The following is a 72089-nucleotide window of genomic DNA, read 5'->3' on the forward strand; positions in this document are numbered from 1 at the left end:
ATTTATTGTTTGTCTGGTTCAGTATAAGTTTTCGTCAGATATAAATATTTTTACTCGGTAAGTCTTATTTTTGTGTTAACATGTTTATTGCTTATAGGAAAAGCTATATAGATTACTAAAGGATTATTAAGTATGACAATATAAAATACAATACATTACATCCAGATGATATTGAATAAAATAGTAATAATGTTTGTTTGATTCGAATTTATTATGTTCTTATAGAATTTTTTTATTTTTCTGCCATATAAAGAATTAGCTTCTATAAGCGTCTATGTACTCTGAGAAACTCAAAATAACTTATATCTATAACAACGGAGCTTTTCCTCCCGAGTATGAAGTTTTACTGCCCGACGCGTAGAGGAGGGCAGTAATGATTCAAGGGAGGAAAAGCCTCTTTGCTCCCATATTATACATATGACTTTTCCACCTCCCTCAAATAACAAGTAATTTTTTGATTTTTAAAATAATTTACTTATACATGTTGTAACAAAAATACAGGTTGTAAATTAAATCACATATTTTGCGACCAAGAATAGTTCGATTGAACCTTACTTACTTTAGTACAAATGTGCATATAAAAAAAGTCATAGTCGCTTGAATTTAAAAATTAAAAATCGATTTTTTCCAAATTACTGAAAACTATTAGAAATTTTTTATTCAAAATGGACATGCGACATTCTTATGACAGCAACATCTTAAAAAAATAGAAGTGAAATTTGTGCATAAAAATTTTATGGGGATTTTGTTCCCTTAAAGCCAACAAAATATTTGTGTACGTTTCAATTAAATTATTATTGTGGTACCATTAGTTAAACAAAATATTTTTAAAACTTTTTTGTCTGTTTGTAATTTTCCGACCGTAACGCCGATCGTACAGTTCCGAGCCGACCGATCCTAGCCGACCGGTCCGAGCTGATTCAGTGCGCTGCCTCCTTTATACTTCAGTTGATCTATTTGTCACCATGATTTGTAATTATGTCCGAGATGTCACGTAAAGAGAGCGATGATGGCTTCGTTGGTAGAGCATTCTACCACGGATTGAGAGATCCCGGGTTCGAATCCGGACAATTCATATTCTTATTTTTAACTTTTGGTATTGTTTTAATAAAAAAAAATTAAAAGTGGTAGGTAAGTAATAAAATTAGTTTAATATTTAAATAAAATACAAATAAACTGTGTATGATAGAAGTATAACTTCTTAGATGCGTACAAAGTACACACATTCTTTTTTATGGACATATTAATATGTTTTAAAATATACCTCAAAATGTAAATTCACAATAAATTTTCATATTATTCCCAGGTCTCTATAATCTTATAGGTCTGAATCCCGCGTATGAAAAAAAAGTTGATTAATAGCAAGCTGAAAATTTGTTAATAGCTTAAGGGTGTCTAGTCGGACAAACTTTGATATATGGGAACACTGGAACAGGGGAAGTTTTAATTGTGGAACAGGTTAATAATTTGGAACGGTCAGACCACGAAAACGGCACATGTATTTTGTCCAACAGAACAGACTTAAACTCTTCGAACAGAGATTGAACTCTCATGCAAAAATCAGACTGCTATTTATCACCAAATGGGCGTTTTAATGAGTGGAATATGTAGAATATGTCAAATGACTGGAATGATGACAGGTGATAAATAGCAGTCTCATTTTTGCATGATGGTTTAATCTCTGTTCGGAAAGTTTAAGTCTGTTCTGTCGGACAAAATAAATTTGCCGTTTTCGTGGTGTGACCGTTCCAAATTTTTAAACTGTTCCACAATTAAAACTGCCCCAGTTCAATTGTTTTCATATATCAAAGTTTATCCAACTGGACACCATTAAGCTATTCACAAATTTTAAGCTTGCTATTAATCATATTTATTTCATACGAGGGATCCAGACCTATTACTTACAATGTAAAAATTTGTGTTGGATTTTACAAATGTTCAAAATATCTCGATAAAGACTGGCTTATCGAAAAAATTCTAGGAGGAAAAAAAGTTTTAGAAACATTGTGTTCAACTAATGGTACCACAGTAATAATTTAATTGGAATGTACACAAAAGTTTGGGGGAGGGTTTAAGGGAACAAAACCCCCATAAAATTTTTATGGGGTGTAGAAATTTTACTGTTATTTGTTTTTGAGATCTCTTTTCCACAAGAATGCCACATGTCAATTTTATCTCTCTTCATAGTGGTATTTTGAAATTATTGACGTAAGTTAAACGTTTACTTTATATATTATATACCTTATTTAACACGTCGACCGACAGTGCGTCAAATGTATAAGCAAGGGTTGTGACATTATACAGGGTGCGCTAAACCTCTGGTTTTCTTTGATTACGGCTAAATTATGGGATATACAAAAAAGTGTTTTTAAAAAAATTAATGTATGTCTAAACCGTCTATAATCTAAAATTCTTTTCGATTATACAGGGTGAACGACGGGACGAACCAAAGTTGTGTTTTTTTAAATGTAACACCCTAAATCATTTTTAAATATATTTTTTTAAATATTAAGAATTTATATAAGGTATTATAGGCCTAAAGTTAACAAATTTTCGAAATATTTACACTTTTATTGAGAAAAATGGTATTATTCAAAGGGCTGCGAATTAGGCTTTCAAGGTAATAAAAACTTAAATGACATCTTAAAGTTTTTTTAGTATACTGTTATTTTTAAATAAATTAACATATTTGACATATAGCCATAAAATATACAGTGAATCACTATTTGCAAATACAAAATTTTCTCATTTTTTTAAATGGGACACCCTGTATATTAGTATTGCCTTTTGTAGTAAGTACCTTTCTTTTGGTATAAGGTTGTATGTACCTAGCATGTTTTGTGTTGTAGATATTTAAAAAAAAAACTATAGATTTTACGTTTTTGCGGATTTTTTATTAAAACATTTTTTTGCAAAAAAAATCTGGTTTTAGAAACATACATCAAAATATCGAATATGAAAATAAAAACTAAGTTAAAGATTAAAATAAATCGTATACTAGTACAATTCAATTGAATTTCATAACTTAAAATTATTTTACAAAAACTATTTTATCATATTTATGAATGCATAAATTAGTTACTAAATTAAATAAACAACCAAATTTGATATCTACCCTAGTAATTTTTCTACCACAGCAACTTTCCTGTACCAAATTAATTGTTAGTTATATTGTATTTACGACTAAGATCAGTTAAACTTTTAATTTAGCTTTTAAATTTACTTACAACTTGAGAACATAATTATAAAGTATGCTTTGAAACAAATGAATGTTAAATGTACCAGCCAAATTATTTATTAATATAAATAGTATTAACTGGTGTCACAAAAGTTGGTAATACTTTTGTAGTTGAAATTTTTGTAACAATTTTTTATATTTTAAATTTTAATTTTTCAACCGAACAATTGGTGGATATGACATTTGTTTTGGACGAAACCATTAGAAATTATTACTAGCTTTTGTGACACGACTACGTACGTAGATACTATTTACTTCATAATATTATACTTCTGTAACGTTCATTTGTTTCAAAGCATACTTTATTCGTTCTCAAGATGTAGGTAAATTAAAAAGCTATTAACTTATCTTACTCGTAAATACAATTTAACTATCAATATTGGATACAATAAAGTTACTAGGGGAGAAAACTTTTTAGGGTAGATTTTAAAATTGGTTGTTTAATTTAATCATTAATTTATCCATATTAATTACTTACTAGTATGGTAAAATATTGTTTTTAACATAATTTTAAAGTTATTAAATTCAATTAATTTGCAGTTGCATACGTTTTATTTTAACCTTTATAGTCGAGGAAATGAAGCTGAAAAAATAGCAAAACCTCGCAATTTTTTCGTCCAGCATCGATTTGTACAAAAATTTGGGATTAGGCTCACTACACCCTCTAGTTCTTTTTCCATACTGAGCCGTTGTACGCTTTTGGTTTTTTCAAGGGTGAAAACTACCCCTAATTGTAAACAATTATAAAATAACATTTGAAACTTTAATATTGTCAACATTTGGTTCTTTTTAGTTACATAATGATTATTTTATGCTTTAAGATATACTATCATAATATTTTAACCCTTAAAACCACCCTTGATGGAGCTATATATAAAAAATTTACGTATCCTAAAAGAATAATTTCTGCTTGCATTGATTTACATAAAAATTTGAGATTAGGATCATCTCACTCTGTACTTCATATTCCATATCATGCTTAAGGGCGTGAATTATTTTTAGGGGTGTAAAATACCCCTTATTTTCAAAAATTTTATAAAAACATTGTAAACTTTAATATTGGTAAAATTTGGTTTTGATTGGTTAAATAATGATTGTTTTATACTTTAGGATATAATATCATTACATTTCAACCCTTAAAAACCACCCTTAATAACATTACAGTTTTTATCAGTAGATATTTTAATAGATCTGTACAGAAAAAAAGTAGAATTAAAGAATTACAAGAACATTTATTTACACAAAAATACGAATTTCCAAATAAGTACAAATACAAATGCAAATAGTTTTTTAGTCACCTTCCAGTATAAGAACCGGTTCTGTAGTTTTATACATGCATTGAAAATTATCCATAAGCGGACTTTCCGAATTTTTCGAAAAAATAAATTTTATAAACACAGCTCCTTTATTTTTAGGCTATTATTTATATTCAAAATAAGATAACTAAAAGGAACTACAACGTTAACGGGGTTTTATTATTTCATATGGTCAACGGACATCTATATATGAAAAAACCGCGGAGTGCTACCATTTAAAGGGGTGCGTTTTTGAGAAATGGGTGAATTAGTCCCTGGGTACAGGTTACAGTAGGGTGATTTCTATGCACTTTTGGAACAAACATACCTACATAAAAATTGTTCCTGATTAAATTTTCTATCTAAATATCACTTTTTAAAGTCATTGGTACTTTTTATTACAAAAATATATTCAAAAGAAAAAGCACAAAGAAACCCAAAAGAAAGAAATTTTGTTTTTTGTCCCATAACTTTTGTCCACGAGCATATAGGTATATACATTGCTTTACAGAAAAAAAACCTACATATTTCTTCTTTAAAATATTATTTAGTAGAGGTAATTAGGATTTATAGTTTTCGACGGTACAAAGTTGTACGACTTTTTTTTAAAGAGATTATGGGTTTTCAAAGTTTTATACTTTTAACGATTTTTTATAGTATAATATAAAAATAAAATAATATTATTATATAATATGTTATAAATTATATAATACCTAATATAAAAAAATATTATTTTTTACATTTTTTAAGATTATTTTTGAAATTTCTCTTTTTTTTGTAGGTACATGAATATACTATATATTGCACAATAAAGAGGGCTTACTTTCTGTTCTTTAAAATGGTGTATCTATTAAATGGAATCCGAGTGATTCTTTGATATTTTTTTACTTGTACTATTTAAAATTATTTCTTTTACAAAAATTACATAAACATTAGTCTTAGAAAACATCACTTTAGTTAAAATTATTTAAACGTTGACATTTAAAAAATTTTCAAAATCATCAAAAGTCCATCTCTTCGTTAGCATTAGCTTCAATATCTTCCTCTGACACCTCAGTTATCTTAGAGTTCCCACAATTAGTACCCATGCACATGCACCCTTTGCAGAATAATGAACAACTAGTTTTTTTGTACATCCTTTGGTACATTTACATGCTATTATTTACATGCAACCTTTTTCAAGCAAAGCTTGTGGTGCAGGAGCTTTGACAGTAAATATTGGAATTAATCCATATTTTGAAGTTTTCCCGGCCGAGTCAGGTGGATCCAAACTATTACCTATAAAAAATAAGATTCAGTCATTACACACAATCACATAAAAAAGTTATAATGAGAAATTGAAAAAATAATCCTAAAATCAAAAATCGTTGCAAGTACTTATTACATTTTGAAAAAGCATATCTTATTCAAAAATAATTCTAGAATTTTTTATAATACACCATTTTAAAGTAAACAGAATAAACTTTCTTTTTTATTATATTATAATATATACCTAAATGTAGAAAAAAAAGTTATAATGGGAAATTTAAAAAATAATCGTAAAAAACATAAAAACTCGTTAAAAGTATAAAATCTTGAAAAAGATAACCTCTTTAAAAGAAGTCGTACAACATTATACAGTAGAACATTTTAAAGGTAATTGATTTCTATTCCTCTTACATGTATAATTGCATATGCCTAAAGTTGCGTAGAAAAAAGTTACAGAACAATATTTGCGAAATAACAAGGAAAATTGCCCAAAATTGCTGTGAGTGGCGAAGTTTTAAAAATCATATTTCGAAAACTGTAAATCCTAATGACCTCTACCAAACATCATTTTAAAGAGAAAATATGTAAGTTTTTTTTATGTGAAGAAATATCTATACCTATATCCCCGTGGACAAAAGTTATGGGACAAAAAACAAAATTTCTTTCTTTTGGGTTTCTTTGTGCTTTTTCTTTTGAATATATTTTTGTAAAAAAAGGTATCTTTGATTTTAAACAGTTATATTTAGATAGGACATTTAACCAGGAACAATTTTTATGTAGACGTGTTTGTATCAACAGTGCATAGAACTCACCCTAATGTAACCTGTGCCCAGGGACTAATTCACTTATTTCTCAAAAACGCACCCCTTTAAATGGTAGCACTCCGCGGTTTTTTCATATATAGAGATTCATTGATCATATGAAATAATAAAACCTCGTTAACGTTGTAGTTCCTTTCTATAGTACATAATCAATAGCCTATTTTGGCGATAAAAGTTTTTTCAAAAATGACTTTGTAGGAATTTTGAAGAGTTATAAGACTGTGTAAACTAAATTCCGTAAGATCCCTTAGTTTTTAATTAGGGTGGGTTTAAAGTGCTCAAATAAGTGGGTGTTTGCTCGTAAATAGAGGATTTAAACAGAAGTATCCATTAAAAAAAAATGAGAAAATTTTGTATTTGCAAATAGTGATCACACTGTATATTTTATGGCTGTAAGTAAAAGGTATTAAATTATTTAAAACTGATACTATATTATAAAAACTTTGACCTACCAATTAAATTTTTATTACGTTGGAAACATAATCCACAGCCCTACAAATATTACACGTTTTCTCAATAAAGCTGTAAATATTTCGAAAATTATTAACTTTATTCCTATAAGACCTTATACAAATTTTTATATTTTTAAAAATATTTTCAAAAATCATTTAATATATATGATGTTCCTTTAAAAAAAAAAAGAATGTGTGTGTACTTTGTACGCACGTAAGAAGTTATACTTCTACTACATATAAGAACTACATAAAAGAATAAAACGCACACAAACACATTGAAAAATGCCACAAAGAAAAAATTATTTCTGAACGATAATAATTGTTGGCAAAAATTTTAAATAGGCATTTTCTGAAAAAAAATTATATAACAAATATACTTACAATCATAAAATGCATAAAAAAATAAAAAAATAAAAATTTGCATCGGGAATCGAACCCGTGAATTTCGGGACGCTTTGATTCGTAATCGAAGCCTAGACTCACTCGTAAAATTCCACATTATTTGTCATGTGGAAAAATAGGGTAACTGAACGTTTTACTGTTTGACAGTTGTTTTGAATATAATTAAATTATGTACCTAGTTTAAATTTTGTGGAAGAAAATATTAAAATATAACAAAACAGTAAGAAAACAATATATTATTAGATGAAGATTGGTAGAACTTTTGTTGGTAATCAAATTAAGTATGTAAATCAAAGCATTACATACCTACTAGATAAATAAATCTACGCCAAAAAATCATAATTTAAAAATAAAAATCGGACCTAATTTGGGATTACTCTCTAAAATCCCCATTCTTGAGAAAATAAATGTATGTATACCAACCTAATCCAAATGTATAATTACAATATGATTATAATAAAAACTACTTACCAAATTAGAATGAGTTTTCCTTGTCCAAAATAGTCCAAAAGTCCAAATATATAGGTATATGAAAACTATTTAAAAAGGCAGTATAACTATTTTAACTAACTTTGTTTCTTTTCCCACAAATTTCAAAACGCAACAAACATAAATATTCAAATTACGTACAGCTGTGCCACAGCCGCAATATTGAATCATTTTTACATGTTATTTGAACATCCAATCAGAACAAAGTTATAATGCGCATGCGCCGGGATCATAGGTTTTAACATATAAAAATTCACCCTCAATCGCCGGTAAAGAAGTGTAACTTCAATAACACTTTGGTTCATACCGTCGTTCTGACGCACCCTGTATAATCAAAAACAATTTTAAATTATAGACGGTTTTGATATACATTAGTTTTGTTAAAAACATTTTTTGTATATCCCATAGTTTAGACGTAATCAAAGGAAACCAGAGGTTTGGCGCACCCTGTATGTATTTTGCAAAGTAGAATAGGGAAAAATGCAACGTCTATAGACGTTGTGTCACATTACGTCAATGGAAATAAGACGTCTACAGACTTTCTGTCCGTCAACTTGTTAAAATTTACATCCTAAAAGCGAAAGGTAGGGGAAAGCGTTCACGAATGAGAAAACACTCTAAGGCTATGTTGTAATAATACAGTAACTATAATACATATTCAATGAGATTCGTGACAGATTCCAATTCGACGAGAACAGGATTTTCTTAAGACAGTCACTGTTACTGTATAGTTTTAGGTTCTGTAGTAATTTATACGGGCCTGTCACTCCTGCACAAAAGTATAAGCCGCCCATTTGTCTGAGCTTTTCTGATCTGTTTTTCGCGGGGATCAGTCCGCTTGTTAAGCATAACCTTGCATTAGGAGCTGTCCCAAATTTTATTTTTCTAATCTTTAGCGGGGGTCAATAGTAGTGTAAATTTCAAATTTCGACTGAATTCCGCCGTTGCGTTAGCCGCCATCTTGATTTTAAACGAGAACCGTTTTTGCTCAATATCTCCGCCATTTTCAACTTTTCGACAAAAAGTACAACAACCAAAAATGTTGAAAATGTAATTTTCTATCATTTCTATTAGTACACTTTTTTCGTACCATCGATATTTTCCGAGTTATAGCGGAAAATATTGACAGTTAGAGCATAAATATTGAAATATCCCGTTTATTGTTAGTTTTACGACAAAAATGGTTCTATACAAAAATAGAGAGAATTAAATTCTACACAATTTTGGTCTCTTTAATTTTTTTGCTAAAGTTAATATTTAAGGTAGTATGTATGCTTTAATGGCGCGAGCGTAAAACCTGATTGCTTTTGTAGCAATTGTTTTTGTTCAAGATCTACGCGATTTTCAACTTAAATTGTTCCAAATATGATTTCCTACAATTTATATTTAACAGTTTTTTTCATGCGGTTAATATTTTCCGAGTTAAGTGGGAAAATAGTAAAAAGTGGTGGGGGGAGCATAATTAGCTGCCCCAAATTTTATAATTCTATCCTTTAGGGGAGATCAATATTAGTGTAAATTTAAAATCTCGACTGTATTCCGTGGTTGCATTAGCCGCCATATTGATTTTAAAGGAGAACCGTTCTTGCTTAATATCTCCGCCATTTTCAACTTTTCGACAAAAACGGTAGGAACTAAAATTGTTGGAAACGCAATTTCCTACAATTTATTTTCCACAATTTTTTTATGCTATCAATATTCTCCGAGGTAAGGAGGAAAATAATGGAAGCGGAGGGGAAGCATAATTATTGAATTGTTTCATTTATTATTAATTTTACGACATAATTGTACATAAACAAAAATAAAGAGAATTATATTTTATACAATTTTTGAAACTTCCAATGAAACACAAACCAAACTAAGTACATAATTGACATAAATAATAACTTATATGCATTAAGTTCACTTAATTTTATTAAATAGCTGGTTTTATTGGTTGAATTTGTCTGTCCATACTTAAGTTTTATGTCAGCAAACATATTTTAATACTTCAACAATTTTTTTTTAAATTTTGGACCCCGTTGGGGGGAATTTTCCCATTCCCCCCTCTTAGACCCGCCCCTGGTTCTCTCGAAAAATTGTAGTAAATCGTAACTGCAACAATTTCAGTCCTTACACTTGTTGTCGAAAAGTTGAAAATGGCGAATATATTGAACAAAAACCATTGCTTTAAAATCAATCGGGTCTTACGCTCGCGCCTTTACCGCATACGTACTACCTTAAATATTAATTTTATCAAAAAAATGGTACAGATCAAAATTGTACAAAATTTATTTCACTTCATTTTTGTATAGGTTAAAATTTGCTGTAAAAGTAATAATAAACGAGATAATTCAATAAATCAATAATTATGCTCTAACTGTCACTGTTTTTCCCCATAACTCGGAAAATATAGACCACACGAAAAAAATTATAATAAACAAAATTATAGAAAATTACTTATTCAACAATTTCAGTTTATATATTTTTCGTGCCAAAGTTGAAAATGGCGGAGATATTGAGCAAAAACGGTTCTCGTTTAAAATCAAGATAGCGGCTAACGGTCAAATTCAGTCGAGATTTTAAATTTATACTACTATTGACCCCCACTAAAGATTAGAATAATAAAATTTGGGGCTGCTCCTAATGCAAGGTCAAATGGTATCCCGACTGGGCTATTATAACGAAACTAAAACCAAACTGTAAAGCACATTTCAGTGATATGTTCGAGGGACAAGCAAGGTCAAAAATAAAATTTTTAAATATAAGGTATATGCAGGTAATAACGCCAGATTGGTAATATCGCCAACTTGTGATTTCTCATAAAGTACGTTTGCTAAATAATAAATGACAACATGGATATGTTCCTCATATTATTCTAAATGACGTGATCATGTTTGCGATGACCTTAGATTCGCCAGCGGTATTTAGCACAGTTGAGTATCAGTGTTCGGTGTAGAAGGAGTACCGTTTATAATTTTACATCTTTTGTGATTATTAGATTGAAGCGGCGTTATTGATTAGTGATATTATTTGATTTCAGTGATTTTTACTTTATTTCCTAAGAAATAAATGATGCATTCAGATTTTTACGATAGCTTTGCTTATCTTCGAAAACCAAATTACAAACAATTTATGTACATGTCACTCATGTCAGTAATATCGCCAAGTCCAATGGATGGTAATACGCCTTGGCGTTACCATCCCTACCTACTTGGAGAAGGTTGCCTTACGTCGATGACTTTTTTTTTGTCCAGTAAATGTGTAAAAATACCCAAGTCATTATTTTGGTGGATTCAACGTAATTTCAAGTAGTTCGTTAAATAGCTCAATGTTGTTCTGAAGCTATTTCCTTGTGGCATTTTTATGATTAATTATTTTGTAATATTTTGTATTTTGACAACGGCACCCGATTTGGGCGTCGAAACGTTAATAAAATTATTTTTTTCATTTTAATTGTGGCTTATTTCCCATATAAATAATTAATCATAAATAGCTCAAGTTGTGACATCTTTTTTAATATGACCCACTGGCCAACAAAAAAATTTTAAACCTTAGCTTGGCGATATTACCTTCAGATACCTTACTTGCAGTAGAATTCTTATATATGGCGTACAAAATACGCCAGCGCGTGTAGTTAAAGGTTAAGGGAGCTAGAGCTCTTTGAAGCTAGAGCGTCTTGTGATTAGTTTTTAATACCTCCAGAACGCTCTATTTAAAAAAAATGAAAACTGGTACACCTATTTTTGTTCCAGAGATAAGTGGATTCCATCAATCTCAAATTTCTCATACCGGTCATAGACGTCCGTTTTGGGCAGGATAGCGGTTATTTTATCGCATAGCTTTTTCTCTTTAATTTCAAGTATTTTTAACTTTTAAGCATCTTTTAAATATCTGCTGTAATTTCCTTTAATTTTGTGCCATACCTGGAATTTCTTTTCATTGCTTCATACTCCTAGTCTGCAGCTGGTGAAGTAATCAGGGAGCTTGTTGCATTTCAATACCCTGTATTTTATCTATAAAAATGCATGTATACCAATTTGTTCCAGAAAATATTTAGGTGCCTGAGAGTATGTCAAAAGAGACAATATTTTAATACAAGCTTGAAATTCGTGTGGGGCTTCCATTTTCTGCTTGATAATCAGCTTCCAGCTGATTTTGAATAGTCTACTTCAGATGCTGCTGGCTGTATCTTGTCTCTGAAGGTTGAACTTGCGAGTGTTATACCGGGTACATCTTAGGAAAGAAAATGCAAGACGTTGCTGCTTGTCCTTGAAGTGACAGTATAGAAGCAATTCTACTAATATGTGACACTATCAGTAGACAGATATCTCGGGGTAACAACTAACACATCAATAAGGAAAACTATAGCTACATAAGAAAGGGAATGTCAAAACGAATAGCATGGTAAAACATAGGATTGACACTTTTAATAAATAATGTATGCTGCGTGTCAGTCGCTTTGAGTGAACACTTTAGCTCCGACTCTGTATCAGGCCTACTTTTGCGCTAAAAATTAGAAAAAAAAGTATTTTTAATCTTTGATTAAAATATAACCATTGCACTAATTTTTGACATTCTTTGTGAGTAATTAGATTGTACCATATACTCACTTTTAAGCTTTGAAACAATTAAAACAAATTATTAACAACGGAGATATCAAATAAAAATTCACCGTGATTAAATACTGCATAGAGACGTGTTTTTCCCGATCTGCTCCGAAGAAAATTTTCTTTGGAAAATGCCGGTTTTCCCAACAAAATTTTTAATTTTCAAAAAGTTTTAGATAAGTAATTATCTACCAATAATTAAATAACTTGGTGACTTAAAAGCCTTCTTGGTTTAGATTACAGTTCCAGAAGCTGGTGAAAATTGAACGAATATTTTAGCAACGATTCAATTGTTAATTAAAAATTTACGGTCACAATAATAACCAAAATAATTATGATACACTGATCAAACTTTGAAATCGTATAAATATGAGATGCCTATTTAACATTTTCTCGACAAAATATAAATTTTTAATTTTTTTGCATAATCTTTAAATGTTTAAAAAAAAATAGTTATAAACAATTTAACGTTTCTCAGAAAGTTTTTATTACATTATAATTTTAAAAAATAACTAAAATGCGAATTTCAAATAACTTGAAAATGAATGCTTTAATACTTTTTTGCAACCATTTGCAAAAAAGTTATGAAACAGCAAAATTAACATACGATTACTACGGTGTTTATAATTTTTTTAATTCTTTCAAAGCGTAGAAGTGAGTTTAAAGTACAAGCTAATTACTTACAAAAATATATCGATTATAAGTTTAAGGGTTATATTTTAATTAAAGATTATAAATATATTTTTTGTAATTTACACGCGCGAAAGTAGAATAATACAGTACTGTAGCTAAAATTTCACTCGGAGCGACGACCGGTCGGCGGCCGCGCGACGTACACTTTTAATAAATAATGTATGCTGTGTGTCAGTCGCTTTGAGTGAACATTTTAGCTCCGACTCTGTATCAGGCCTACTTTTGCGCTAAAAATTAAAAAAATATATATTTAATCTTTGATGAAAATATAACCATTGCACCAATTTTTGACATTCTTTGTGAGTAATTAGATTGTACCATAGAGTCACTTTTAAGCTTTGAAACAATTAAAAAAAATTATTAACAACGGAGATATCGTATATTTATTTTGCTGTTTCATAACTTTTTTGCAAATGGTTTGACAAATTTTTTAAAGCATTCATTTTCAAGACCTATGAAATACGCATTTTAAGTATTTTTTAAAATTAGAATATAATAAACAATTTCTGAGAAATGTTAATTTGTTTATAACAATTTTTTTAAACATTTAAAAATTATGCAAAAAAATTAAAAATTTATATTTTGTCGACAAAATATTAAATAGGCATCACACCTTTATAATCTTTCTAAGTTTGATCAATGTCTCATGATTATTTTGGTTGTTATTGCGACTGAAAATTGTTAATTAACAATTGAATTGTTGCTAAAATATTCATTTTATTTTCACCGGCTTCTGAATTTATAATCTATACCAAGAAATCTTTTATTTCACTAAGCTATATAATTATTAATAAACAATTACTGGCCCAAAAAAATTATTTGAAAATTCGAGATTTTGTTGGGAAACCCACATTTGAGAAAAATTTTCGTCGGAGCAAATCGGGAAAAATATGCCTCTATGTCGAATTAAATTGGGGTGAATTTTTATGTGAGTGTTTTTGGTGTAAAGTTAAAATCTTCGGAGTTATAGAGCAATAATTGAAAAACATACGATTTGTCGGCGCCATTTTGTTTATAAAAAAATTAGCACACTATCTGCGGACTTTGCATACCTATATTAATAATATATATGATCTTGTAATTCGATTCCAGCAATAAAATTGTTGGTAAATAACCTTTCTTTGTACTTTACTAATTAGACCAGCGTATTATAACTATTTTTTCTTTCAAAATTTAAAGATTATGCAAAAAAAAAGTTATATTTTGTCGATAAAATATTAAATAAACATCTCATCTTTATAATCTTTATAAGTTTGATCAACGTATCATGATTATTTTGGTTTTTATTGCGATCATAAATTGTTAATTAACAATTGAATTGTTGCTAAAATATTCGTTTAATTTTCACCGGCTCCTGGAATTACAATCTATACCAAGAAAGCTTTGACTTCACTAGGTTATTTAATTATTGATTAATAATTACTTACCTAAAACTTTATTTGAAAATTAGAGTTTTTGTTAGGAAAACCCGCATTTTCCGAGGAACCTGTTCGTCGGTTCAAATCGTGAAAAACATATCTCTATGCAGAATTTAATTGCGGTGAATTTTTATTTAAGTGTTTTTGTGGTAAAGTTAAAATGTTCGGAGTTATAGAGCAATAATTGAAAAAAATACGATTTGTCGGCGCCATTTTGTTTATAAAAAAAAGTAGCACACTATCTGCGGACTTTGCAGACCTATATTATTAATATGGAGGATCTTATAATTCGATTCCAGCAATAAAATTGCTCGTAAATAACTTTTCCATGAATTTTGCTAATTAGCCCAGAGTATTAGTAGTAGATACATATATTTATCTGTTAATACTTCAAAGTTGGACTAATTAATTGAAAATGTGCCAATTTTATTGTATTTATACAGTGCGCTGGAATAAGTGTTACCCTCCATATTAACTTATTCATTTTCAGCACATAAGCAAAACGCTCGGACAGGTCGATTTTTAAAATAATCATAGTACTTATATTATAGCATCAATGTTTCGAACTTTACGTGATTCTTATTCAGGCGACAGTCATAACTTTGATTTTTTTTAATAGAAAACTACGTCATGTAACACCTCATTTAAAAGCTTTTGAAATACTGATTACAAAATTGTATAATAATATAATTGAAATTAAAAATCATACTAAATTTTCTCTTCGTTTTCATCTCTGTAACTTATTAAGTTAAACGTTGTAGAAGTTGTTAGGGACTTTCGGCCCTCGGCAATAATGCTATCTTTCATTCTGCGTTAATTTCTTTTAAAAATTAGTTTCCTCAGGATTCAAAAAAATGGATGCATTTAAAAAGGCAATCGTAACATCTTCTTCAGAATGTGATGAAGTATTAGAACTCATTTTTAAAATGACTGAAGTCTATATCACACTGTTCCTGACACGAAACTTCAGTCGCGGTGTGAAACTGCCGATGTGCCGATGCCGAGGTGACCGAGTCAGGCCGATTCAGTGCGTGGGCTCCTTAACAATCCCAAATGAATAGCTAAGCGTGGAACATACGCAAGTGTTTATTTAACTTATTATTTTCATTAATTTTAATACATTTATTAGGATGCGTTGTTATTTAATATTTGTGTTTTAAATGAAAAATATGTTTGATATTTTTTTAATGAAGTCTCCATTCTGCATTCTCTATTTTACATACAATTCATTATGTTTTTTATGCAATCCATCAATATATATTAAAATTGAACATAAACCCCATTACATCGCGTCATATATTTGTAATTGTTTTAAACGCTGTAATTCCATTTGAATAAATTAATTTAGTAAAAGGTCCGAAATCAATAAAAGCAGTCAGCTAATAATGTTATTTTCATATTTCCATCCGGAAATGTTAACTTCGTTAGAGGTAGTAAATTGGACAGTTTCAAAAGCTTTTGTTAAATGATTTTTAGAAATTTTCAACATATTTTAAAAATTGTACTTTTAGTTGCAAAGATAATAAAATTAAAAAAATAAATAAACGTAATACACATTAGTTTTAGGCCGCATAAGCCTTATTCTACTTCTCAGTCTTGTATTAAATTTCTCTGTTTTTGCATGATTTTGAGGCTGTAGTTGTATTTTTGACATTGACTACTAATCGAGGAAATGAAGCATATTGGCTTGCAATTTTTCCGTCCAACATGGGTTTACTTTAAATTTTCACAGAAAGTAGGTAATAGTCCAAGGATCATTTTATATATCATGCCGCTGTACGCTAAAACCTTGGGGTGGTTGCCACCCCATCTCGGTGGTGGGAATTTTTTATTACATTTTAACCATGCAAATCGATGTAAAAAGTAATTCTAAGTAAAAAATGTTTTTTTACATGTTATTCGTAAAACTAATTTTTTTTGAGTTTTTCGCGTTTGAAATTAACAGTTTTTCTTCGAAAAAATCGACTTTTTAGAGGGTTTTTTGAGAATACCTCGAAAAATATGCATTTAATCAAAAAAACTGTAGATAACAAAATTGTACCTTTTAGTAGCACAAACTAAATTATATTTCTATAATATCTTTAGTACCAATACAAACCGAGAGGCGGCATGTTAAAGTTAGCTTTTCTGGTCAAATGCATAATTTGAAATATTCAAAGCCAAATAAAGGGAAAAATTTGCATTTTTCGAGGAAAACTTAAATTATCCTTTTTCAAGTACACAATTAAACCTTTTAAAGAATAATAATAAAAAATTTCTAACATAAAACTAGAGTGAATTATGATCAAAAAAAGGTAGGTACCTGCTTTTTTCTACGAAAAAATCAGTGAAAATAACCCCCTAACTACCCTCCTAATTAAAAATTGGTCTTTACCTTTCTGTAATTCCTTGTAAATTTGTATTGTCAATTCACCTAAGAAGATTGACGTATTTAGAGGGCCTAATTTTAGAACAATGGAGTTTAAAGGAAAAAAGATTTTTTGCAATTTCCGAAATACAAAAAAAAATTATAGACTACTAAATTATAGTTTTTAATAACTAAAATTATATTGTGCATAGGTTTCTATTGCAGTGAAGAGTTAGCGAGATATAGCTGTTTAAAACCTGTGTTTACGAGCAAACACCCACTTATTCAAGCCCTTTAAACCCACCCCAATTAAAAACTAAGGGATCTAAGGAAATATAATTTAAACAGTCTTATAGCTCTTCAAAAATTCTTCAAAACCATTTTTGAAAAAAATTAATTTTTTTTGAAATATTCGAATAGTCCGCTTATGGAACATTTTCAATGCTTGTATAATACCACAAAACTGGTTCGTATACTGGAAGATGATTTATAAACTATTTTTATCTGTACTTCTACATATTTGAAAATTCGTATTTTTGTGTAAATATACGTTTTTGTAATTTTTTAATTCTACTTTTTTTCTGTATTAAATTATCTATTATTTATCTATTAAATTATCTACTTATAAAAATTGTAATGTTCTTAAGGTTGGTTTTTAAGGGTTGAAATATTATGATATTATATCCTAAAGTATAAAACAATCATTATTTTTAAACGCTTTTATTTAGTTCAATAGATTGCGTCAAATCTTTGGATGTTAATTTGACTACCTTTTCTTCCATGCAAATGAATGAAAATTTGCAGACATATGCATTCGCGGTGACAATACACGAATAGACAACAAAAATTTTTGTTTATGTTGATTAATTGTTTAAATAAAAAAAAAACAATTTTAATGGAAAAAGGCCTAAATTCTCTTGTTTTTTACAATGTAGAAACTTGAAACTTTTACGGATGGTAGCTAATGATATAACCTACACATAATTTCACTTTTTACGTTAATTGTTTACGTTATGCGTCATAAATAAACTATAAAGTTTTAAATTTTGAACACTCATATATTTGTTTATACAGTACGATGCAAGTGAAAGGAATAAATTCGTTATTTCGTAAAAAGGCGACTTGAACTCTGGAATGCTACCTGGGGTACATTTGTACCCCAACCTTGTTTGTAAGTTACACCAATTTGCAGTAGTGGGTGTAGAAAATATGAAAATAAACTTGTGAATAATAATATAATAAAATATTTTTGTATACAAAATAAATTCTTAGCATGTTATCTTAAGATTGTTTTTGTCATAAGTTCTTAAAACATACATATATAAATATTTTAGGTCGATTTTAATACATATATAAATATTTTAGGTCGATTTTATTTGGGGTACCACTGTACCTCGATGTAGCAGATTGAGTTTAGAAAATAAGTGTAGCAATCCAGGGTTAAGGAAAAATCCCGAAAGAGGTCGATTTTATTTTTAAATTACGATATTTTGGCATATATGTCATACTAGTGACGTTATTCTTCTGGGTGCGATGACGTAATCGATGATTTTTTTAACCCGGCAGTAGTCGCGCTCACTTCTGTAACGTCGATAGTCGCGTGTGAGATTCTATCTCAAAATACGAATTTAAAACAAATTTTTATTTTGTACTATTTTTATCTTCTTTTTATATATAAAATATATGTTTCTAAAAATTTTACTAAAAAAACCTGTGTTAACGGCCACCTGCCAACATAGGCCACCTGTCCTAACGGCCAGTTTAAAAATTTCCCAAATCAATTATATGTAGACTACAAAAACTGGCAATACCGTCCACCTTTCTATATCGACCAAGAGCTCTTTCATTTTTAGTGGCCGTTACTGAAAAATTTTACTGTACAGTAACACCTGTGTTAACCTGTGCCAACATCGGCCACCTCTCCTAACGGCCAGTTTAAAAATTTCCCAAACCAATTATATGTAGAGTACAAAAACTGGCAATAGCGGCCACCTTTCTATACCGGCTAATAGTTCTTTCATTTTTAGTGGCCGTTACTGACAGGTTTTAATGTATTACGAAAAAGGATGAAATGTGAGATTCTATCTACCGGCGCGACTACTTGCGGGTTAAAGCTAATTGGCTCTCCTCAAAGCCATAAATTCCACAAAAAGAAGAAGAAGAAAAAAAAATATATTCCTACGCATTACTACACCCTTCCTCGACGCACTTACGAAATTTTTTCAAAATTGCAACATTTTTCATCAAGTTATCGCGAAAAAGGATAAAAATTGAGATTCTGTCTCACAGCGAGACTACTCGCGGGTTAAATGAGAATAGGGGACATGCGATAGCTCATTTGAAAGGTCATTCAATTCTTTATTCAGTAATATAAAAATTTATATAATTATTTTTACAGGGTGTCCAAAAACAATTTTTTAAACGCTTTTATTTAGTTCAATAGATTGCGTCAAATCTTTGGATGTTAATTTGACTACCTTTTCTTCCATGCAAATGAATGAAAATTTGCAGACATATGCATTCGCGGGAACAATACACGAATAGACAACAAAAATGTTTGTTTATATTTATTAATTGTTTAAATAAAAAAAAAACAATTTTAATGGAAAAAGGCCTAAATTCAGTTGTTTTTACAATGTAGAAACTTGAAACTTTTACGGATTGTAGCTAATGATATAACCTATACATAATTTCACTTTTTACGTTAATTGTTTACGTTATGCGTCATAAATAAACAATAAAGTTTTAAATTTTGAACACTCATATATTTGTTTATACTTACAGTACGATGCAAATGAAAGGAATAAATTCGCTACTTCGTAAAAAGGCGACTCTAAGGAAAAATCCCGAAAGAGGTCGATTTTATTTTTAAATTACGATATTTTGACATATATGTCATACTATTGGCTTCATCCATCTGGGCGCGATGACGTAATCGATGATTTTTTTAAATGAGAATAGGGGACATGCGATAGCTCATTTGAAAGGTCATTCAATTATTTATTTAGTAATATAAAAATCTATATAATTATTTGTACAGGGTGTCCAAAAATAATTTTTTTATTAAATTATTTGACAAAAAAGAAGAATGTATGTAATTTATTATTAAACACTTTTCTTTAGTTCAATTGTTTGTGTCAAATATTTAGACGTTAATTTGACTGCCTTTTCTTCAATAAAAATGAATGAAAATTTGCAGATATACATTCGCAGGAACAATACACGAATAGTCAATAAAAATTTTTTTAGGTTTATTAATTGTTTAAATAAAAAAACACGATTTTAATGGAAAATGCTTAAATTCCCTTGTTTTTTACAATGAAGAAACTTGAAAGTTTTAGAGATTGTAGCTAGTTATATGAACTATACATAATTTCACTTTTTACGTTAATTGTTTACATTATGCTTCATAAATAAACAATAGAGATTAATTTTTTTGCCGATTCCGACTAATTTTCGTGTTTGTTAATCATGTTATGTTTTATAGATATATTTTAATAAACATGATGATATATTTTAATGTTTGAAAACTGTGAGACTAAAAAGTAAAAAATAAAAAAATATAAAAAAAAATTTTAGGAAACGCTTTTCTTTAGTTACGAGTGATTAAAGTTAAAAATATGATAAAAAAATCAACTAAAAACCAAAAAATTAAAAAAAAAATTCAAACATATTCGTTAAAGAAAAGCGTGGGGCGAAAACCGTATATTCGATGAAGATGCGCCCCACGCTTTTCTTTAACGAATGTGTTTGAATTTTTTTTTTATTTTTTTATTAACCAATAAAAACCAAATATTACCCATATTACAGTTTACAATGTTTTTATACAATTTTTGACAATAAGTTGTAGTGTAAACCCCTAAAAATAATCGAAGCCCTTGGTCATGTTATAGAATATGAAGTACAGGGTGAGATGATCCTAATCCCAAATTTTTATGTAAATCGATGCAAGCCGAAATTATTCTATTAAGATAAGTAATTTTTTAGATATAGCTCCAACAAGGGCGGTTTTAAGGGTTGAAATATTATGATAGTATATTTTAAAGCATGAAACAATCATTAAATAACAAACAAAAACCAAATATTGACAATATTAAAGTTGAAAATGTTATTTTATAATTTTTTACAAGTAGTTTTTTAGGGGTAGTTTTCACGGACTGGGACGTTTCGCCGTCGCCGTTTCGCCGTCGCCGTTTCGCCGTCGCCATTTCGCCGTCGCCGTTTCGCCGTCGAGCCACTTCGCCGTCGGCCGTTTCGCCGTCGAGCCACTTCGCCGTCGGCCGTTTCGCCGTCGCCATCCCGGCATTGGTTAAGTTTACAAGAACGTGATATCATACTAACTTTTTTTTATACTAAATGTCAGTGTAAATAAAATGCTGATGTTGGTAGTTAAACCAAGTTATATTTTCGTATTCAACTATACATTGTTTTCGTCTGAAAAATTAAATTTCAATTTCAATTGTTTTTACTGTGTCAAAAATAAAAAACTTCATTATGCAAAAGTGTTCAAAATATAATCGTTCGAAAACCATTCAAAACTTATATACAAGTAATGGCGACGGCGAAATGGCTCGACGGCGAAACGGCGACGGCGAAACGGCGACGGCGAAATGGCGACGGCGAAACGGCGACGGCGAAATGTCCTAGACCCTAGTTTTCACCCTTAAAAAACCAAAAGCGTACAACGGCTTAATATAGAAAATGAACTAGAGGGTGAAATGAGCCTAATCCCAAATTTTTATACAAATCGATGCTGGACGAAAACATTACGAGGTTTTGCCATTTTTTCAGTTCCTTTTCCTCGACTATACTAACTGTCTTGCCACGTTTTACACAACTTTTTTGGCCGTTACAATCTTTGTCATTCCCGATAGTTTCTCACTAGCCACTCTTATAATATTCGGATACGAGTCCTTCAATATATTTACCACCGAAAAATTCTCTTGGACTTATTTTCATATTATATGTGCAATTTGGCTTGGAACAATTTGGACTTTGGGTAATAAGCAATTTGGATTTAGAAATGGTCTAGGAACTAGAGAAGCACTATTTTGTATGCGCGTTCTATTACAAAAAAGTTGTGAATACCGATAGAACGTTTATGTTTGTTTCATCGACTTCGAGAAGGCATTCGACCGAGTACAACATGATAAACTTTTCGATTGCTTGCAGGCAGCAGAACTTGACCACTACGATATAAGACTGCTGAAATACTTATATTACAATCAAGTAGCCTCTATCCAAATTGGAGACAGTCCTACTGAAAAACTGCCGATGAAACGTGGAGTACGACAAGGTTGTGTTTTATCACCCACCCTTTTAAATCTGTACTCTGAAGAAATCTTTAGGGAGGTTTTGAATGACAGACAAGAGGGAGTAAGGCTAGGCGGAGAATTAATCAACAATATTAGATACGCTGACGATACAACCATTCTTGCTGAAAATTTACAAGATCTTCAGACACTAATAGATCTAGTCAGTGAAGCAAGCTATCGGAGAGGCCTTAAAAATAGGCCTGAAAATTTACAAGATCTTCAGACACTAATAGATCTAGTCAGTGAAGCAAGCTATCGGAGAGGCCTTAAAAATAAACATTTCAAAAACAAAGTGGATGGCAGTTGGAAAGAGTAATATAGATCAAGGTCAGCTTTCTCTTGATGGAGAGGAGTTAGAACGGGTAAATCATTTCAAGTACCTTGGTAGCTGGTTAAATGTAAATTGTGACTCTGATGAAGAGATAATAACTAGGATCGAAATATCACGGTAGGCTTTTATGACCTGAGAACCAGTTTTATGTAATAGAAACCTGTGGATGAATATTCGAAAGAAGGTGCTGAAATGTTATGTGTGGTCTACCCTATTGTTTGGTTGTGAGATATGGACGTTAAAAACCACAATGCTAAATAAAATAGAAGCATTCGAATTGTGGTGCTATCGACGAATCCTAAAGATATCGTGGGTTGATGTTCTTCAAATGATGAATTCGGAACGTCTGCTCATAAGCATCATAAAGAGGAGAAAAACAGAATAGTTCGGCCATATAATTAGAGGACCTAAATACCATCTGCTTCGCCTTATAATACAAGGAAAAGTGGAGGGAAAGAGATGGATTGGTCGAAAGAAACTTTCATGGCTGCGTAATATTAGACAATGGTGTGGCTGCACAGTAGAAGAATTATTTCGCGTAGCAGCCGATAGAGAGAGATTTCAGGAAATTGTAAACATGATGACGGCCAACGTCTGAATATAGACACGGCACCTAAAGAAGAAGAAGAAGAATGCCCAGACAAATTTAAAGAAGTGGTAGTACATAATTCGATACACAATAAAGGAGATAAACTAAGTTTGTCAAACTACAGATCAATTTCATTAATTACTACTTTAACAAAAATCTTTGAAAAATATGTTAAAATCAGATTAACATCTTTTCTTAACATATTATCGTCTTCTCAGTTGGGATTCCGTGAAGGTTTTTCGACAAAAGACGCAATTATAGAACTCACCAATGACATATATAATCGAATTGACAATAGCCAACCTACTGCTTGTGTGTTTCTAGATCTCGCAAAAGCTTTCGATACTGTAAGCCATCCAAAACTACTAGAGGCACTAGAAAATAGTGGAATACACGGCACTAGTTATAATCTACTGAAATCTTACTTGGACAATAGACAACAAATTGTTAGGATAAATAATATCAATAGTAACAAACTTCACTTAAGATGAGGGGTGCCCCAAGGTACAGTATTAGGGTCACTATAATTCAATATCCACATCAACGATTTATATAACCTTAATACTGAGGGGAAGATAATCAGTTTTGCCGATGACACTGCAATTTTATGTAGCGCAGACAGTTGGGAACATTTAAGGGATACAATTAATGTAGATATGCACAAACTAATAAAATGGTTTAATTATAAAGGTTTAACAATTAATTATGAAAAAACCTTTTTTGTTCCGTTTTCCAGTGACACAGTATCACTACCTTCTCATAGTGCTGTAACAATTAAAAACACGAAAGGAAATATAATTATAAAATCAAGTAACAATATAAAATATCTTGAAGTAAAAATCGACTCTCATAAGGTGGGATGCCCACATAGATCAAATAAAAAAGTATTTGAGAGATATGGAATACTTGGGTGGGGCGGTGTACAAAAAACTTATTTAAAGAAAGTCGACATCTTACAAAAAAATATATTGAAAATAATAATTAACAAAAAAATGACATACCCGTCTCATTTATTATTCTATGATACTAACGTAATGGATACGAGGCAACTTTATATGTATTCCCTGGTATTATACACATACAACCATAAACATATCCTGCATAGATTATCTCAGCACTATGAGACACGTACTAAAACCAACCAACACGTGCAATTGGGAAATATTAAAAAATCAATAGGACAGAGAGCTGCCATGTATCTTGCTCAAAAAGTATTTAATCACTTGCCCAACATAAACAAGATATATATTAATACTCTTAATTCATTAAGTATGGTAAAATCTATATTCAAAAAGTATGTATTGAACCTTGATCGTAATACTGTACATAAATTATTTGATCCGACTTAACAAGTGAACAAAATCAAAAAAATAAAAAAAAAATAATAAAAAAAAGAATGTTTGCCATAGAGTGGTTTGGTAAATTTATCCAGTTCCTTTATGTATAATATAAAAAATAAAAGAAAATTAATAAATACATGTAAAATAATAGAATGTTTGTAGCTAGGCATTTAGTATACACATACTATATTCGAAAACTAAACATTGTCACACACTATCCCCATGTTCGACCAATAGGTTTTAACGGGTAGTGAGTAAATGTTTCTTTATTTTCCAGGATTAACATGTAAAATTAAAAAGTAGAATGTAATAATGTAAAACGTAGAATATAAAATTAAAATGTATGTATTTAATTTTGGTACTGTGAAAAACATTATTACTATCCAGATTTAGCCATACGGCTCACACTCCCTCTAAGGGGAAAATTGACTCATCCCAGATACCTACGGTATCAAAAGGATTGAGCTCTGGTGGGACTCTTTCCGTGTTATCGAGCCCTATGTGACTTGGTATGCAGGTGTATCTCCCAAAAATTTTCGTACACATCTGGCCGTTGCGAGTAGTACAGCTTTCTGCATGGTCTTATAAAGATGTTCATTAAGACCCAGCTTTTTTATGCTTTCGAGGAGGGTCTTCGGAATGACTCCAGTAGTAGACATAATAATCGGTATCGTCTGGGTACTTTGCATTCTCCATTGTCTCCGTATTTGAATTTACAGATCTCTGTACTTGGCGATCTTTTCAGTAAATTTAGTACGTAGATTATTGTTGTTGGGAATCGCCACATCAATGAGGGTTGTTTGTCTCGTTAATTTATTGACTAATACGAGATCTGGTCTATTATGCGCCACTGTTTGGTCTGTGAGCACAGTGCGGTCCCAGTGTAGCTTGTAGTTGCCATCCTCAAGCATACTCTCAGGGACGTATTGATAATATGGGAGATGGTCGGTTTGGAGAAGTCTCAGCTTGATAGCTAACTCCTGATGAAGGATTTTTCCCACTGCGTCATGCCGTTCCTTGTACTCAGTTGCAGCAAATGCCTAGCAGTCCCTGTAAGGTGTTGGATGGTTTCTTGGGCTTGACATCCATATCGGCATCTGTCGTTTTGAACCTGAGGGTCTTTGACGATATATTTCAGGTAATTTCTGGTTGGTATAGCCTGATCCTGAATGGCCAGTAATGAACCCTCCGTTTCAGGGAACATCTTTCCTGATGTCAACCAGTAGTTCGACGCTATATTGTCGACATAATCTTGGCTGACCTCATTGGGATGTCGCCCGTGCAGAGGTTTACCCATCCAGGCGCGCACTTTTTCATCCTTAGTAAGGTGGTTTATGCGCAGTTCTACTTCCCTCAGTTTTATCGGTGTTGTGTCATCTACTGCGCAGATAGCGCGATGTAGAGTAGATGTTTCAGTCTGCATCTGAAAATAAGATCTTAAATTAGCAATTTGTTTGTCTAATTGCTCACCTATATCCATAAGTCCTCTTCCTCCCAAATTCCGTGGTAATGTCGTTCTTTCTACTGCACTTTTTGGATGGTGTTTTTGTGCCTTTGTGAGATGCGTTCTTACTTTTCGCTGAAGATTTTCTATGTCCGTTTTTGTCCACTTAACAATGCCAAATGAATAGCTAAGCGCGGAACATTCTAGGTGTTTAGTGCTTTAAACAAATTTCTACTATTAAGGTGTGAGCGAAGCAGCTGTTTTAACCTTCGTATAAACTCAGTAGTTATCTCTGTTTTCATTTGTTTATGGTCAATTCTCCGCGCTTGCTTTACTCCAAGATATTTATACATATCGTTTTCACCCATGGCCTCGATATTCTGGCCATTTTGCATATCGAATCCTCCGGGCTGTACTTTTCCTCTGACTATATTTAAAATACGGCACTTGTCTAGTCCGAAGTGCATGCTAATATCATTAGAAAAAGTTTCTACAGTTTTTAGCATCTCATCGAGTTGGTTTTGAGTGGAAGCCATTAATTTCAAATCATCCATATACAATAAATGATCAAGCTTTGCCACCACATTGTTGTTATTTTTGATGCTAAAACCTGCGTCTGTGGAGTTCAATAGCTGAGATAGTGGGTTCATAGCTAGACAGAACCACAGTGGACTCAACGAATCTCCTTGAAACAGGCCCCGGCTGATTGCGATATTTTCAGTTTCGATGTTATTTTCACCAGGTATTTGAAGGTGAATTCTAGTCTTCCACTCCGTCATTATATGCTCTAAAAAGGTCACTATATTATCATCGACTTTATATATTCTCAATATATCTATAAGCCATTCATGCGGCACTGAATCAAAGGCTTTCTTGTAATCAATGAAGGCAGTAAAAAGATTTCGCTTTTTGGAATATGCGTGGTTAGAAATGACTGAGTCGATGACGATTTGTTCTTTGCAACCCATGGAACCCTTAGCGCATCCTTTTTGTTGACGCTCTATGATATTGTTCAGAGCACAGTGTTGGTAGATACGCCGGGCTACACAGGATGTGACCAATTTATACAAAGTTGGAAGACAAGTAATTGGGCGGTATTTGGCTGGATCTTGGGTGTTATTTTGATCTTTCGGAATTAAATAAGTAGTTCCCTGGTTTAGTAATGATGGTATATCCTGCGAATTAGAAATAACATGATTAATTAATGTTGATAAGCATTCATGAACACTCCAAAACTTCTTGAGCCAAAAGTTTTGAACTCCGTCTGGTCCAGGAAATTTCCAGTTATGAAGCTCTTTGATGGTATTTGAGACTTCTTCAGTAGTGAAGTGTTCGTAAAGGGTGGTAATGTAGTGTTGGCAGTTCTCTGTCGTATCTTTTATCCATCCAGCATTGTCGTTAAGAGCAGCTGGCGTGGAAAGTTGATTTCCCCAAAACTCATGAATTTCTTCTTGGCTTGGGTAAGCCTTATCGACACGTTGTACAGTGGAATTGAGTTTTCGATAGAACGCCTTTTCAGAACTTTCAAAAAGAGCATTGTCGCTTTTGCGGTTGTTACTAACTTTGTACCTACTTAGTCGTCCTGAATAAACGGAGAGCTTTTATTTTAATGTATCCAGACACTGATGGGCTGTGTTGTTTTCTGGATCATATCTTGAGTGTCTTGTGGTAGTCAGCATTATTTCTTGAGCTCTTCTGATGACTTTTCTACTTGTTACACCTCGTATGTATTCTGTGACTATACCAATATCCCTACGTAATAATTCGATCTTTCCGAGCAGTCTTTTTTCCCAGGGTGCAATTCTGTTACCATTTCTTTCGTTATTAGTAACCCGTCGTATTCTGATCTTAACGCCCATTACATTAGCAATTGCTGTTGCTGCACAGTAGATTAGCATATGCAAATATTCCAACGTGTGAACTTCTACGACATAGGTGGGTAAGGACTTTAGTGTTCACAATTTGGAACAGCGTACCTAGTTTCTTACAAGAGTTTATTCGTGGTAGCGGTGGTTTGCTAAGTGGGTTTGTTCCATTAAACTCTTGTACGGCACGAGCCATTTCGTTTGCTAGACTATCACGCAACTCGTTGTTTTCCTGCTGTGTATTATCAGGTTGAGTTTCTGGCATGGGAATCTCAGCAGTCTGCTCATCGAGGATTTCATTAGGTACTTGACCTAAAACTTGTTCTTGGTTATTAATCTCCCGTTCGACTTCGCTTTTGATCGAATTGCGTCTAGTCTCTGGGAAAAGGTTGTTCCGTATGAATACCCGGTATTGATCTGATACTCTTTGCTCCGATACTTGAATATCTGGGTACGTCCTACAAAATTCGGCATACAGCTGTTGTCGGTAGCCGATTGTTTCTTGACCGAGTTTTGTCACCTTGTAATAGAAGCGCAAAATGTTTTCATTAATGGACACAGTCCATTTCATGCGCTGCCTCGGTCGTCCTGCTTGAGTGAGCGCCGGCTGATGATCCAGCGCAGCACCTTCGGCTGGTGGAGCTCTTGTTGTTGTTTGGCTCGCTTGTGGTTGTGGTTGTGTTTGGGCTGTAGCTGATTGTATGACAGGGGCCCGCCTCCTCAACACCCTGCCACCGACGTCCCGCATGCTATCACGTCCAGCGCCGGCTCCAGACGTGCCCTGGCGATCCCCAGGCAGCGATCCTAAACATAAATTATTTATCTCCATTCTCATGGGTGTGCATTTTATACTGCCAGGTGTCAGTTTTTGTTCCACGGCAAGTATCCCTGCTACTTTCTGGGTACTGGCGCTACGAATACCCAGAAAGCATCCCCCATTCGCAGGGGGCCGCGCCTGATAGAAGAACTGACAAAAACTCCCACAGGTTATTATTATTACCCAGATTTAGCCATACGGCTCACACTCCCTCTAAGGGGAAAATTGACTCATCCCAAATACCTATGGTATCAAAAGGATTGAGCTCTGGTGGGACTCTTTCCATGTTATCGAGCCCTAGGTGACTTGATATGCAGGTGTATCTCCCAGAAATTTTCGTACACATCTGGCCGTTGCGAGTTGTACAGCTTTCTGCATGATCTTGTAAAGATGTTCATTTAGACCCAGTCTTTTTATGCTTTCGAGGAGGTTCTTCGGAATGACTCCAGTAGTAGACATAACAATAGGTATCGTTTGGGTACTTTGCATTCTCCATTGTCTTCGTATTTGAATTTCCAGATCTCTGTACTTGGCGATCTTTTCAGTAAATTTACTACGTAGATTATTGTTGTTAGGTATCGCCACATCAATTAGTGTTGTTTGTCTTGTTAATTTATTAACTAGTACGAGATCTGGTCTATTATGTGCCACTGTTTGGTCTGTGAGCACAGTGCGGTCCCAGTATAGCTTGTAGTTGCCATCCTCAAGCATACTCTCAGGGACGTATTGGTAATATGGAAGATGGTCCATTTGGAGAAGTCCCAGCTTGATAGCTATCTCTTGATGAAGGACCTTTCCTTATGTTAAGTTGCAGCAAATGCCTGGCAGCCCCCTGTAAGATGTTGGATGGTTTCTTGGGCTTGACATCCACATCGGCATCTGTCGTTTTGAACCTGAGGGTCTTTGACGATATATTTCAGGTAATTTCTGGTTGGTATAACCTGATCCTGAATGGCCAGTAAGGAACCCTCCGTTTCAGGGAACATCTTTCCTGATGTCAACCAATAGTTCGACGCTGTATTGTCGACATAGTCTTGGCTGACCTCATTGGGATGTCGCTCGTGCAGAGGTTTACCCATCCAGGTGCGCATTTTTTCGTGTTTAGTGAGGTGGTTTATGCGCATTTTTGGTTCCCTCAGTTTGATTGGTGTTGTGTCATCTACTGCGCAGATAGCGCGATGTAGAGTAGATGTCTCAGCTTGCATCTGAAAGTAAGTTCTTAAATTAGCAATTTGTTTATCTAATTGCTCACCTATATCCATAAGTCCTCTTCCTCCTAGATTCCGTGGTAATGTCGTTCTTTCTACTGCACTTTTAGGATGGTGTTATTGTGCCTTTGTGAGGTGTGTTCTTACTTTTCGCTGAAGATTCTCTATGTCCGTTTTTGTCCACTTAAAAATGCCAAACGAATAGGTGTTTAGTGCCTTAAACAAATTTCTACTGTTAAGGCGTGAACGAAGCAGCTGTTTTACCCTTCGTATAAACTCCGCTGTTATCTCAGTTTTCATTTGCTTATGGTCAATTTTCCGCGCTTGCTTTACTCCAAGATATTTATAAATATCCTTTTCACCCATGGCCTCGATGTTCTGGCCATTTTGCATATCGAATCCTCCGGGCTGTACTTTTCCTCTGACTATATTTAAAACACGGCACTTGGCGATCTTTTCAGTGAATTTACTACGTAGATTATTGTTGTTAGGTATCGCCACATCAATTAGTGTTGTTTGTCTTGTTAATTTATTAACTAGTACGAGATCTGGTCTATTATGTGCCACTGTTTGGTCTGTGAGCACAGTGCGGTCCCAGTATAGCTTGTAGTTGCCATCCTCAAGCATACTCTCAGGGACGTATTGATAATACGGGAGATGGTCCGTTTGGAGAAGTCCCAGCTTGATAGCTATCCCTTGATGAAGGATTTTTCCCACTGCGTCATGCCGTTCCTTGTATTCAGTTGCAGCAAATGCCTGGCAGCCCCCTGTAAGATGTTGGATGGTTTCTTGGGCTTGACATCCATATCGGCATCTGTCGTTTTGAACCTGAGGGTCTTTGATGATATATTTCAGGTAGTTTCTGGTTGGTATAACCTGATCCTGAATGGCCAGTAATGAACCCTCCGTTTCAGGGAACATCTTTCCTGATATCAACCAGTAGTTCGACGCTATATTGTCGACATAATCTTGGCTGACCTCATTGGGATGTCGCCCGTGCAAAGGTTTACCCATCCAGGCGCGCACTTTTTCGTCCTTAGTAAGGTGGTTTATGCGCAGTTCTGCTTCCCTCAGTTTGATCGGTGTTGTGTCATCTACTGCGCAGATAGCGCGATGTAGAGTAGATGTCTCAGCATGCATCTGAAAATAAGTTCTTAAATTAGCAATTTGTTTATCTAATTGCTCACCTATATCCATAAGTCCTCTTCCTCCTAAATACCGGGGCAATGTCGTTCGTTCTACTGCACTTTTAGGGTGGTGTTTTTGTGCCTTTGTGAGGTGTGTTCGTACTTTTCGCTGAAGATTTTCTATATCCGTTTTTGTCCACTTAACAATACCAAATGAATAGCTAAGCGCGGAACAAGCGTAGGTGTTTAGTGCCTTAAACAAATTTTTACTGTTAACCTGTGAACGAAGCAGCTGTTTTACCCTTCTTATAAACTCAGTAGTTATCTCAGTTTTCATTTGCTTATGGTCAATTTTCCGCGCCTGCTTTACTCCAAGATATTTGTACATATCGTTGTCGCCCATGGCCTCGATGTTCTGGCCATTTTGCATATCGAATCCACCGGGCTGTACCTTTCCTCTGACTGTATTCAAAACACGGCACTTGTCTAGACCTAACTGCATACTAATATCATTAGAAAATGTTTCTACAGTTTTTAGCATCTCTTCTAGGTGTTCTCGAGTGGAAGCCATTAATTTCAAATCATCCATATACAACAGATGATTGAGCTTCGCTACCACAGTATTATTGCTTTTAATGCTAAAACCTGAGTCAGTGGAGTTTAATAGTTGGGAAAGGGGGTTCAAAGCTAAACAGAACCACAATGGACTCAACGACTCTCCTTGAAATAGGCCCCGGTTGATTGCGATATTTTCGGTTTCGATATTGTTTTCACCAGGTATTTGGAGGTGAATTTTAGTCTTCCAATCTCTCATTATATGCCTTAAAAAGGTCACTATGTTATCATCTACTTTGTATATTTTCAATATATCTATTAGCCATTCATGCGGTACTGAATCAAAGGCCTTTTTATAGTCAATGAAAGCAGTAAAAAGGTTCCTCTTTTTAGTGAATGCCTGGTTAGAAATGACCGAGTCGATGATAAGCTGTTCTTTGCAACCCATGGAACCCTTAGCGCATCCTTTCTGTTGAGGCTCTATGATATTGTTTAGAGCACAGTGTTGGTAGATACGCCGGGTTACACAGGATGTGACCAATTTATATAAAGTTGGAAGACAAGTAATTGGGCGGTACTTGGATAGATCTTGGGTGTTATTTTGATCCTTGGGTATTAAATAAGTAGTTCCCTGAGTTAGAAATGATGGTAATTCCTGCGGATTAGAAATAACATGATTAATTAATGTTAATAAGCACTCATGAATACTCCAAAATTTTAAGCCAGAAGTTCTGAACTCCGTCTGGTCCAGGAGATTTCCAGTTATGAAGCTCTTTGATGACATTTGAGACTTCTTCAGTCGTGAATGGTTCGTAGTTAGCAGTGACGTAGTGGTGACAGTTGTGCGTCGTATCTTCTATCCAGCCAGCATTGTTGTTAAAAGCAGCTGGTGTGGAAAGTTGATTACCCCAAAACTCATGAATTTCTTCTTGGCTTGGGTAAGACTTGTCGACACTTTCTACGGTGGAATTGAGTTTTCGGTAGAACGCCTTCTCAGAGTTCTCAAAAAGTGCATTGTCACATTTTCGGCTGTTACTAACTTTATACCTTCTTAATCGTCCTGAATAGACGGAGAGTTTTTGTTTTAATGTATCCAGACACTGTTGGGCTGTGTTATTTTCTGGATCGTATCTCGAGTGTCTTGCAGTGCTCCGCATTATTTCTTCAGCTCTTTTAATGACTTTTCTACTTGTAACACCTTTTATATATTCTGTGACTTGACCAATATCCCTACGCAGTAATTCAATTTTTCCGAGAAGTCTTTTTTCCCAGGGTGCAATTCTGTTACCAGTCCTTCCGTTATTAGTACCCAGTCGTGTTCTGATCTTAACGCCCATTACATTGGCAATTGCTGTAGCTGCACAGTAGATTAGCATATGCAGATATTCCAATGTGTGGGCTTCTACGACATAATTGGGTAGGACTTCAGTATTCACAATTTGTAACAGGGCACCTAGTTTCTTACAAGAGTTTATTCGTGGTAGCGGTGGTCTGCTAAGTGGATTTGTTCCATCAAACTCTTGTACGGCACGAGCCATTTCGTTCTCTAGACTATCGCGCATTTCGTTGTTTTCCTGCTGTGTATTGTCAGGTTGAGTTTCTGGTATGGGAATCTCAGGAATCTGCTCATCAATGATTTCATTAGGGACTTGATCTAAAACTAGCTCTTGGTTATTAATCTCCCGTTCGACTTCGCTTTTGATCGTATTGCGTCTAGTCTCTGGGATAAGGTTGTTTCTTACGATTACCCGGTATTGATCTGATACTCTTTGCTCCGATACTTGAATATCTGGGTACTCCCTGCAAAATTCGGCATACAGCTGTTGTCTGTAGCCGATCGTTTCTTGACCGAGGTTTGTCACCTTATAATAGAAGCGCAAAATGCTTTCGTTAATGGACACAGTCCATTTCATGCGCTGCCTCGGTCGTCCCGCTTGAGTGAGCGCCGGCTGATGTTCCAGCGCAGCACCTTCAGCGAGTGGAGCTCTTGCTGTTGTTTGGCTCGCTTGTGGTTGTTGTTCTTGTTGTTGGGCTGTAGCTGTTTGTGTGACAGGGGCCCGCCTCCTCAACACCCTGCCACCGACGTCCCGCATGCTGTCACGTCCAGCGTCGGCTCCAGACGTGCCCTGGCGATCCCCAGGCAGCGGCCCTAAACATAAACTATTAGTCTCCATTCTCATGGGTGTGCATTTTATACCTACTGCCAGGTGTCAGTTTTTGTTCCACGGCAAGTATTCCTGCTACTCTCTGGGTATTGGCGCTACGAATACCCAGAAAGCATCCCCCATTCGCAGGGGGCCGCGCCTGATAGAAGAACTGACATAAAACTCCCACAGGTGGTAGATTATTATTACTATTATTATTATTATTATTATATTATTTTTAATTATATTTATGCTCTGCTACACGGCAGAGAATACCTATGTACTTAATCATTTCGTACCGGTTTATAATCAAACTCTGTGCCGCAACTAAAAAAAGGTTACGCAGATTTATTGTACACATTGAAGTGAAAACACGGACCAGTTAGCTTTGTTACCTTATTACCGTTTTTTGGATTAAAGCTAGAATAATGTTTGCCACAGAAAGCAAAGTGTTCAAGAGTAAATTATGCAACTATGTAAAATTATTTTTAATTATATTAAAAGTAAAACTTTAACTTGTCGAAGTTTTTACTTTACTGCTAAATTTTTTTAAAACCAATTTTATTAAAATTATTGAAAGTCAAATACGTCAGGAAATAAAATTCAAAATTATTTATCCTCTGAGCTTTTTAAGTTAAGAAAAATAAAGCGTAACAGAGTGGCGAAATACTCGACAAGGGAAATTCAAAATTGCATTTAACGTCCTGTCATTTACCGTGATAATAATTTTAGCGAATTATTTCCTTTAATATCCACAAAAGTGAATAAAGTATGAACTAAAAGAAAATAAAATATGCTACAGATTTGATTACAGTACAGGGCCTCTACTATGTGCCTATACGTATTTCGGAATAACCGTTACCTGCTCGGAGCATCTGGGTAGAGGCACTGAACTGCAATAAAATCCTTTCATCCTTTCGGGGTTATTATCAAAATAATTACCAAAGATGCTACTAGCACCATCTATGAATCCAAAGTCAAATAAGTCAGGAAATAATATTTCGCCACTCTGTTATGCTTTATTTCTTCAACTTAAGAAGCTCAGAAAATAAATAATTTTGAATTTTATTTCCTGACTTATTTGACTTTCGATTCATAGATGGTCTAGTAGCATCTTTGGTAATAATTGAATATTTCATTCATAGGAGATTCTGACCAATAGAAAGCTACGTAAATCTAAATTAAAACGATTATTTTTTAATGATTTTAACTTCCAATCGTATAGTAAGACAGTGGCGGCTAGTCAGGGTCGGCAGGGTCGGCAGTGACGATCCACACATTTATGGACATATTATAGATTTTTTTAAATATTTAAGTTAATCAGAGTTGGTGATATTCGTTTCTGTAAAATAAATAAAATAAATAAAATTAATAAAAAAAAGTATCTGTGAGATAATACAGACTAAATTTTATTCATTGTTTTTAAAAGAATTCGATCGATCCGATACGTTAAGTGATCCCTGTGCGCTGTGCGTAAGGGACGTTTCAAATTAATGATCCTAGCCATGCACCCGATTGCGATTGTGTGAATTCTTAAAGGCCCGTTTCGGCAAGCCGTCCCCAGATTGACCATTTGCTTGTAATAAGAAGCTATGGAATATTAGCCGACAGGCAACCAATTATACATTCTCCGTATTTATTTGAATGGCAAGTACGGCAGATAAACAATCTGCCGAGCGGTGATCTGCAAACGGCAACAAGACACGTACCTATTATAGACTAGGGCGCATCTGTAAAAATATTAGTACATTGATTTGGACGTTGACAAGTGACTCATATTTATTTGCAAAAACTGCTTGAAAATAACTCATATAATAATATTTGAGTTATCCTCCCACTCAAAAAGGTCCGGAACATTGTTTAAATAATCAAAATGTCAAAAGATGAAGGAAAAATTGGATTTTGTTCTTCATTTTTTGATTATAACTTTAAAAGTATTATTTTTCGAGAAAAGTTGCATTGACATAAAAGTTGTGTAACTAAATTTCCTACAATATAGGATTAGTTAAAAATTTAAAAAATTGTCACCATTGTTGCAAAATAGCAATAATTGCGAAAAAATCATAAAAAAAAACAAGTATTCGCATTTTACGTTTTTCAACCATTTATGATACACTTAGGACCTTTTTCATTTTACCCAGAAAAACTATATTATATAATAAAACAATACTGTGAATTTCATTAAGATCGGTTCAATAGATTTTGCAAAATAATTTTGCAATCCAGCTTTCGCAAAAAATTCATTTTTTCAAAATTTTGCAGAACTGAAAATAAAGCAGACAGCAAGTTGAATTTATTTTTACATATAGAAGAATACTGTACCTTTCTTTTATATGAAAAAAAAAATCAACTTGCTCTCTGCTTTATTGTCAGTACTGCAACATTTTGAAGATATTAATTTATTTTGCAAAAGCTGGATTGCATAATTTATTTTGCAAAATCTATTGAATCGGTCTTATTGAAATTTACAGTATTATTTTATTATATCATAAAGGTTTTCTGGGTAAAATATTAAGGTCGTAAGTGCAGCACAAATGGTTTAAAATGTAAAATTCGAATACTTGTTTTTTATGTTTTTTTTTTCGCAATTATTGCTGTTTTGCAACAAGGATGATACTTTTTAAAAATTTTAACCAATTTTATATTGTAGGAAATTTAATTACGCAACTTTTATGTGAGTATTACTCTTCTCAGAAGTGAATAATTTGAAAGTTAAAATCAAAAAAACGAAGAAAAAATCGAATTTTTTCTTCATTTTTTGATATTTCGATTATTTAAACAATGTTCCGGACCTTTTTGAGTGGAAGGATAACTCAATTATTATCTACAAAGAATTTTCAAAATATCTATTAGACAAGTTCATTAAAAATTATCCATCATTCTTTAATCAAATAAAATAAGAAAATGAATTAACAGTTTTATATGCTGATCTAAATATTTTCGAAAGGTGGGATAAGTTACAAAATATGTTTAATTTTTTATGTATACTGCAATTCATTAGGTATAACAAACTGTTCCCGAAATTAATAAATTATCGTGCTCAAATGTGGGCAAATTCTGCCTCAAATAAACGGGATTTCTCTTGTCTCAAAAGAGTCAAAACGTATTGTCGAAACACCGTGAAAAAAGAGAGAATGTCAAACTTGTCTCAAATGTCAATAGAAAAAACTTTTAAAACCTCTCCAAAACAATAATAAATTTTACAATGACTTTATAACCCATTTTGCTACTTCGAAACAATATAGACTAGAGTTAATTTATAATCAGGTTTAGGTTCTAAATTTATAGGAAAAAACAAAAAAAAAACAAAAAAAAAAATAAAAAAAAATAAAAAAAAACCAAAGACCTTCTATGAAATTGAAGCCTTTTAATTAGGTGGCATACCTATCGGAGGAGACAAAACCTTGCCGACCCTGTCCCTAAAGCCACGAGCCGCCACTGTAGTAAGATATTTGATCACGTATTTAATTCTGTCCAATAAGATTAAAATAATACTGATAATTATCTACTGTAGAAAATTCCCGATAGAATTTTTTTAAGTAGATTGTTTCTGTTTAATGGCAACCAGTTTCCTAGTTTTGACAACTGTCACATTTAAGAAAATATCCATAATATACGTATCAAAAAATAATCTTACGAATATCACACGACAGTAAGAATAAATAAGAAAATAATGCTTCATTTTTACTCAAATTTGTTGTCATTGGGCAATAGACACGAGAGCCCGCAGGGCTCGAGTTTCGAAAAACTGTCGCATTATTTTCAATTTATTCTCACTCTCTTGTGATATTAAACCCGATAATTTTTGATAATTTCCCGTGGTCAAATATATTACGTCAGCTGCCCTTCGTTTCTATGAAAAAATACATTCAGTGACATTAATGACAATTAATATTTTAAAAATTATAAAAGTGATGACTTTCAACCATAAAATATTTATAACAATTGTGTGTTTAATTGTACTAATTTGTACTTACATAAATAAATTACAATAAAATTTTGGTTTTGAATAGTTTTATTCATGAAATAATCGCAACAACTTGCACTCGATCTCTAAAATTAATATAAAATTTTTGCCCTCGTGACACTTTGACATAATTTTACTCGCCTTCGGCTCGTGAAATTAAAACTGTCAAAGTGTCACTCGGGAAAAATTCAATAATTTTAGAGCTCTTGTGCAATTACTACTGATAATTACCCCGAAAGGATGAAAATATTGTATTGCAGTTCAGTGCCTCTACCCAGGTGCTCCGATCAGGAAACGGTTATTCCGAAATACGTATAAGCACATAGTAGAGGCTGTACTGTAATCAAATATGTATCATCTTTTTTTTTGCTTTTAGTAAAATTATTTAATTTTTGACATTTACCAATAGTCCAGTAACCGAAGCTTTTCACCTCGCAATTTTTACAGAATTGATCGATTTGCTTGAAAATTTGAGAATAAGTAGTGAATAGTCCAAGGATCAAAATCTATATGATACCGAAAGGCGCTTTTGCCATGGGGGTGGTTGCCACCCCATCTGTAGGGTGGAAATTTTTTATTATATTTTGACCGCAAAAGTTGATAAAAACGTTCATCCTAAGCAAAAAATGTTCTATACATTTTTTTGATAAAATTAACAGTTTTCGATTTATTCGCTATCAAAAGTTTTAGTTTTATATCTAAAAAATCAATGTTGTTCGATGGTATACTCATTTAAAATTTACTCAATTTTCGCCGTAGAAAAAATTTTTTGAAACCAAGTTCTTCGAAATTAAATACCCTACAATTTCATATTTAAACATTTTTTGGTATCTCTGATGCCAATCTTTCTATTCTGAAGAAAATGGCATTTTTTACCAAACTACAAAAATTCGTTATTCGCTTTTAACTCCAGTTTTTTTAAAACTAATCACTCTAAGCCAGTCAGACTTCTAGAATCTACTAATAACACATAAATAAAGAAGAATGAATAAGACCAATGACTAAAAACACCGCTACCTTATATTATTATGCTTCCAATGGGATTTTCCCTTTTTTTTCAAAAAAAATATATTGATTTTTAACGGTAACTTTTTTATTTTTAATCTCAGAAAGCCTGATAAAAATAATTTTGTAAGTTTTCATAAGATCTATAAGCCTATTAATATTAAATCTTTTTGAAATCCTCAGCCGCAAAAAGAGGTGACTTTGAAAGGGTTGGTAAAGTTGGTTTTTGCATGTTATTACAAGTTTTAATTGTCAATAGCTCACTTAATTTTTGCCGTAGAAAAATTTTTTGCAATACAACTTCTTGGGAATTAAATAAGGTACAATTTTATAGTTAAATATTTTTTCGTATGTCTGATGGTAATCTTTCTATTCTGAAGAAAAGGCCTTTTTTTTCAAATTACAAAAATTCGTTATTCACTTTTAACTCCATTTTTTTAAAAACTAATCATTCTAAGCCGGTAAGACTTCTAAAACCCATTAGTAATATATATAAATAGAGAAGATCAAATAAGGTCAATAACTAATTTTAATTAGGGTGGTGATTAGGGGGTTGCGCCCGATCACATTTGCGCTGAAAAAAATAGGGACTGACCTTCTTTTCATTATAAGTCATTTAATTTTTGAGCTAGAGACTTTTTCTTATTTATGAAGATAGATATTTTTAAATACTTTAAATTAGTTTAAACAAGTTATCCTCGAAAATGCATAGTTTTCCCGTCTTTTGACTTTGAAACTACAATATTTAGCATTTGACGAAGAAGAGCTAACATATAATAAAGTATAGCTCGATTACTATTGGTCTTAAAGAAAATTAAAAAAACGATTTTGTTTATGTTTTCAAAAGGTACATTTTTGTTAAATAAAGTTGTTTTGATAAAACGAAAACTTTTGGAGTTATTAGCAGAAAACTTATTAAAAACATTGATTTTTTCGATATAAAACTAACACTTTCGATAGCGAATAAATCGAAAACTATTAATTTTATCAAAAAAATGTATATAACGTTTTTTGCTTAGAATGAATGTTTTTACAAACTTTTGCGGTCAAAATATAATAAAAAATTTCCACCCCCGAGATGGGGTGGCAACCACCCCCATGGTAAAAGCGCCTTTCGGCATGATATAGATTTTGATCCTTGGACTATCCACTACTTATTCATCAATTTTCAAGCAAATCGATTCATTCTGTAAAAATTGCGAGGTTTTGTCCTATTTTAAGCTTCATTACTTGGACTACAAGTTGTTATTTCCAACGAAAAAGTCAAATTCGCCCCTAACCCTTGTATCTACATACTGCGTTTTAAACTAATCGTTTTTTGCCAGAGCAATCAATATGCTTTAGGTAATTTTCCCCGCAGAAAACAAAATTTATGCAAACGTTATACAAAACAGTAGGCGTTATAAATCGCGTCAAAATGTGGGAAATGAAACCATTTAACCCAAAGTTTGTGCTCTGCTACACGGCACAGAATATGTAATTAATCATTTCGTACCGGTTTATTATGAAACTCTGCGCCGAAACTAGAAAAAAGGTTACGCAGATTTATTGTACATATAAAAGTGAAAACACGGAGCAGTTAGGTTTGTTACCTTGTTACCGTTTTTTGGATTAAAGCTAGACTAATGTTTGCCACAGAAAGCAAAGTGTACAAGAGTAAATTATGTACCTATGTAAAATTTCTTGATGCTTTAGCCCAGTTAATGACCGTTTTAAGTGTAATTTTCCTAGTAACGACGGATTCGCTGGAACATTTGAATTTAGGCCCCTCTTACCTCTACTTACTTATTGGAGGTGACAGGTGGACCCAGCGTTGCGTTTATTTGGAACGTGAAAGCCCCAGTTATCCCTTCTCGGGGGTGAAAAACCCGTGTTGAGCTGCCCCCCCCCACTTGCAAAAATCAAAAAACAAATAGCCCTGATTTATGAGCTATTTATGAGCTCTCATATTCCGCAAACTAAAAATTTTGAGCTCGTTCCACTGAGCAGGAATTTGATACTTTAGTAGGGGGGGGGCTGAGTCAGCCCCCCCACTACTTAAAAATAGGAATATTGAATCGGTTTTTGCGGCAGAATTACGAGCTATTTATGAGCTCTTGAAATTATATAGTTTCGATTTTTGAGCTCATCCCCTTCAACCCCAAACAACCCTTTAATTGATTTAACATAAGAGAAAAATGCTGAGAAAACTTAAAATATATCGTATTGCGGATATAATTCCTATAACTTATATACTCTAAGAATAAACTATTAAATCACGTGCATTTCGATTATTGAGCTACAACCCCTTCGCAAGAAAACCACCCTATCTTCCCGGCTTAAGAGAAAGTTGTACTTAAAATGCATTAAACTAATTATTTGGCGACGACATATCATTTAATAATTTATAAGCTTCCAAATTACGCGAATTTAGATCAGTAAATTACAATTTATTTTGTATAGTGCAGTCACTGAAGGTAAAAATCAACGATTACCTTCAATTTCGGTGAACCTTCATCAATTTTCACGAAAATTGGTCAGTGGTTAGAGGATACGTCAAGAAACAAAGGTGACATGGTACCACCTTGCGCCTTTACCCTGAAAGTGGATACCGCCCCTTCTCTGGGTTGAAAATTATTTTATTAAAAATAACTGCACAAATCAATAAAAGAACAAATTAAAAGCAAAATTTATTATATAAAGTTAATAAAATAAGTCAATACTTTTTAAGCTATTATAGATCAAAGATTTTAATTATTCGTGAAAAAAATGCATGTTATGAAGCGGTTTTTCGTAAATCACTGAACTTTCGTAAACGTAGTTTAATTCGTAAAGCTTATATTCTAAGAATAAACTCTTAAATCACGCGCCTTTCGATTATAGAGTTACAACCCCTTCGCAAGAAAACCATCCCATATTCCCGGCTTAGGAGAGAGTTGTACTTAAAACAATTTAAATTAATTATTCGGAGACTACATATCGTTTAATAATTTATGAGCTTGCAAAATATACGCATATCAATTATTGAATTGCCATTTTCTTTCTATAGTGCAGTCACTGAACGTAAAAATCAACTATGACCTTCGATTTCGGTAAATCTCCATTCATTTTCACGAATTAACAATAACAACTTGGGGTTTTAACCTGGGGTATATGTTACCCCTTCTCGGGGGTGAAAATTACTTTATTAAAAATAACCCCACAAATCGAGAGAGGGACAAATTGTAAGCAAAATTTGTTATATAATGTGATTAAAATAAATTAATACTTTTTGAGTAATTAAAGATCAAATATTTTAATTTTTGTGAAGGAAAATGCATGTTTTAAAGCGATTTTTCATAAATAACTCAAAAACTGTAAGTTTTTACAAAAAAGTGTTCATCACTAAAATTGAAGCCAATAAAAAATATAATAAATTTCTTACTTGAAAAACCCTTTAATGTTAATTTAAAGTAAGTTATTGGTAATTAAATGTATATTTTTTTCTGCGACTATTCAAATCTAAGGACTCAAGCTTAAATAACGGGAAAGAGATGCATTTTATAACACTTAGGTACTAAATACTTATCAAAGTACTTAGAAATACCTATCCAAAATGAGCTCCAGAAAAAGTTGATAGCATCAAAATCCGCTCACCAATTTTCGTGAAAATGAATGCAGATTTACCGAAATCGAAGGTCATAGTTGATTTTTACCTTCAGTGACTGCATTATAGAAAGAAAATGGCAATTCAATAATTGAGATGCGTATATTTTGCGAGCTCATAAATTATTAAACGATATCTAGTAGACCAATAATTAATTTAAATTATTTTAAGTACAACTCTCTCTCTTAAGCCGGGAATATGGGATGGTTTTCTTGCGAAGGGGTTGTATCTCAATAATCGAAAGGCGCGTGATTTAAGAGTTTATTCTTAGAATATAAGCTATACGAATAAAACTACTATTAACTTTTTTGTAAAAACTTACAGTTTTTCAGTGATTTACGAAAAACCGCTTCAAAACATGCATTTTTTTCACGAATAATTAAAATTTTTGATCTTTAATAACTTAAAAAGTATTGACTTATTTTAATAACTTTATATAATACATTTTGCTTATAATTTATTCTTTTATAGATTTGTGCAGGTATTTTTTATAAAATAATTTTTCGCCCCCGAGAAGGGGCGGTATCCACCCTCAGGGTAAAGGCGCAAGGTAGTATCATGTCACATTTGTTTCTTGAGGTATGCTCTAACCACTGACCAATTTTCGTGAAAATCGATGAAGGTGCACCGAAATTGAAGGTAATCGTTGATTTTTACTTTCAGTGACTGCACTATATAAAATAAATTGCAATTTACTGATTTAAATGCGCGTTTAGTCGCCAAATAATTAATTTAATGCATTTCAAGTACAACTTTCTCTTAAGCCGGGAAGATAGGGTGGTTTTCTTGCGAAGGGGTTGTAGCTCAATAATCGAAATGCACGTGATTTAATAGTTTATTCTTAGAGTATATACGCTATAGGAATTATATCCTCAATACGATATATTTTAAGTTTTCTCAGCATTTTTCTCTTATGTTAAATCAATTAAAGGGTTGTTTGGGGTTGAAGGGGATGAGCTCAAAAATCGAAACTATATAATTTCAAGAGCTCATAAATAGCTCGTAATTCTGCCGCAAAAACCGATTCAATATTCCTATTTTTAAGTAGTGGGGGGGCTGACTCAACCCCCCCCCCTACTAAAGTATCAAATTCCTGCTCAGTGGAACGAGCTCAAAATTTTTAGTTTGCGTTTACGTTAAATCAATTAAAGGGTTGTTTGGGGTTGAAGGGGATGAGCTCAAAAATCGAAACTATATAATTTCAAGAGCTCATAAATAGCTCGTAATTCTGCCGCAAAAACCGATTCAATATTCCTATTTTTAAGTAGTGGGGGGGCTGACTCAGCCCCCCCCCCACTAAAGTATTAAATTCCTGCTCAGTGGAACGAGCTCAAAATTTTTAGTTTGCGGAATATGAGAGTTCATAAATAGCTCATAAATCAGGGCTATTCGTTTTTTAATTTTTGCAAGTGGGGGGGGGGGGGGCAGCTCAACACGGGTGGGTGAAAAACAGGTACGTTCAAAATAAACTCCGGAAATCCGGAGTCCGGAAATAAATAAACTGACGAATTCTAAGCAACATGTCACGCAACGAGTGAAAATGTTAATTTTACAATAAAAACCACGTTTTCACACGGTTTTTAGCAATACTTCAAATCGTAAATATTGCAATAAAACGAGCGATTTCGTATTTATTTACTACTTTATTATTTATTTATACAAGTTTTCTTTACACGTATCTAGCTTAAACTAAATCTATTTACAAATCTTTCCGTATTTATATATGCGATACAGTTATTATGGAACATTCCAGAAATATCCGCGCCCATCTCGATATATCTCCCATCTCTATACCACTCGATCCATTGTCTGTCGGCACGCCTCCGTGAGGACGTTCCAGAACGCTCGCCGACGTCGCGAAGATTCGACTACGTCATTCTCTTGTTGTGTACCTTTATACGGGGGTCGGCCAAGAGTTCTCTTTCGTTACAATATTTTATTGAAAAAAATATTGTTAGTAGAAATCGGTGTATGTATGAAATATATATATCAAGGAGAAGAAAAATTGTGTCTCGTCGAAAATGGTTCTTATTCGTCAAATCTCAAATTGAATATTTCAACGTAAAATAACCAAAAAATGTAGCACTTTTCGGGAAAACGTCAGTAAAACATTTTTGAAGTGTTTAAAAACAGTTTTATTTTTATTTGATTTTATAAAACATCCTAGCACCTTATAGTTCAACACTGCAGAAGCGAGTTACGCGCAAATTAAAGTACTAGGTCACTTTTTTAGTGAAAAGAAATCGTGAATATCTCCCCGAATTAGAATCCAAAATGAAATTAATCGTTTGCGCTTTACAATTTACTTTACAGATATATTTTTTATATGATTTTATATAAATCTGACTGGTTTAAAGTGTCTATTTTCGAAAAAAATTGGTTCTATAGTAAAAAAAATTAAAATCTTAAGCCCTAAGTTTTTGCTAAGAATATTTTGTTTCGATAAAAAACTTAGATGCCTTTTGAGTTTTTTGTGAAAAACTGACTGAAAACGTGTTTTTTGTTAAAAAAATTATATTTTCGCTCGCAAGTATCTCAAAAAGTATTGACTTAGCGAAAAAACTCTGTAGAAGGAAAGATGCTAAAAATTAGTCTGTTTCTCTATGTCTGGACTTATTTTTTACGTATGATTTTTTCACCCACGTAAGGGGTTGCTTTTACCTCCAAGTAAAAGCAACCCTGAGCTCAAGTCAATAATGAAGTAGAGGGCAACAGGAAGCTAAATCCATATTTTCATGTAATTCAATGGTGACAAGGGAAATTACACGGTATCGCCGAATTTCACGTTCATTTTTAAAGGGACACATCTAGACACATCTTGACCTGACCATCCGACTGTCGGGACTAGCAAGGTTGGGTCCAATCGTTAGTGCGTGTAGGCTTGTAGTAGTTGTAATACGAAAAAAATCGGTCGGTCTGAGAGATCTGCTGAAAGATTGGATGAAAGATCGGCCGAAGCCGAAAGTGGGGCTGACCGATTTTTTCGGGTGGTCTTGCTGTTTCAACAGCTCGACCGTCGCACATATACAGTATGGTGCAAATAAAAGGAATAAATTCGATATTTCCACGATAAAATCCCGAAACAGGTCGATTTTTATTTTTAAATTATGATATTTTGGCGTATTTATCATACTAGTGACGTCATCCATCTGGGTGTGATGACGTAATCGATGATTTTTTAAATAGGAATAGGGGTCGTGTGTTAGCATATTTGAAAGGTCATTCAATTCTCTATTTAGTAATATAAACATTTATATATTTATTTGTATAGGATGTCCAAAAAAAATTGTTTAATTAAAATATTTGACAAAAAAAAAACTGAATGTATATGATTTATTAAATTCAAAATACGTTTTATTGTTGCCCAAAAACAAACAAAAAAATATTTCACAAATAAACATTGCTTTTCGATTAAATTCAATGTTCATGCCAGCTCCCGCCAACCACCTGCATCTTGGAAGTTTGAACATTTAATTTAAGCGAAAAGCAATGTTTATTTGTGATATAAACATTTTTTTTCTGATTTCTGACAGCAATAAAATGTATTTTGAATTAAACAAATTACATAAGTTCTTCTTTTTTTTTGTCAAAAAATTAAATTTTTTTTGGACACCCTGTATAAATAATTATATAAATGTTTAAATTACTGAATAGAGAATTAAATAACCTTTCAAATAAGATAACACACAACACCTATTCTCTTTAAAAAAAAATCATCGATTACGTCATCACGCCCAGACGGATGACGTCACTAGTATGACATATATGCCAAAATATCATACTTTAAAAAAATAAAAATTGACCAGTTTCGGTATTTTTCCTTAAAGTCGCCGGTTTACGAAATAACGATTTTATTCCTTCCATTTGCATCATACTGTATATATAATCGTTATCCCTTCTACCCTGAGGTGTAGGGATCTGTTTCTGATTCTTTCATTCTTTTTTGATCTTTGCAAATTTCTTCCATATCTTTCTGTTCTCTGTTAGTTTCTTGGCCATCTTCCCATTTTGTGCCCCTCTTTTCCAAAATATATATATTATTACTTCATTCCATTGTTTTCTTGCTCTACCATGTTGTTTCCTTTCTATATTTCTACTTTCCCAAATTCTTTTAACAGGTATAATATCACTCATTCTTTGAAGGTATCCCCACCAACACAGCTGTCTTTCTTCTATATAAGTTTCTAATGGTTCTATTTCTAATTCTTCTGTTATTTTTATATTCCTAACTCTATCTCTTCTTGGCACTCCCATTACTCTTCTTAGATATTTCATTTCTATTGCCTGCAGTTGACTTTTATCCCTTTTTCACAATATCCAGGAGTCACATCCATATGTGTCTACAGGTCTATACACAGTTTTGTATACATTCATTTCCGTCTTTCTTGATATTTCTCGTCTACTTACCATTCCACTGTTTATTGCATAATATAGTCTATTTGTTTTTTGTATCCTATAGTTTTTGTCTTACTGTTATTCAATTTTATACCGTATTTTGATAATACCTCATTCCATATTAGCAAGCTTTCTCTTAGGCCTTTCTCGTGTTCTGCTGTAATAACCACATCATCCGCAAATGCACATTCTGTCATCCCTATTTGTTCCAATTTCTTATATCCTATATAAATTGGTTTAGTTCTTTGTTTAGTTTCTTTTATTATTTCATCCATAAATATTATGAAAAGAATAAACGTCGCGCGTCGTCGGGTCCAAAATCTGTCGGGTGGGGACGTGTGTAGCGTTGTTGGCCTGACTTCAGACTCCAATTCGGATGAATAATAATTATTGTTAATAATCTATATAGGGGAGTGCAATTAGAACGAAAACATGCATTGTTTCGGAGTATTCAGACAAGCTTATATTTTTCTAAAACTTTTCTTGTTAGTTTATATATGTTAAAGTAAAAAGTTCTACTCGCGGATTTGTCCGCTAATTGTTTATTAATTGTTTAAACAATAACATTTTTTTGTATTAAAATTTTTAAAAATATCGTTAAATTCATTATTTTACTTTGATCAAATATGTTTCTATTTTGTTTTTGATTATACTGAATCCGAATATGGCATTGCAATTTGAAAATTCTTATACAGAAGCTCTTATATAGTATGTCTGCGTAGCTAGGAACCACATGGAAAACTTTTTTATTATCAATTTTACGAAGAAAAGTTATTCTTCATAAAATGCTCTGGATAGTCAAAAATCTAAAACTCAACTATCAGATATCAAATTTTATCAATTTTATACGAGTTGTGTCAAAAATATAAATTTCGTTAAAGAGTAAAGTACTTTTATATTTCAGAATATCAAAAAATGCTATTATGAAAAGTTGTTTCGAAAATCGAAAATTTTTTTTCAATTTTTTCTCAAATTACGGATAATCATCATCATTTTATTTCAATTATAATAACTATTTTATTATCACTTTTACGAAAAAAAGTTATTCTTTATAAAATGCCCTCCCTGGTCTAAAATTTAAGATATAACCATCAGATATTAAACTTTTTTAATTTTATACGAGGTATGTAAAAAATATGAATTTTTCTTGAGTTAAGTGCCTTTATTATTGTATGTAATTGAGCACTAAAACAAATTTTTTAATTCCAAACAACTTTTCTTAATAACAATTTTCGATATTGTGAAATTTAACGATACTTTACTCTTGAGTGAAATTCATATTTTTTGACATACCTCGTATAAAATTCAATAAATTTGATATTTGATGATTATATCTTAGATTATATACGATGCAGAGTATTTTATAAAGAATAAGTTTTTTTTCGTAAAACTGATCATAAAAAAGTTATCAATAGGTTCCTAGTTACGCAGACATACTGTATGAGCTAAAAAAAAATTTTTTTTGGTGAAAATTTATTATTGTTGAAGTTTATTATTAAATGTATTTTAGGTAAGTTTTACAGAAAAAAGTTTTGATCACTTTTATATACATTTATTTAGCTGGCAACTTTCGGTTTTTGTATTACATTTTTGTTATCTTTCTTAATTTTCTCAAAAAGAAATAGTCTATTTTATTTCTAAAGTAAAATAATTTAGTGCGTTTTAAAGACTACATCTTACAAAAATTGTAATACATTTGTTCAAACTTGAGTAATACCGTCTTAAAATGGTGGTAATTCTATAAAACTACGAAGATTTCAAAAATTACATTTTTTAAGACGTCATATCATTTGAATTAAGTTTTTGAGATTTTTGTTGAATGAAACATTTAGTACGAAGCCTGAAAGTGAAATTCTGTAACATTGCGGGTTATATAAGAAAAATTTTATTAGTTACACATTTTTAAATAATTTTTAAACAAAATTTATGTAAGGCTCAAATTCCGCCCCCCCCCCGTACTTATGCCCATACATTTTGTTTATTTTTATTATAACCCTAAGATAGCTTAATTGTTATTCTTTTAGGCTCAATTTGTAAAATTTCATTTGAATAATTAGTTAAAGAATTACATTAAAATAACTCAACCTGGCACGTTGCCGTACGCTAGTTTACAGTGTGCCAATGTTTGTGACAAGGGTGACTTTTTAGCGTTATAAATATAAAAATATAGAAGACACAGATTTAATTTTAGAAAATTCTTTATATAAGGTTTTTTTGTAAAATTTTCTGAATTTTTCAATGGTCAAGTCAGTTTTGTTCTAAAATTTATATTTTCGGAGTTATTTAAAAAACATCAAACTTCGTAGTTCATTTGTTTAATAAAAAATGAAGCACCCACTTCTCGAGTAGAACTTTTTGATATGTTGTTTATTAAACATTTCTTAATGAAATTACAGAAAGTTCTATCTTGTTTGATTTTTTCCGAAGTGAAAATCTATATGCACTCCCCTAATACGTGTAATAAAGTAAATATAAAAGTATTACATGTAGGTACTTTACTTATTTATTACATATAAAAAAATTCGAAATACATGAAAATAAGTAAAATGATTATTTCGTTCTTTCTGTATTCAATAACATACAAATTAATGCACAATGCATATAAATGCACAAACACCAAAACACAAATTTGGTATGCAGACTAAAAAACTTGCATCTAGAATGGAATTCAAAAAAATGCAAAAATGCGATAGGCAGTTAACTACTAACCCCTTGTCGGTAGTTTGGACGGGACATGAATAGAGCAGAAGTCGATACAACAACGAACTTTATCAACTTTAAAGACTGAAATAGTTTTGTACACACTTATGAATATAGGTAAATAGAGAGAAGTGTACTTTTCAAGTGTGTAAATTAAATAATTCCTAGCCGAGCGCTTTCGGCTTTTATTGTAGCATAGCTTCTATGCGACAATAAAAAGGTCTCTAATGAATAGTTGATTTTAGAATTCAAAAGTTTAACTTACGTCAAAAGGTTCAAAATACCACTATGAAGAGGGATATATCCCATGTACGATATAAAAATACTTCTACTTTCTTATGCAGTTTTTTTAATTGATGGAAAAAAAAACCTTGTCTGACTGTTGAAAACTGCTCAACTTTGCTGTTGTTTTTGAGGTCGGAAAAGTTAAAAACATCTATTACAAGCACAAAGGACATTCACACGAAACATTACATTACATACAACGAATATTTGATCATGGTAAGGTTAAGAAATCTTACCATCTGAAGTCTACGGTGTCAGCATGCAGAATGGCGGCATGTGGCATGGAGGCTTCTTCTTCTTCTTCTTCAGTTTATTGGCCTCCACCTACTTGGGTATTTGGCCAACTCATCGACTCGGAACAAGGGAAAAATCCCTTATTCACATACAATTTGGAGTAAGTATATTGTACAATTTGCTTCTTCTTCTTCTTCATTTTCTTCTTCTTCTTCTTTAGTTAACTAGCAATTTTGGTTGGTGTGGGACAAACATGACAAGATAAAAAAATTTCACGCTAGGGGCAACCTCTGTTTCCTTGTCTAAGTGGGCAACTGTCTATCAGTTCACAATCTTCTTTTTGGTCTTTGATTTAGTAGAAATTTTGAGTTGGCGTGGGACAAATACAACAACTTAACTTTTTTTTTCAACGAAATTAAACTTTTTTCTCTCGGGGGCAACTGCCGACTACTACACAATCTTATTCTTCTACTTCTTTTTTAGTTTACTGGCAATTTTGAGTTGACATGTGACAAATTCAACAAAGACACAAACTTTCGCTCTCAGGGGCAACTGCCGACCATTACACAATCTTATTCTTCTACTGTTTTTGAATTTACTGGCAATTTTGAGTTGGCATGGGACAAATATAACAAGACACAAACTTTTTTCAATCAGAGGTAACTGCCGACCATTACACAATCTTATTCTTCTATGTCTTTTTTATAGACAATTTTGAGTTGGCATGGAATAAATAAAACAAAGGCACAAACTTCTCTTGTACAGGGCAACACCTGACCATTACACAATCCCATGTTGTTGCCTCAGATAGGTATAGTGAAAAACCCAGGTGATTACAGAATGTTTATATAGAAACAAAAGATTATATTATTCGGTTATATGAAATATATTTTCACGTGTACTTTTGACATATTTTTCAAATTATTTATTATTATATATTCAATTATGTTATCTATTTATTTTCAATATTTTACTTTCCTCATAACTTAATTTTGTGTATATTCAAAAAATGTATTAAACGTTTTATAAGAACCAACTGCGGTTTATAAAGAAGGGTTGTAAGGGATATGGGTGTTGGGCACCCATTTTTAGTTAATTCATTATACAAGCTGATTCATTCAAAATGTCCAATCTCTGGGTTGTAGATTCTAGACCTCAAAATATTAAGATTTGACTCAAATCGCTTAAATAAAATGTGGCTCGTTACAGAGTTACAGGGTGTTTTAATAAACAATTAAATAACCATTTTTACCCAGTACTTTAAAACTACTAGACCTATCCTTGTCATACTTGGCAGAAAATGGAGGTATCATACACCCTACTAAATTATGATAAACAAGCGTTTCTGGCTACTACCAGAGGCGTACGGCAGGGGACAGTGAATGGTTTACCCTTCCCAAATTGTACGTCACTGGCGAAATTGCGATTTTAGCACAACACTTCGGTTTTACAATACTTTCTATATAAATAATATACTCTTGATTCGTAACGATAAAGTCATTAGTTTTCGAAATATTTGAAGTTGAAAATAAAACGACACAGCTATTTTGATTAATGTGTTGTGCTCTTTTTGATTTTTTACTTCAAATATCTCGAAAACTCATGATTATGAATGAAGAGTATATTATTTACACAGAAAATACTGAAGAATCTAAATATTGGCTAAAAGAGCAATTCCGCCAGTGGCGTAGAATTTGGGAAGGGTAAACCATTCACTGTACCCTATCGTACGCCTCTGGTAGTAACCAGAAATGTTTATTTAACATAATTTAGTAGGGTGTACACTGTACACTACCTACACTTTTTGCCAAATATAATAAGGATATGTCAAATACTTTTAAAGTATTAGATACAAATATTTTATATTTAACCGAAATCATTTAAATAAAATGTGGCTCCTTACTGAGTTACAGCATAATTTAAGAACTATTTGTACCGGTACTTTAAAAGTATTTCAAATATTCTTATCATGCTTCCCAAAAAGTATAGGTACTGTATAACGTAATAAATTATGTTAACCTTCCGTTACTGGCGCCAACTTTTTGTGATCGAATACTCGCGCACGGTGCAGAAGACCGGGTCCAAAAATGTGAGTCAGCAATATTTGAAAAAAAATTTTTTTTGCAAAATTGTGTACAATTATATTATATAATGAATATATGATCATATAATTGTGTAAATATGCGTTTGTGTCAACATTATATTACTTTAACAAAAAGTAATTTTGTTAATCATCATCTTCATACGTTTCCTCGTCAGTCGATACTTCCTCAAATAATTTTAATAATCTTTGCTTCTCCTTCTCGTAATCCATATCTAAATATAAATAAACAAATTAACATTAAAAATAAGAAAAAGACCTTAAATTACCTGACTAATTAAAACTTACTACTTTTAATTACCTGACTAATTAATAGGTCTTGCCTAATAATAAAAGTACAACACTCTTTTTTACACTGCACGTGGACTTCACACACAGTTGACTGATGACTGAAGAGGTATATGCAGCAGCAATTGAAACTATGCACTACAATCAGAGTTACAGGCAGTTATTTAGAGTTGGAAAAGACTGCAAGACTTGTACACACTTCTGAATAGGTCAAAACGGCAAACAGGTGTATGTTTTCAAAAAACTTTTGATAGTGTGTAAAAAATATATTTTATATCAGCTAAGTACTTTCAACACATAACGTGCCATCATCAGAGCTTCCTAAAAGGACATATTAAGATAAAAAAATTTTCTATAAAAAATGAGTGAAAAACTTACGTCCTCTTAAAATACCTTCATAGAAGAGCAATTGCCCAACAACACAACAAAAAACATGAATACTGGGCAAAAGCCACAGATATAGGGTAATAACCCTTTATTTAGAGGCCCGGTCTCATACACCGTGTGCGAGTAACGGAGGGTTAAATAGAAGTTTCTGGCTACTACCAGAGGCGTACGACAGGAGACAGTGAATGGTTTATCCTTCCCAAATTCTACGCCACTGGCGGAATTGCTATTTTAGTTCACTAAGCTATTCAAATGTTTCCAGTGGGTAAAATACATCAAAAATCAGTTAAACTATTTTTTCAATTGAAAATAATTTGCACGGTTAACAATAAACAGCTTTAACACTTTCGTACTATATTAGCCAATTTCTCTTTTCTTTGCCTTCATTGGTTTTTACTCTATACGATGTGCTTTCATTAATTGTCTATAACAGGCTTTTGCTCCAGCTTCATACATTTCATACAATTTTCTAAGGAATCACTCTGGTTTAAAAGTGATCACCTTCTTACAAAGATATCAGGTATTTCGTAATCTTTTTCTCTATTTCAAATAATATGTACCTCGATTATTATCGGAGTTTATTTTGTTATTAAACAAAGAAAGGCCACTTCGGGCCCCTTAGGGGCCCGGCCCGTGGGCGCCCGCCCCAAGCGTCCAGTCAGCGCCGGATAAAGGGGCGGGCGAGCCGAGCGAGCGCCCGGGGCGCCAAATTTTGGGAGGCGCCAAATTTTAAGGGACGCCGATATATAAATATAATATTTTTTACATTCAATATTTTTTTAGACTTTATAGATTATCTTTGGGCTAAGATTATTCCTAAGACAATAATTATTGAATAATTGTAACAATAAGAAAACTATTTCTACCTCACAAAAACAAAAATTCTCTAATAAAAATAATGCAACCTAAAAATTGTTATGGCTTTTAAATGGAATTTGTCAGGTACCTATCACTTTTATGGTAACAATATTATAATTAAAATACACGAAGATCAGATTTACAAAGTATCAACAAATTTATGAATAGTTGGACATCGCACACACCTTATGGAAAATATAATGTCACTCAAATTCAATAAAACTTACATGAATAGATTCGTTTCAATTTAGCGGTCACTTATTATCATTGCGCCAACTCTGAATTTTCAGTAATAAGAGCAGAAATTGATATAAATTAATCTGAAATCAAATGGGTAGGTACATAATTTAGAGAGAGAAAAAATATTTTAAAATACCGAAATTATCGGGACTCTATAAATCAGCGGATTAGTTTCACTAATCCGCTTAGGCCCAGCGGGGTTTAAGCTGTTTTTAATAGCACCCAGAGCAAGAGTGATTGTAACTGACACTTTATGCACTCCAAAAATGTGATTTCGATAAATTTTAATTGCAATTTGCGCCGTAATTAATCATAATTAAGAGTTGACGCAATGATAAAAAGTGACCGTTAAATTGAAACGAATCTATTCATGTAAGTTTTATTGAATTTGAGTGACATTATGTTTTCCATAAGATGTGTGCATTATCAATATTGTCGTGTGTCCGAGGGTGTGTAATTTGAAATAAAAAAAAAACAAACTCGGTAGGTATATGTATGAATTAGACGTGACAAGTTCTTATTCATACGAATATAATAAATAGATTTCGAATACTTTGTAAGCGTTAAGATCTTTTACTTTTTGCAAAAAAGGAAGGATATATTTTTGTATTACAAATTGAACGAGGAATTCCAAAATGATATTTTATTTGAAATATCTCAGTGGCGTACTATGTTTTTAAAAAAAAATTCAGACCATTATCTGTATTCGCGCCAATGGTGGTTATAAAATTCTCCATCAAATTGCATTTGCATATCTCAACCGGTTTTAGAGCAATAAATAAATCGTCAGTTTGTAAGAAAAATTTCAACACCCCATATCTCGGAAACAAAGCATTTGCAGATATACGTTTATAGAACAAACTGTCGTTAGTTTTTCACATAGAGTTATCCCTTAAAGTTTGTCGCATTTATTTAGAAACACCCTGTATATAAGGATTTCCAAAGTTTTCACTGTATTCCTTCACTCAACCGTTCTCTTCAGTTGTTTCTTTTTTTGCCAGTCCCCTTCCTGAAGATTTTGTTTTCTATTGCTTAGTCCATTTTATCTCTGAAAGATCTTTGGGGTCTGTCTCTCTTCCTTCTTCCTATCAGGATCCACTCTGTTATTCTGTTTATCCAACGATTTTGGTCTGCTCTTCTGACATATCCGTACCAAGTTAATCTCTTTTGTTCTATGTAGTCTATTATCTCTTGAATTCATTACCGTTCTTTTCTTATAATCTCTATGTTATTTATTCTATCTCTTCTGCAGCTTCTCTTTAGGAATTCCATCTCTGTTGCTCTTATTTTGCATTTGGTTTTCTTATTTTTTTATTCAATTTTCATACCCATTAGTCAGAACACTTCTGGTCATGGTGTTATATATTCTTCTTTTTTAGTATGCAGTCTATTGTTTGTCCTAGTCACTCGATACCTAGAACCATAGCCTGGTTCTAGGTATCGAGTCATAGGCCTACTCATGAGATAATAAAAAAATTAATGAATGGTTTTGAATTGAATTTACATGGATGATTGTAGAGGCAAAGGATGTGACAACGGCTCTAACATAAAGAGAAAAAATAAAGGTCGTGTTTGCAAAGAATATCCTCGTGCTCTTTTATGCTATGTGGATGCCACTTCCTCAGTTTAGATATTGGGGATGCAGTTATATTTTGTACATAATCAACATGTCTTTGGATTGTACAACGTTTATCCACATTTTTTTCTGCTTGTTGAAAATGTGCATTTATCTTTTACCTTGCTCTTTCGTCGCTTGAACTTCAAATGTGCTTATTATGCAATTAACTTCCATATGTTGGATAAGTTATAAATTATAATGACTGTACTATTTTTTAAATAAATATAATTTTACTAGTTCTTTATGGTAAAATTTTGATTTTTTGCTATTTTTTATATTTGCAGTAAATTTGTATATTCTTGTATCAAGGGGCGCCAAATTTTATTTAGCCCGGGGAGCTCAAAACCCTAGAACCGGCCCTGCGTCCAGTGGATAAACCGGCACTCTGTTAAGGGCAGCTTACGAAACATACGCGTTGCACCATTGAGCGATAGATAAATTTTCAGCTTGCCATAATGGATTGCCACGTGGATGCTATTATATCTTCGTCTCAGTTAACACGTTTTTAGTTAAGAATCGAAAATTATGGTGCAACTTAAGTGAGAAGCTAAATCGGCCCTATATGTTAGCTGAGCTTAGCTAAGCTCGAGCTTAAGATTTGTTGGTACAACTAGGCAATAATTCAAAATATATTTTGCTCTTGTCAGAAAACAGCAAAAAATGTTTATTTGAGAAATAAACATAGCTTTTCGACTAAATTCAATGTTCAAGCTGCCACCTACCTGACTCTTGGCAGTTTCATTTCATTCCAAGACTATTAGACGAAGCAACGAAGCAACAAACCTAGGAAATTTTGTGCAGTAACATGAATCGTCATGCAACTTTTTGCATTCGATTTGTAAGAGTGTCAGACAATTTTGTGAACTAAATTGATCTCCGGCAAAAATGTCTGTGCATGAGAAAAGCATCTTTAAAGTGCATCTCGAAGAGATGAAAAATAAATAATTTAGGACCAGTGGCGGCTGGTCAGAGGAGGCAAGGGAGGCTTAGCCTCCCCATAAATTTTTTACACACGCTACACTGTTTCGTTTACTTTGCTTTGCGTTAGAGATATCGCAAAAAGTTATTTGAACAAGTTGTTCCAAATAATATTCTAACCCCACATACAAAAATTTCAGCACAAAATTCGCACTTTTAGTTTTTTCATTGTCTGTAGTCGGGATCCTAAAATCGCAGAGGAGGCTGCTGGCCGGAAAATCTCACTTGCTAATGCACCGCGTAGCCCAGCAGCGTTTAAGGATGGTTTACGGAGACCCGGTCTCCTTAGAGCTGCACATCGATTAACGCACACGCTGCCCGGAGATCGGGCAAGTGAGATTTTTCGGCCAGCAGCCTCCTCTGCGGATTTTAGGATCCTGACTACAAATAATGAAAAAACTAAAAGTGCGAATTTTGTGATGAAATTTGGTATGTGGGATTAGAATAATATTTGGAACAACTTGTTTAAATATCGATATCTGTAATGCAAATATTCCGATATCTGTATGCAAAGCAAAATATCGGTAATTTACCGTGTTTTTGCATTCGCAGAGTAAGCCGTTTTTAGAATTAAAAAAAAAATTCAGTTGAGTATCTTTAACAATGTAAACCTTCAACCTGTATGGACTGCAAAACTTCAAATCTGTATTTATTTTGATATGCATATCTACTTACAGAGATAGAATTGTTAACAAATAAACGACACAAACTTTGGTAATACACTTTTACAATTTGAAACCTCTTTACTCTGGGTATAGAGATTTTTGAAGAGAAGAACTGAATAAAGATGGGTAAAATAAATGATAAGAGATTTAAGACGACAAGAAGAGGGGCTTAGCTCAGGAGAAAAAAAAATTAAAAGGGCAGAGAGACACTAAATCTCAAGTGAGTATTCGGGCTAGCTTCAATATACCGAATATTGGCTTTGGAGATATGAGAAGAAAATTTGGTAATGAAATGATAGTAACTAGGAAGAAAATGAGACTGTTAATACAAAAATGGAAGGAAAATAGATCAGAATGCTAGAGATAAAATAATATCGAGTTACAACAAAGAAAGAAGAAGAAAAAAGGGCGCCAACTCGAACGAACAACTCGGCTCTCAGAACCAAGAAGTTGGACAGGTTCGAGATTTTGAAGTAACGAACAACGGGAACTCTATGACACTGGTTACAACCACCTGAAATACAAAATACTAAATACTGATCTTGTCTTGCTATGTTATATACTGGTAATACAGACTGAAATAAAACACCAACCTTAATACATACAAATATATTAATAATAAATATTAAATGTTAACACTTTACATATAACGCAACGTAATAACAGTGATAGTGGATGGGGAAAAGATAAAATAGGACCGCAAAGGCCACTCAACAAGCAATTATCCACTATCACTGGCCAAGCAAAAGTATTAAAATCAAAATCCAAATCAAAAGTCCGCCAGAATAGCGCTAAGTCCTTACAACTAAAAAGTTAGTAATTATTTCCTAAATTGAACTACGCTAGAGTGAGATCCACGACAAGAACGCTACGGTTACCAAAAATAATAAAGATCTCACCTAGCAAAAACACTAATAAGTAAATATATAATGAGTTATATAAATGAGTTGTATAAATGAGTTATATAAATGAGTTCTATAAATGAGTGATATAAATGAGTTGTATAAATGAGTTGGTCAGTTACTCTTTATATACAATGTAAAAACCTACAAGACATATTCCCTATTTGAAATCCGCGACAAACCTTTAACGACCCCTTCCCTATCAAATTTTTAAGATACAATTATTATTTATAATGATTATTGAACAAGACCTAATTTTATTTATTGGAAACTACTACTTATATTAAAAAAAAAAACCAACGACCTAAAACCCTATCTATCAAGAAATATGTACCTAGTTTACCTCAATTGTATGCATACAATAAGTTTACAGTGCAAGCAACTATAGAGTACCCAAAATATGTAAATAATAAGATTAAACAACTTATCTTAACCACAAGTCCTATTTAAAAAGGTCCAGATAGGAATGAATTTCCTCTTGGCACGGCAAAAACTAGTGGGCTGCTGTGGTGATAAATCCAATCCTGGATGTTGTGAAATAGGTACTATCCAATCCAATCAAAAGTAACTCTAGGGGTAACCCATACCCTAGCTGCTTACAGTAACTGGCACATATTTATATGATGGCACATTAAATGATGATACAATCTATATAAATTGACTAGGCTAAGTGTCTATGTGACAAGTAGCTAAGGGACGGAATCTAAAATAAATTTTATCAATTTAATTACATTATTTATAACACTATGTGTAGACAGCACAGGGTCACTGCACTGGAAACCAAAACAAAAAAACTCAGGTTAGGTATACATATGTCATGTCAAACTGAAACTAATTCAAATCATCAAATCAGACATGGCAGGGACATGCGCATGACATGTCTGATATTCGTTAAAACTTTTTTATATTATTACCTCAAAAAAACCTAGAGCAAAAAGTCTAATGAGAAATTGGAATTTAACTTTAGCACTAAAACATATGGCCTTGACTGTTCCTTTGCAAATGGAAATGAATATCCTTACCGTAATATAACTTATAATGTGACATTTAAATTATTTCTTAACTGAAATTAATATCTACAGATAACGAACGAGATATCTAGGATGGTGAATTTGATTTTATAATGAAGAAATAAAGAGAAATATATCAATATACTCACTTGAGCAAAGCAACACATCGGCGGTATTATAACCTTTTTCCTTTCTTGTAAATAAGTCTCCAGATATAACTACTGCTTGATTATTATTAGTATGGGTTATTGGCTGATGTTCGAGGTCTTTTAGTTATATATTTTCCCAATTTTGCCCAAACTCCGTCACCTAAGTAATGACGATGTGTTGCCTCTTTCTGAGTTCGTGACCAACTAAACTAGAAATCGACAATCATCGATTTTCTTTCTATTGGCGCGCCTGTGCACCGAAAAATCGTAGTTGGATCTTCGCGGGCGTCACCCAAGGATTTTGTAGAGGGGTATATTTTAATCCAATTTGAATTAAAGTAATTTAATTAGTAGCGTGGTCGCTACAAATTATACTAACTATTTTTAAAATGATATATTATGAAATAATTATGAATTATGATGATATTATAAAATGTAAATAAGAAATGGTCAAAAAAATGGGGCCTTAAATTAGATTTTTTTGGCGCATTTCTTTTTGCTAATATAAATTTGTCTAGATAATTTACAGTAAGGTATAGCCTCCCCTATTGAAAAATTCACGAGCCGCCACTGTTTAGGACTCAGGAAATATTGACGGAAATGAGTTTAATTTTTATACTTGGGGGTTTTGGAGGTCACTGAACACGAATTTCATGACAGCGATGGTCTCCGAGGTACCTGGTGCCCAGGGTGGAACTCGTTGCCTGGGACTACTGAATAATTCGCGGGACGATCGAATAATTCGCGAAATGAAGATTGGATCGAAAAATTGAAAAATACGTGTTCAATATTTTTCAAAGATCTATCGAGTGACACTAAACACGACCACCCCACTCCACCCCCTGGAGGTGCGGTGAGGGTAACTTTAATATCTTAAATAGAAACCCCATTTGTTATTGCAGATTTGGATTGCTCACGTAAAAGTAAACAACTCTTATTTAAGATAATTTTTAGAATTGTGTATAGATAGCGCTCTAATCGGAAAAAACGATATTTTTGTGATACCATAGGTAAATTATAGAAACGGTCAAATAAAAAACCAAAAAATACGTCTTTTATAGTTTTTAAGAACTTATCGAATAACATAAAACACGACCCTCCACTCCACCCCCTGGAGGTGGGGAGGGGTGTAACTTTAAAATCTTAAATAGGAGCCTCCATTTTTTATTGGAGATTTGGATTCCTTACGTAAAAATAAGTAACTTTTTTCGAGACATTTTTTCGAATTATGGATAGATGGCGCTATAATCGGAAAAACACTATTTATTAGTGCTATCTATTAACAATTCTAAAAAATGTTTCGAATAAATATTACTTATTTTTTCACGAGGAATCCAAATCTGCAATAAAACATGGGGATTCCCGTTTAAGATTTTAAAGTTAACCCCCACCCCACCTCCAGGGGGTGGAGTGGAGAGTCGTGTTTGATGGTATTCGATAGGTTCTTGAAAAATAACGTATTTTTTGGTCTATTATTTGGAAGTGTATTTCTCGAGATATTAGACCGTTTCTATAATTTACCTATGGTATCACGATAAAACGTTTTTTCCGATTATAGCGCCATCTATCCACAATTCGAAAAAAATATTCGAATAAAATTTGTTTATTTTTACGTAAGCAATCCAAATCTGTAACAAAAATGGGCGTTTCTGTTTAAGATTTCAAAGTTACCCCCACCCCACCTCAAGGGGATGGAGTGGAGGGTCGTCTTTAGTGTCATTCCATAGATTTTTGAAAAATATTAAACGCGTATTTTTCAGTTTTTCGATCCAATTTTCATTTCGCGAATTATTCAATCGTCCCAGGCGACGAGCTCCACCCTGGGCATCTGGTACCTCGGAGACCATCGCCGTCATGAAATTTGTGTTCACTGACCTCCAAAACCCCGGATATAAAAATTGAACTCATTTCCGTCAATATTTACAGAGTTCTAAATTTTTCATTTTCCATCTCTTCTAGATGCACTTTGAAAATGCATTTTCTCATGCACAGATTTTTTTGCCGGAGATCAATTTAGTTCACAAAGTTGCCTGACACTCTCTCGAATTGAATGCAAAAAGTTGCATGACGATTCATCTTACTGCACAAAATTCCTAGGTTTTGGGCTTCGTTGTGCTTCGTTGCTTCGTCTATATTCTTTATATTTTATCGTTCATAATACCGACATACAGTATTAAATGTACACATCGTCTCCAAGGATGCATAACATGAGTCTAAGAGACTCGAGCGTATATTTACATCTTCGTAAAATGTGTCTACATCCATACCAATCATTGCCGATTTAGGCATTCGTTTTTGACATGTATGACTGTTTGTTAGTGTATAAAAATTTAAATAGTATGCACAAAAAAAAACTAAAAAAAAAAAATAATTTCCATTCATACCCCCATAATGCATACCATGAGTCCGGGAGACTCTCATCGAATTAGTGGTCAAAGGTTTGTCGTGAATCACCGCGATCCTTCGGTACTATTTCATTACGCATATTTATCTATTGCCTAAGGCCTAAACTATAAAGCTAAGAAAAAGGAATTTAGTCACGTTTTGAAGTGTCAAGGTATTAGCGTTAGTACGTTGTCTGCTTTCATAGTTTATATTTGTGTTATTCGCATCATTATTCAAGTAAGTGCACTAATTTTAGATCAGTTTATTACTTAGTCAATAGTTTTATCCACAATTTTATTTTTATAAAAAAGTAAAATTTATTTTTATAAGTGAGGTAGTAGAAAATTGATAATAAATATTGATAAATATTTTTTGGGCTCACTTCTTAGAAAAATTATTTTATATAACGAGTGCTCTTTTGCGATAGACTCTGCTGTGTTTTTGTTTTTACAGATATCAAAACAGAAGTAGTATAGAAAAATTCATTCACACATTTCATCAAAAAAGGAAAATCATGTTATATAACGAGTGCTCTTTCGCGACAAACTTCTGTGTTTTTGTTTTTACAGATTATCAAAACAGAAGTAGTATACAAAAATTGTATTTTCAAATGCAAAAAGTTGGCTTTCAAGTAAAATACTCTATATTTTCAGGCCAGCATTATGGCATCCTCGAGTAGAAAAAGATCCGTTCACCCCAACGATAATAGTTATGAGGAAATCTTACGTACGTGGTATGAGGAGGATGACAAATATTCCATAACTAGTGAAAGTGAAGTATCGGAAGCTGATCAAGAATACGAGCAGCCTGCAGTATACAAAGATAGTTCAGACGAGTGTTCCGAAAATTCTTCGAGTAGTGATGATATGAACTTGAATTAAAATAATTCAATAATTGAAACAGCAGGTATATCATTTATTAGCAGAAACAATTTTGAATGGAGATCCACGCCTCCTTTGCAAGGAAGAACAAAAATTTACAATCTATATCGTTTCACGGCGGGACCGAAAGTAAGAAACGAAATGTTGTCTCCGAAAAATGCTTGGGATAAATTTGTGACTGCTGAAATGGTTGAAGAAATAATAATATGTACCAATAGAGAAGCCAAACGAATATTGGAGGCCAAGGGAAAGGTATGACCAAAAATTGAAAAAGACGAAATGAACGCATTTTTGGCCTGCTGCTACTGGCTGGTGTCGAGAAGAACTGGGATACGCCTGTCAGAGAATTGTTCTTAGATAAATCATCAAATCCACTGTATAAAGCTACAATGGCAGTAAATCGTTTTGAAAATATATGACGACCGACGAACACGTTCAACTAGGTTGGAAACTGACAAATTTACTTATGTCCGGTATGTATGGGAGTTGTTTGTGAAACAGTGCCGAACAGTTATGGTACCAGAATTGGAACCATTGACGAACAGTTACTTGCATTTAGAGGTCGTTGTAATTTTATTCAATACATGCCATCGAAACCTGCAAAATACGGTATTAATTTATTTTAGCTTTGTGAAAGTGAAACAGGATATGCAGTTGATGGGCAGATATACTGAGGTCGTCAACCTGGTGAAAATATTCAACAAAATGTAGGGGACAATGTTATAAGGTCCTTGACCGCTTCCATAAAAAATTCTGGTCGCAACTGGACAATTGACAACTATTTTACTAGCATCCCTTTAGCACAGCATTTACTGTCTGTGTATAGGAATAACTTGTGTTGGGACATTACGAAAAAATAAGAAAGAGATCCCCTACGAATTTCAAGCTTCAAAAGAAAGATGCGGCTTTTCCTCTATTTTTGGATTCAATGATAAATTAACTTTGGTAAGTTACGTGCCAAAGAAAAATAAAGCTGTCATTCTTCTTAGTTCAACGCACCATGATCAATCTGTAGATATTGAGAGTCAAGCAAAGAATCCCGAAATTATCAAATTTCGTAAAGCGTCAAACTAGACGTTGACCTCTTGTCGTTTGGTACAATATTATGGATGTAGCAGCTCTTACCGCGTTTCTCCTTTATACAAATCAAAATAAAAATTTTGCTGCAGGAAAAACAAATAAAAGACGATACTTTCTCAAAGATTTAGTAAATGAGTTAGTTTTACCATTTATGAAAAGAAGGGCTAGAAACCCTAAACTTACAAACACAATCCGAAGACATATGGATAATTTTATCGAGTTTCTTCAAGAAAATTTAGGGATAGATTTGGTGCATAGAAAGAAAAGGAAATGTTCCGAGTGCCCTTCATACATTGCAAGAGTAAGCACACAAATTTGTCAGAAGTGTAAGTGTCCAATTTGCAAAGAACACTGTGTTTTAATATGCAAGAATTGTATTGAGTAGTTCCTTACCAGGTATTTATTATTTGTTTATGCTTATATTATTATAAATAAAGAAATATTAAATAAATATTTGACAACAATTAAAGAAAATATCTATTTTAGTACTTTATTTACAAAGCGAGTCTGCGAGACTCATGTTATGCCATAACGTAGAAAAATTTGCGTATGCATCCTAGGGTTAAAATAAATAGGTATATAATATAATATAGTACAATATAAACCTACTATTATAAACGAACCTGACTAGCTTTGCGGTATTCATAAACTGGAGCACATAGACGCAGTAACACTTTTTAATAGGAAAACATATTTACCGAGACCCGTTCCGCCATTTGGGGCTACATATAAAGTACGGGAATTTAATTACTGAAACTCAACTTTATGTTGTCGTTAACCTTTTAGTCTAAGAGCTAGTGAACCCTCCGACTAACGGTCTTTCGGATTCGATTTTTAAAGAACATCTGACAAAAGTTCAGTTTTTAAAGGTATATCGAAGTCAATACAAAATGATATACTAGAGTCAATGTTGGCTGTCGTACATCATAAAATAAAATCTGAAATTCAACAATCCGATTTTCTTGCCGTTCAAGCAGATGAGACTACAGATAGTTCAAATAAAACACAGATGGTCATTATTTTTCGCTACGTATTAAATGCTAATGTGCACGAAAGGTTCTGGAAATTTATTAATCCGATAGGAACTAAAGCAGAAAATTTGGCCAACGTTATTATGGATGAATTGGACAGTTTAGAAATAAATAAAACTCCAGAAAAACTAGTCGCTCAAAGTTTCGATGGAGCTTCCGTTATGAGTGGAAAATTTGGTGGTGTTCAAAACAAAGTAAGACAAAAATATCACTCAGCTGCTTTCATACACTGCTATGCCCACCAGTTAAACATAATTTTACAAAAAGCGGTTGGACAGAACAAGAATGTAAAGGTATTCTTTGCCAGTTTACACAGCTTTTCGTCATTTTTTGGAAAATCTCCTAAGAGGACAGCGGTTTTGGACGAAGTTGTGAAGGTAAGACTACCTAAAGCAGCACCAACCAGATGGTACTTTAATGCACGATGCGTAGAAACTGTATTTTTATATCAAAAAGATATTCTAGCTTGCTTGGAGAAAATTATAGAAAATGAAGACGATAATAATAAACTGTCGAAACTCAAAAGACTCCATCCTTAAACAAATAAATGTTTAAAAATAATAAAATCTTTGGATTTTTTGGTTCGGAAGCAGATTCTCTCTTATACCTATTCCACATCCTTCTAAAAATTGCAAGGGAAAGGGCATATGCTTTCCTGACGAGAACAAAAGAGTTCGAAATGGTCCATAGAAAGATGGTAATGATCTCTGAATCGAAATTAAATATAATGCCTTTTATCTACGATAATAATACTTTAAGTCAAGCCATTGGATTGAAAAATTACTTAAAAGATACTGATTTCTTATATTGGTTAGATTTTTTCCATATGATTATGCCGCATTCTGACATATTGTTTAATCAACTTCAGAAACGTAATATCGATGTTTTAAATATTATAAACTATATTGCCAAGTTTAAAGAGTGCATTGAAAAAATCAGAGCCAAAGTATTAAGCAATTATTCACAGCCCTCATCGTTATGCACGACAGTTTCTAATAAACGGCCAAGACATGAGGACTCAAAACGTCAAACTTCACTGGAAGTGTGTGATATCGTTTTATCAGAAATTTAACATCGAATCAGTTTTAGTGAACATCTTGTGATTGCTCAACTTTTTTATGCTGAAAGATTTATAGACTACAGGAAATAATTTCCCGAAGATACACTAAAATTAGTCAAAGTCAACTATCCACTTATAAACTATTTCAAACTGAAAACCGAACTTGAAGTGATGTATGATCGTGAAGATTTTGATAAAAACAGCGAGATTATTTCAATTCTACAGTTATTCATAAATAACAATTTATGTGATACCTTTTCTGAATGTGTAAAATTATTGAACGTTTTATGTACTTTGCCGATGACTACAGTGGAAAGTGAACGTTGCTTTTCTACGTTAAAACGCATCAAGACGTTTTTAAGAAATACTATGGGAGAGGACAGGTTGTGTGCTTTAGCTATGTTAACTATGGAGAAATCTTTAATTCGAACGATCACAAATTTCAACGAGCAAGTGATCGATCATTTCGCAAAATCTAAGGCCAGAAGAATCGATTTACTTTTTAAATCCGCATAAAAATTTAAGTTTTTATTTATTTTAGGTTTTGAGTTTAAGTAGTTTGTTGATATTCTGGTTGTTATAATTTCATATTATATCATACTATTTATCTGATTTATTTGACAAATTACTTGTGTTGGGACATTACGAAAAAATAAGAAAGAGATCCCCTACGAATTTCAAGCTTCAAAAGAAAGATGCGGCTTTTCCTCTATTTTTGGATTCAATGATAAATTAACTTTGGTAAGTTACGTGCCAAAGAAAAATAAAGCTGTCATTCTTCTTAGTTCAACGCACCATGATCAATCTGTAGATATTGAGAGTCAAGCAAAGAATCCCGAAATTATCAAATTTCGTAAAGCGTCAAACTAGACGTTGACCTCTTGTCGTTTGGTACAATATTATGGATGTAGCAGCTCTTACCGCGTTTCTCCTTTATACAAATCAAAATAAAAATTTTGCTGCAGGAAAAACAAATAAAAGACGATACTTTCTCAAAGATTTAGTAAATGAGTTAGTTTTACCATTTATGAAAAGAAGGGCTAGAAACCCTAAACTTACAAACACAATCCGAAGACATATGGATAATTTTATCGAGTTTCTTCAAGAAAATTTAGGGATAGATTTGGTGCATAGAAAGAAAAGGAAATGTTCCGAGTGCCCTTCATACATTGCAAGAGTAAGCACACAAATTTGTCAGAAGTGTAAGTGTCCAATTTGCAAAGAACACTGTGTTTTAATATGCAAGAATTGTATTGAGTAGTTCCTTACCAGGTATTTATTATTTGTTTATGCTTATATTATTATAAATAAAGAAATATTAAATAAATATTTGACAACAATTAAAGAAAATATCTATTTTAGTACTTTATTTACAAAGCGAGTCTGCGAGACTCATGTTATGCCATAACGTAGAAAAATTTGCGTATGCATCCTAGGGTTAAAATAAATAGGTATATAATATAATATAGTACAATATAAACCTACTATTATAAACGAACCTGACTAGCTTTGCGGTATTCATAAACTGGAGCACATAGACGCAGTAACACTTTTTAATAGGAAAACATATTTACCGAGACCCGTTCCGCCATTTGGGGCTACATATAAAGTACGGGAATTTAATTACTGAAACTCAACTTTATGTTGTCGTTAACCTTTTAGTCTAAGAGCTAGTGAACCCTCCGACTAACGGTCTTTCGGATTCGATTTTTAAAGAACATCTGACAAAAGTTCAGTTTTTAAAGGTATATCGAAGTCAATACAAAATGATTTACTAGAGTCAATGTTGGCTGTCGTACATCATAAAATAAAATCTGAAATTCAACAATCCGATTTTCTTGCCGTTCAAGCAGATGAGACTACAGATAGTTCAAATAAAACACAGATGGTCATTATTTTTCGCTACGTATTAAATGCTAATGTGCACGAAAGGTTCTGGAAATTTATTAATCCGATAGGAACTAAAGCAGAAAATTTGGCCAACGTTATTATGGATGAATTGGACAGTTTAGAAATAAATAAAACTCCAGAAAAACTAGTCGCTCAAAGTTTCGATGGAGCTTCCGTTATGAGTGGAAAATTTGGTGGTGTTCAAAACAAAGTAAGACAAAAATATCACTCAGCTGCTTTCATACACTGCTATGCCCACCAGTTAAACATAATTTTACAAAAAGCGGTTGGACAGAACAAGAATGTAAAGGTATTCTTTGCCAGTTTACACAGCTTTTCGTCATTTTTTGGAAAATCTCCTAAGAGGACAGCGGTTTTGGACGAAGTTGTGAAGGTAAGACTACCTAAAGCAGCACCAACCAGATGGTACTTTAATGCACGATGCGTAGAAACTGTATTTTTATATCAAAAAGATATTCTAGCTTGCTTGGAGAAAATTATAGAAAATGAAGACGATAATAATAAACTGTCGAAACTCAAAAGACTCCATCCTTAAACAAATAAATGTTTAAAAATAATAAAATCTTTGGATTTTTTGGTTCGGAAGCAGATTCTCTCTTATACCTATTCCACATCCTTCTAAAAATTGCAAGGGAAAGGGCATATGCTTTCCTGACGAGAACAAAAGAGTTCGAAATGGTCCATAGAAAGATGGTAATGATCTCTGAATCGAAATTAAATATAATGCCTTTTATCTACGATAATAATACTTTAAGTCAAGCCATTGGATTGAAAAATTACTTAAAAGATACTGATTTCTTATATTGGTTAGATTTTTTCCATATGATTATGCCGCATTGTGACATATTGTTTAATCAACTTCAGAAACGTAATATCGATGTTTTAAATATTATAAACTATATTGCCAAGTTTAAAGAGTGCATTGAAAAAATCAGAGCCAAAGTATTAAGCAATTATTCACAGCCCTCATCGTTATGCACGACAGTTTCTAATAAACGGCCAAGACATGAGGACTCAAAACGTCAAACTTCACTGGAAGTGTGTGATATCGTTTTATCAGAAATTTAACATCGAATCAGTTTTAGTGAACATCTTGTGATTGCTCAACTTTTTTATGCTGAAAGATTTATAGACTACAGGAAATAATTTCCCGAAGATACACTAAAGTTAGTCAAAGTCAACTATCCACTTATAAACTATTTCAAACTGAAAACCGAACTTGAAGTGATGTATGATCGTGAAGATTTTGATAAAAACAGCGAGATTATTTCAATTCTACAGTTATTCATAAATAACAATTTATGTGATACCTTTTCTGAATGTGTAAAATTATTGAACGTTTTATGTACTTTGCCGATGACTACAGTGGAAAGTGAACGTTGCTTTTCTACGTTAAAACGCATCAAGACGTTTTTAAGAAATACTATGGGAGAGGACAGGTTGTGTGCTTTAGCTATGTTAACTATGGAGAAATCTTTAATTCGAACGATCACAAATTTCAACGAGCAAGTGATCGATCATTTCGCAAAATCTAAGGCCAGAAGAATCGATTTACTTTTTAAATCCGCATAAAAATTTAAGTTTTTATTTATTTTAGGTTTTGAGTTTAAGTAGTTTGTTGATATTCTGGCTGTTATAATTTCATATTATATCATACTATTTATCTGATTTATTTGACAAATTAGTAATGAAGACTTGTTCCTTTTACTTATTTTATATTTACTTGTCAAATAAAGATCCGCTTAAATTTAAACAACATATTGCAAAATAGGTTATAAGAAACCAATACAGATGATGGAATAAGAAAAAAAATCTTGAACCACTGGATATGACCTCCCACTTCACTTACAGACCAGCCGCCACTGAGAGAGAGAGAGTACACAAAAATAAGAACTGTATATACAGGGTGGGGCATTAGTGCGAGGAAGTCCATTTACTCGTTTGTCGTAAGAGATACGAAAAAATATTATTTAGATAAAAGTTAGAGCGCAGATAGGATCATAATTTAAAAATATTTTTAAATATACAAAGCCACCCGTATTGACAGGGTGACACAAAGTTATGTTTTTTTTATGGAACGTCCTGTATATTTTTATATTTTTGGTTTCTCCTCGGTGTGTTATTTCTTAACCCGGGAGCAGTCGCGCCGTTAGAAAAAATCTAACATTTTATCATTTTCCTTGATAACTTGATGAACAATTTTGCAACATAACTTTGCACTCGTAAGTGCCTCGAGGAAGATTGTAGTAATGCGTGGGAATTTTTTTAAATTCTTTTTTTAATTTTTTGTTAAATTTTTTTATTTTTTTTGGAATTTATGGCTTTGGTAAGAACCAATTTGCTTCAAAATTGTTAGAATTACCTACATATTTTTAACATAAGAAGCAAATAAACAAGATGAAAATGCGAGCATTATCATAACGAAAACTTTATTTATTTACGTATTTTAATTCATAATATGGAAAATTGCTATTATGAAAAGTAGTTTAGAATTAATAATTATGTTTTAATGTGCAATTATATCATTCTAATTTAAATGTTATGAACTATAAAGGTAGTTTACTCTTGATCGAAATTCATATATTTTATATACCTCGTATAAAATTAATAAAATTTTATATTTGACGGTTGCATCATAAATCTTAGAACATCAAGAGCTTTTTATGGAGAATAACTTTTCTTCGTCAAATTAAAAATAAAAGAGTTATAAATGAAAATGTTGTTGGTATCCATAATTTGAGAAAAAACTTCAAATATTTTTTTCCATTAGAAGGATGTAATTGCGCATAACAGACCATAATTTTTTATACCAAACAATATTATTTCATATACTGTCGGTTCGATAAACTCGAGACACAACTGGCAAGTGATGTTGGTCAATAATTTTGCCAATTGGTCAAGAAAAATGATTACTAATTAGTTAATAATAACTAAATAATTAGTAATTTTGCCAAATCACTAGCCAGTTGTGTCGAGTTTAGCGAACAGACTATATTTTAATTTCATAGCAAATGGTCCACCGTCCATTTATCATAAAGGGGAGGCCGTATACTCGTATAAACCTTTTTAAAGCTATAAATAAATTATTGATTTTAAAATATACTCAAATTGTATTTTTGAACATCTTATTTATGTTATATTAGTATATTGTTCAACGAGCATGTAATGATGGCTATTACTCACGTTGATGAAGTTTGCGACACGAGCCGTAGGCGAGTGTCGTAATTCATCAGAGTGAGTAATATCCATTACATGCGAGTAGAATACTATACTTTTTCAACAACTTTTTTTTATTGTAATTAGTAAAAAATTTAATGATCAACTACTCGAGATTTAAATTATAAAAATTTACAAAAATACCTAAATGCTATTTACCCTTAGTACGTGGCTGAATAATTGGTTGCCTACTATTACTAAATTCTTATTTATTGTAAAAATACAACTAGAAATATTCAATATAAGTTCTATTGGTTTCCGAAAAATTATAAGCTTAAATTTGTACCTACCGTCAGTGAATCTAATAAGTAGGAAATGGCTGTTGTCGGTGGACGTATTTCATATATATAGTTATAATATATTGTTATGCTCTACCTTTTCTATTTATTTAGTTTAATTAGCAAATTCTTAATTTGATTGATTATCCAATTATTTTATTTATTGCCTATGTAAAGACATAACTAAATTCCAATTAAATTTTCCAATCAATTTTATTATCAGGGCTAATTTTGTATTTGATACAATACCTGTAATCTGTGGATTCTACTATTTCTAGTTGCTTACTTCTTCCAGGGTAGGAACAGGGAAATTGACAACACTCAAATTCATATAAATTTAATCTATTGTTTTTATCAAATGCCGTGTACATATGATTCAAAAACATTAAAATTTAACTTTGTTGCAACAATTCCTAACTTAATAAATTAAAACTCTAACTCTGATATCTCCTTGTTTTGACAAAATTATTTATTTAATTAATTTCTTATTTCCTCATACTAAATTGAATGAATTTTACTTTTCTTCTTTTGAATTGATTTCTCAAATTTGAAATGACTAACTGCGTTACAAAAAAAATTGTTCAATAAACAAGTAAACAAATATGGTCTTGATATAAATAACTTTTCTCCATTCAGACAAATGATTTGACTAACCTTTTATTCTTCACTCCCTCGTTTTCTGGATTGCGCTGTCCTTGATTCTCCCAACACGTACTCTCTGGTTGTTGCGAAAAAGTCTCCCTCGTCAAAACTGCTTCCAAGAAAAACACACAGGACTTGCTCGAGTATCTCGTGCACAAACGGATAATAATCAGCTACTCGTTCTAGACAAAACAAAGGAATCTCCCTCGGACCAGGAAAATTAACTCTTCAACCGGTCGACGATTAGGTTTCAACTTGACTCTGCTCGCAAAGGCTGATCACACCACTCTACACTGATTATACACTTTTAAAACTCGACTGCTTTATTCCGATGCCAATTACACAGTGTCCGTATTTTTCTCTCAAATCCATACTCACACATCCATTATCCCTTCTCCCCATATTTTTCGTCCACTCAACAACAACCTCTCTCAAACCATTTATTTCTTAAGAAACCCAATATTCTTC

The sequence above is a fragment of the Diabrotica virgifera genome, chromosome 4 (genome assembly GCF_917563875.1).
Source record: "Diabrotica virgifera virgifera chromosome 4, PGI_DIABVI_V3a".
Lineage (NCBI taxonomy): Eukaryota > Metazoa > Arthropoda > Insecta > Coleoptera > Chrysomelidae > Diabrotica > Diabrotica virgifera.